Source organism: Pholis gunnellus (assembly GCF_910591455.1).
Source record: "Pholis gunnellus genome assembly, chromosome: 8".
Lineage (NCBI taxonomy): Eukaryota > Metazoa > Chordata > Actinopteri > Perciformes > Pholidae > Pholis > Pholis gunnellus.
Genome location: NC_136534.1, coordinates 20332207 through 20393154, shown reverse-complemented (window position 1 = coordinate 20393154; position 60948 = coordinate 20332207). Strand labels below are relative to the sequence as shown.

Here is a 60948-nt window from a genome sequence, read left to right as displayed (position 1 = left end):
ACTTGAGTGATGTAGGCTGCCGTATACGGAACCGGTTCCGTCTGAGTTATCCCATTCTGTTATCAGAACATCTTCCTTTCACAACCCTCATGTCTAACTCCACCAGGAAGAGGCCACCTTGTCAAAACATTTACCGTAATTGTACCTCTCTCTCTCTCTCTCTCTCTCTCTCTCTCTCTCTCTCTCTCTCTCTCTCTCTCTCTCTCACTCTCTCCATCTTGATTCTCCATCACAGCCCAAAGAATTATGAAGAGAAACATCAGAAAACGTTTTAAGCGTAATACTTTAATTCTGTCATTTCCTTTGGTAGAATTATCCCTGAAAACACAGACATGGATTTAATGTACTCATAAATTAAAGAGTCCAATTGTAATTGTCTTTATACCATATTGCGTAATCTGACCCACCACACTGATTGATATGTGTTTGTTCAACCAATGTAATTTCCTGTTTTCTTTTCCCCACAAACTAACCAGTCTAGAGGAGATTTGTCCTCACTGCAAACAAAAATAATCTTCATTGCAACATACAGTACATACATTGTCCTAATATATGCTTTCATTTTCCACTTCTTACATACATAAACCTAACTGTGTGCATTATTGTCATTAAGCGCCATACATTTTAACAGACTGATTACTTCAAGTGTCTGTCAGCTCCCACATTCATACTGCATCTTTTCCATATCAATCAGTCTTTAAGACACCTCTTGGTTTATATGTCATGTAGTCAGTTGAAAATAACATTGCTACATGGGAAGTGCAATATCACATAGTTCAGCTCTGTCAGGGCTGAGTGTTGGCATATCAAAGTGTCACATCACTGTTGTCCTGTTTCCATGATGTTGCATTGTATCAAACACAAGTCTCCCAGGCTTCAGGGACATCGGGCCCACCCAAAGGTCTATGTCTGTCCTTCACAGGGCTCACGGTGTTTCCCTTGAAGCCTTGTGTGTCTTAGTAGTAATGCACTCTTCCGATAGTACCCGTTCCCGACCCCAGGATGTCAGGCTGGCCATTCCTCCAGATCTCACGTATGATTCGTTCCCTCTCCTCCAGTCGCTGTGCCCGTTCCAGCTCCTCAGCTGAAGTAAACACGTTCACGCTCAGTGTCCCATTTGATTGGATGGTATGACTACCGACAGGGATTTCTGTGCTGGGCAAAGGGATAGGTGCCTCTACATCGTCCCCGTCTTCATCGTCATCGTCCTCACTCTCCTCGTCCTCCTCGCTGATGTCCTTTAAGTGTTTTTTCTCAGGCGTGGCGGCGTGGGCGACGTTGGTCCGCGGCTTGCAGGAGATGCGGATGACCAGGAGGCAGAGCGTCAGCACCAGGCCGAAACACACTCCAAGCACGAAGTAAAGGCCGAAGCTCTCTGGGTTTGCTACGGATGCAACAACATGAACAACGTTGGATGCTGCTTGATCTTTTGGATAGAAATCACTATGACTGCTCTCTTGCGCTGTGACTTACCTTTGATGTGTGCATATGCAGCTATGCTGTTGCTCAGGAGGTCCATTTCCTTTTTCTTCACATCCATGGTGACCTAGACTTTGATTTCTTCCCACCTGAAAAACAACAAACATATGACACCCTATTATGACTCCATAATACATTAGATTGGTGTGTAATGCATAGACAGCATTTTAATGCTTTTTCAGGTGCTGAAAGTCTTTGAAATATTCCCCAAGCACCCTTCCTACAGTGTCACATTCTGTGCAGCGCCTGGATGTCAAACCCACTGCCCACGGTACTTCTTCATAGGCCACGGAGTGTGGGTGGGATGAGGCTTCCAAGTGTCAAACAAAAGCTCCTCTGTGTCCTCCTAAAGTACTGGCTTAATCTGGGATCATCATAACGCATTTGGCACATGGCACTCTGCCTCTGCCATGTCTCTGAACCATGACAGTGCCCTCTATAAAAGAGGTCAAGAGTCAATTTTCCAAGAGCCTACAAAGGATTCCTTCCTGCCTGATGGGACTCCCAGATCAATTTGTGAAGCTCAGAGGAAAAGAGCAGTGTGTTGTTGACTTATGTGTATTGTTTGGACTTTTGTGTCCCTGACATTTAGTCTGTCCTCCTGGCATCCTGTCAGTCTGAGGAGCTCTATTGTGTTTTAAACCGTTCCCGTGTGCTCCCAAGGAAGTCCTTCTCAAAGTAAAACCTGTGGAGCTGTGCACCAGATATGATACAAGAACAGTTCAAATCCATTCTCCTTCATAATCAGTTTCTTATTTACAGTAACTATTATACATCCTCCGTGTTACCTTCATGCTACTTCCTCACTCAGTAGCTTTTGTCTTCAGGAGAAACAAGCCTGGTTCTCATCGGAAATGTTTTTTTATTTTTTTTTTTACCCGGATTGAATACCGAACCAGGGCTGGTTGTGCTGTCGGGTCAACCCTCCTCGGCTCCCCTACTCCTGCAGCCTTTTCCTGCTGACTCTGGCTTATTTTCCTCCACTTTGCCATTTTGTGAACATTTTCCATCTCTCTGGCTTGATGACATCATGGTGTTACACCATGAAACACACATAAGAGTTTAGATGGCAACAGAGGAGAAACCAGTTTGAAATGAAAAGGAAGTGCCTTTAATCGTTCCAGCGAAATGTTAACGCCATTCCTCTTTAACATGTGCTTTGTGTTGTGGCTGACTGTGGGAAAAAGAAAAAAAAAACTGCTCATGTGAAATGGTGATGAACTCTAAAGCCGTCCCACTCTTACGTGTGCACACTTTTCTCTAAGTCGAACCACATGTCACAACACCGAGAGAACATATGGATGTCCTCAAATTGCACAATTCACATGTTTGTGTTTGCATTTACTTCCAAATTGCACCCACTGATAACCTCAGTGCCTGATTTGTGTCATGATGTGAATACCTCAATGATTCATGCAGCATATTGCCTCTTTGTACCTCTTAGTTACATTCAAGCATAAAACCACACACGTAAACCACATGTAATGTGGCTCACTAATGAACTTTAAAACACAGCAAACATTCTCCGGTAAAAGCAGAGGTAAACAGAAAGTGGAGCACAGATAAAGTATAAAACTTACCACAAAATGAAAGTATGAAGCACGTTGTCAGATCCAGCTCATGGTGTAAAAGGAGTTGGATAATGGCTGCAAAACAATCACGCTTCTCTGTCTTTCTCTCCCTTGCTGTTGGATCAGGGCCTGTGATCTTTGGTCCTCAGGCTAAACCGTTCATTTGGCCACCCTGAGACGAGAGCAAACACACACACACACACACACACACACACACACAGATAGACGTCAAGCCACATTAGATCCAAACTCAGTGAGGCGTCTGCAATGCAAACAACGACGGGCCTATTGCAGGATACACGGTCCAGCAAGAGACTAGAGGCAAGCTTTTCAGTTTTCACTGGTTCAACTGTGCTGTCTTGAGCCTGTACAGGGCAAACAAAACACAGGAATGTACACTGGCCCACTTTATAGGTACAAAAATACAGTTTAATGCAATCCAATACAACAAATCTACCACAATTCTACATTTTGGAAGATTATGATCAGACACTACAACTATATGTTTATCATTGAGGGTGTAGTTAATGGTTGGTGTACTGGACTGCATTATGCCACAGACACTAGTGCACCACAGGAGTCAACAGCGCAAAAACAGTTTAGTCATTTTTGGAATAGTCGAAGAATACAGTTAAAGCTGCAGAGTCATTGTAGTTTATGTTCTCTCAAAAAGTGAGGAGAATTACAATTTCAGTGAGACTTCTAAACAATGTTATCTTTGGCTTAATAAGGAGACGGGGAAACATCCCAACTAGTTTAATGTGACAAAAATCTGAAGTTTCCCTTCTACCCCAAACTTCTTTCCCTCACAGCCGTAGCAGCTCAAAGCACCACAATCTGCCAGAAATCCGACAACACGAGCCCCAGAATCACTTTCCTTTACTCAATAAAGGCCTATAACGTGTGGGGGGTTGGTGCTTTACATGCCAGGTGGGGGATCGAGGGCTACGAAAAACTGCTGCGCTGTGAAGTTTTCTAACTTGTAGCCCTGTTTCGAAAAAAAAAGCTCCTCTGCCAGCTGTAGTTGGTTTAACAGAGCCTCGGTGCTTTCCAGGGCAGATTTTGATCCTGCTGACTCTTGGCAGATTTTATGTACACTGCAGAGCGCCTGACCGAGACAGAGCTCGGGGCTAAGTGACAGAGCGGTCACTATAGTAACATGCTCCCCCCAGGCCACGCCCCCTGTCCCCACGGGAGCGAGACGGTGGGCCTTTTGTTTCTGCAGTGCATCGTAGGGATGGACCCACGCGCTGTCTTCCTGTCGAGCTTCCTTCCTTTCTTTGCGATTATGAACAAGTTCATCTCCTCACTCCCACAGAGCCTAATCCTTCCCGACTAATGAAATCTATTCATGATTACCCAAGCGGAGCCGGAGAGCATAGGCTTTCAGTGAGATATTTTGTTTTTGTCTCGAGGGTAATAAAGTGAACAGCTCGAATGACTGCAGCAGTTCCTCAAGCCAAGGTCAAAGCTAATGACTGGACACCTACAGTAACTGGCCTCTTCTTACACTGGAATGCAGCAAACCTGAGCCTCATCAACAGTCAGGCATCTGTTTCTGGTGGTTAATGACAACTGGAGAACTGTTTAAAGCCAATCTAAACACCAATTATCCCACCCTGTTGTTTTGTTGTGTTTTTGTTTTACCTCAAGAAGGAAATTATTAACAGACTTCCTCCCCAGCTATGTGCTATCCCATGACTCAACTTTCAGACATTTTTCTCCAAGTGACCCAATTTGCTATCCTGTTGCAGATGTTGCCCTACGCTACAGCCTTGAAAACGGGACCTCAATTACAACATGCATTTGCAATTTAATGTATTGTTTTGTCCCATCATGTTTTACTCAAACTTAAGTCGCATTATAAAATGCCTGGTAACTATTATGAATGAAAGCAACACTCCTCCAATGATCCCGATGTGAGCAAATACTGACACTAACCATGACGACATGAAGAAAAAGAACTAACCCAAAATGATATTTGGCAAAAATTAAACAACAAACAAAAAAGCTTCTCACTTTATTTTTGGGCAGTGCTGACAAGTGGGAACATTCACAACAACGGCTTTGCCATAAATGTGAGAATATTGCAAGAATCGAGACACCATAATACGGGCATATTCTGTTGGAACTCAAGCTTTCCTCTGCCTTCCATTATTAAGTTACAAATAATAAATCAGATCTAGAGACGAATGCATGTAAAACATAAACAAATATTTTCCAGTCATCTGGCTGAGCAAGAGGAGGCACGTGTCTTTGTGCCACGTCTGAGCTTCTGTGACGTTAATGTTTAGTCCTATTTCGTGTCCCTGCTGGCTTATCGTTTGTCTTTCCTGGCCTCATATCCTGAGGTCAAACACTCAGGCATCCCCTTCCTGAGTCCTTTGCACGCTGCTGACTATTAAATTATCTCTTAACCCATCTTAACATGCCTTAAATTGAGTGGGAAACATATGTCTACATCTCTTCATATCATATTAAACCAAACCAAAATATGATTGGTTTTGCTCAGCTAATGTCAACAATGGGTTATTTTTGTAAGGTCAGATGAAAAAATGTGTTCAGACTGCCGGCAGCATAAATTACATTGTGGTGTGTTGTGGTGGTCTGAGAAGAGGTCAAACGCTATTTCTGACTGAGCATTGTTTGTTTTGTTTTGGTTTTGAGGAGCTGAAGAAAAGCTCCAAACTGTCATGTATTGTGATATTTTCGTTGTCATCCACTTTGAGATAACCACAATGGCGCTTCCTTCCCACAGGGGTTGTCCCTTTCCGCAGGGACAACATCCAGGTCAAAGCCCTCCATCAGGATCATTGCCATTGTCTCAGATAAGTATGCAAAGACAGAATGACTAAGCCGTCTTCTGCACACGGATGTCAACTGTGTTCATTCATAACCGGGGCGGACCTCCAAAGCAAAAGTCTGTCACAGAGTAGAAGCACTTTTCCCCAGACACTTCACCAGTACTACTTGTTTTATAAACCATCCAACAACACTCCCGTTTCACAATGAAGAAATCAAAGTCATAACCCTTCACTGGAATTTATGCAGGGAGTCAAGCCACATTTGATTCATACACTGAAGATGAAAAGGTCAGATTACACAAGGGAGCGAGTCGGTGTTATTTCCTCATTGTAATGACACACGCCAAACCGCATGGGGAAAGAAATATTTTTAATACCTTGAATTTCAGTGCAGCCGCCACAATTCCTGCCACAACGGATGGTCTTTCTGTGGTTCCCCTGCGACAAAGCTTAACAGAATGAAAATTTGAATGCAATCAAATTTCATTTTAAACTTAAGTCCACACACAGACTCTGAGGGAGATCACAGAAGCAGCCATTCATATTGATGGCATCTTACATAGTGTCTTTGCTCTTGATTTTGTTCATTAAAACGTTCCTGCTTTGATTCTGTGGCTGCTACTTAATGATGCACAGCATGAAACAAGCCAATCCGCGTAATTTGTTCATATGTTCAGCTTGCAGAGCACATTCTGAAACTGCATTTTCCCCTTAAGTAAATATACTGAATCAAAGCTCGGTCTTGGCAGTTATTCTCTCAATGATGAAGAACTCAGCTGATGAACGTTTAACAGCAACCTTCAAACTGCCAAAGAGTCTGAAACTGTATAACAAATGTATCTGCTGGATGTCTCTACGAGCCATTTATCACACACCTGTGATCTAGCCAGGAAACTGACTCCAAGTACTAAAACAAAATGGAACTTCAAGCTCTCCCCTGAACAGCAGAGGTGCAGGCGAATACTTTCCACTCGGTAAACAGAAACATTGTCCAGACCGAGATCTCTGTTCACGATGTCTGTGGAAGCATTCATGAATGTCATCAGGATGAAGGTAATTCATTGTGAAAGCCACAGCGAGTTCTCTACACGTCCAAGAAGGTTGCAATGGACATATCTGTAGAAAGTAAGAGCGCATTTCCTCCAAGTTCCTCTTGACATAAAGATCTTGGGTTTCAAGCTGCGCAAACCGTCAGTGCTGCTTCCTCCTCGTTAAGACCTGCCAGAGAATCTGACTGAGAGGAAAACTGTTGCATTTGGAAACAGGACAGCGATGTGGAGCACCAGGTGAGGTTGACCTCGATCGGACCTTGGTCAGAGATTATTTGCAAATACCTTTACAGCTTGTTTTATTCTGTAAAACGAACTAAGTTGGAGTGGCTACACTCAAATGCGAGATGAAAAGCAGAAGAAGAAAACAGATTTCTGCCAAATATTGTCCATATCTCAATGCAGATTTCAGTCGCACTTCTCCCCCTCTCTTCAACCAAAGGTTATAAAAATTGGGTGATGCAAACTCTGCCTGTTGAAAAGCCTGGGAACAGATTATTCTTGATTTATAAACAGCAGTAATATCTCAAACCAAGGTCCACTTACTCGCTCTTTGTGGAGCTTTCGACCATATCACACAACTTGGACAGCAGTTTGCTTATTTGTTTGTAACTTATTTTAATCCGCACATACATCCAGGTACATGTATGATATTTGACCCCTGCACCCAATCCTAAGCATTAGGAGCAGTGGTCAGTGTCTCACTCATGCAGACAGGAGATTAACAATGAACTCAGCCTCAACCGTTATGCATAACAAAAGGACACAATGTCCGAGATCTGAATCTACATCTGTTGATGAAGCCTGTGTTACTGTTAAAAGCACTTATTAGACTTTAGTTCAGGAGACTATGACACTCAATTATCCTGATGAAAAACACCCACTCATCAAACACTCTCTGTAGGTAAAAACAATCAGTCAAACACATTTTAAATCATATTTGGCCCTAGTCTGAACTCCAGGGTGCTGCCAGCTGCAAAGACGAACAGCTCCACTGAATGCAAAGTTAGAACTTGCCCAACTTTTATTAAGTTTCCTCTTGAGCGGGTCGTAACTGGAAATACATTTAGATCTAAACCTGTGTTGTTTGTGCAGCATTCAAACTTTGACGTTTCTGTTCCATTAGACGATTCGATCTCATCTAAACTTCTTGAATATGCTTTAGTGTTTCATATAGTGCTGACAGGAAGCTTTGTTTAGTCATGTGTTGATGTATTTGGCTTTGGGCATGCACTTTATTTGACATGGACTCAATGAACAACAGCTTCAGCTTCAAGGACAAAAACCTTTCCAGGAGTAAACACAGACTCAAACCAGTCAGGCATTGTCGGCAAGTTATTATTTGACTTTACACACTGCACTTTTCAGCAAAGGTAGGGTTGTAAATTCAACATGATTCAGTATGCCAATGTGACGCCAGCCTGCCTCAGAGTAACTGCAACCCTTGCCCCCAATGAATCCCTGTGTATCTTTAGGTCATAAAAAGGGAACCACAGTGCACTGCTTGTCCTGTGAAGAGCATATTTCGTAGACTATGGCAGGTAATGGGAGATATGGGACTGAGCTGTGGGTTAGGGCAAGTGGTTAATAGCACCCAGATGTGTTCCTGATGAGAGGCAGAGTCCGAATGCTTTACTATGTAAATCCAAGATATCCTATGTTCCATCTTCATACAGTCGTTATCACGCTACCAATCAAGCAAATCAAGCAGCGCTCATGGCAGTCAGAAGCCACATTGAAACCACAGCTGTGTGTGTGTGTTTGCGGACATAGTTTATTTGTGTGTGTCCGTGTGTTGGTAGCTACTGATTGTCTGTGTACGTTCCCGTACGTTGAAATTGATTCATATGAACATTGCTCCATGATTCTCCAAAGCAGTGGGCTTTAGATTGTCCCAAACTCAGAGCTCTGAAAATAGAGCCATGATCTCACCCTTTTCATCGATCTGGGCCACCATCCAGCAGCAGGCCAACACCACATACTGTATCAATTACATGGACCCTACGGATTACTCTCTGACAGAAAACACGTGTATGCCTTTTGTACGATGGGGTCCGTAGCATTTACTCTATAGAGCCCATGAACATGATGCGGCTCCACAAGATTTAGGAGGTTCAGAAATGTTGTTGTCACAGGAACTATGTTTGTGTAGTAAAAGTGAAGGATGCTGCACGTTTTCTGCTATTTAAAAGGCCTGTGTGACTTCTACTGGACCTATAATAGCGACCAGTGTAGTAGACATCAACAGTATTGCCATCTGTCATGGTTTCTTTAGAATTACAGTGGCATCATATTTTTTTATAAATAGAGATGAGTAAATACGACTTTCAGATCACAACCAACAGAATGCATTTTTTTGTGCGTTTCAGTTTTGGTGTTGCTCCCTTCATATGTGTGTGTCTAGCTACATGCTTGTATGTGTGTGGGGTTTGTATCTGAAATAGGAGTGTAAGCTCAGGCAAACCCACTGGAATTAGCATGTCAAACATCTGCCCGAGCTTAAACAGGCGAGTGTCTGGACCAGTGAAGCTCTGAGCCCCTGTAAGACATCAGTGGTTGATGGGAGCTTTGCTCAACACAGTTTGTGAGACAAGTCATTCATCAAACTCCCTTTTCTCTATTACTCTAAAATGTGCTCCTGGTCACTCAATGCCAGGGAGATTAGAGCTGCTGTGGTAAGCAGAACATAAGTTCTTACCAAGTATATCTTCATATTGAACTATTCATAACGTCACCATTCACATTTGAACGACGATGTTATGAACAGGATTATCTCCCGGTTAAAGTGCTCTGAGCAAACCTTTTTGTTTATAAACTCTCCCATCTGATGACCATGAGGCTGTATATTTATGATGGTTTGAAAAAGATATTAATCGTACCCAATTGCTGCATGATAGAACATGATAGAAGGTGCAATGAGCTAGGACCAGGCATGAAAAGTGAAGCCAATGCTGAAGTGCCTCAAACTTGCTATCTTTCTTAATAGCCAGCAGGGTGCAACTCTTTGGTTGCAGAAGTCTGATTATATAGAAGTCTATGTGAAAATGATTCTACTTCTCACTTGATTTATTACCTCCGAGTTTATGGTTTTAATTGCTGGTTTCAAGTCTTCTTCAATGCAGCATGATGTTCATTTAGCAAATGATCATCCCATTTAGGGTAAAGTAGATGATAAAGCAGGGTATGCTTTCCGGTTTGGGAGTTTTAGACGTATTAGAACTTCCCATTGTGTTTCAGTTCATGAAAGTGTAACATTTTGGTTGCCTAAAAATCTCTTGATCAGCGTTCAGTTGTACTTAGCTTTACCTTCTCATGTCACTGCTGGTCGTAAAAAACCCAAGGTGGTAACGGCCAAACCCCAAAAAGGCGATGGCTAAAATGCCAAAATGCCAAATTCCAGGCTTCAAAACAGCAGTTCCCAAACCAATGGGTGACGTCACGGTGTACTTCAACTTCTTATATACAGTGGATAGCTAGGACGTTCTGTTTTAAGACCCTTTGTACTAAAGCGAAAACAGGATTATAGAAATGATTGTAAGGTAAAACTAGTGGTTAATGAATCCCCTTAAATTCTAACCAGGATATCTCAGTTTTCAGTGAATTACAGGCATTGACTGAAAAATAAGAGATAGCAGCAGTAACAATTGAGAGCCAAGTGTTTGAATGGACCCCTCTGTTATAGGAAAGACTGCTTCAAAGAGATCAGCTGATGATAAGCTGATCTCGATGAATGGCTGCATGTCATTGCCTAAATATGCGCCATGAAATCTATCATCACAGTATTTTCACATATCTTTCATTCATCTCTACAGTGAAGATATGACTATCCTTGATCTCCAGTAGAGGCCAATCAGAGTCATAGCTTGCTGGGATGTTTAAGGGAGCCAGTGGTGGGCTACAGTCTTACAATTGTTCAGGCTGAACTGTAAGTAATACGGTGTTTATAGCCTTGAAGAGCTTTGAGAAAAAGGAGTAACCATGAAATTATAACTCATTCCAATTCATGTATGTCGAAGCTTTTCTATTGCTGCTGTTTGCACTAGCTTTATGCGCAATAGTACAATACAGAACCTGACCAACCGACAGTGAACTCTTGATGCAGAATTCTCTGCATGTCCAGGTAATACTGGGACATAAGAGACGCATTATACGGTAAACATTAAGACCTAAATCGCTGATCTTATATTTTAATTCGAAATTACCTCATTGCGTAAGACTAAGATAATTTATTTTTTAATATTGGCTAATAGTTCTGAAGCATTTCACTAAATGGGAAATGGAAAATTAAAAGAAGCTGCTCTGTACTCTGAGAACACCCCTGGGACTATTTCGTTTTTTTGCTAAATCAGCCAAATTCATTGTCTATGGAGTTGCTCCAGGCTTTCTACAATATGGCTTCATCACATGCACTGGTTTCTGGCCATTCAGGAGATATTTATTTTTCATTATTGTAATAAACATTAAAAACAAAAACAAATAACCGCACATTTTACCCACTTTTCTTGGAAGAGGTTGTTTGTTTCTTGTCACTGTGAAACTGCTATGTGGGGTTCTTTTGTCTTGAATTATCTCAGCTTTGTTTAGATTGAAACTTTCGGTATCTCCCCCTGCAAACAGATCGGTACCCTTGGAGTTTAGACATGCAGTTCAAATCAGAGTCTGACCTCTGACCTCCCGGTAAATAGAGTAAGTTAACAACCATCCTCGGGACTGATAAGACAAGCCGACTGATAACTGAGTCAGTGGGGTTTTGGGAAAAGGAAAAAGTCTACTGGCATGAATAGCTCGGAGAGGTCACACAGAAGTCAACTCTTCCCAGTCGGCCTTGAAGGGGTTACTTAACCAGGCATTCACACTCATCCTATGGAAGGTTATCTGATCGACTGGAGGAGGCACAGCTAAAGTGCTGCCGGCCCACTCAGATTGTGTGAATTAAAAGAGACCCCTGAGAGCAGCCCAGCCCTAACCAGTCTCCACCCATCACCTCCCTCTTCCCTCAGCTTGCCTTCTCCCTGATAAGAGGTGCTAACCACAAACGTCCAGTTGAGAGAGAGAGAGAGAGAGAGAGAGAGAGAGAGAGAGAGAGAGAGAGAGAGAGACTTTGGGAGCTGAAGCATATGGTCAACTGCTGTCCTTCATGAATGTTTCTATGAGTTCACGTCAAATATGGGGAACAGCTGAAAAAGAAACAGAGCCATATGCACCATGTGCACACTTTTCATGCCTCATTTTGAGTTAGATGGCGTCTGCTCCTTCTGGCCTCACGAAAAAAACACAAAAAAGCGACAGGATGTTTGATTTGATTGTAGCAGAGTGACAACTAATTAATCACCACAAGGTTAGCCAATAGCAGCTGCACAGGAAAGCCATTCCCGGGCTTTGCTGTCCTGTCTCAACTATAAATGCAGCATCAGCTCCTCTTTGGAAGCGGTACATCGAATACATGCAGAGAACACACACATTTAGCAGGACTGCACTGATGCACTGACACTGCTTGGGTGGATGTGGATATTTAGCTTAGTCTTGAATTGCTATTGGCAAAACAGAGTGCTACACCGTAATAAGATATGGTTATTACTGTAAACAAAAGCCGACAGCATGCGTAAGAGGGCTTTATCAAGGAGTTAACTCTGCTTTTACCAAAACTCATTTAATCTCACTTTATTATGAAAATACAAACAATCACACAAGAAATTCATGCAAAGTAAAAACGTACTAGAGCTGCTGCGATTCAAACTGCAGACACTTAACTACAGAGAAAGTTCCTCCATTGTAAAAGTAGAGTGACAGAAAAGCTGTGGTTCACTGGGGTTTCTATGGTACTATACATACACTGAAAACTGTCAAACTCACCGGTCTGTGATGCCAAGAAACGTCCCTCTGAAACGGTTCAGTCCACACAGAAAGCGTCGGGCAAAGCCTTCTTTCCCTCCAAATGTAGAAAGAATCACAGCATTACAAGCAGTCCTGACTATTTCAGTTGATTCCCTGTTGTTGCTGTGTTCAAGTCCTGAAGAGCGTGTGTGTGTGTGTGTGTATGTGTCTGCCTGAGCGTGTGTATACAGAGTCTGGGGAAGAGGTGGTAACTTCCTCTCAAAGTTGGAGACGGGGTGAGTAACAGAGTTTTCTCTCTCTCCCGGCTCCAATCCACAAGAAGCAGGAAAAGCTGTCATACTATCCCCCTTTTCAAATGGAAAAAAAGGGAACAGCCTAAAAAGGGCAAGCTCGGGGAAGAGGGGAGGGAGGAGAGCAGTGTGTGTGGGTGTGTGTGTGTGTGTGTGTGTGTATGTGTGTTGGGGGAAACCGGCAGAGAGCAACTCCAGGCAAAATAGCTCAGGTTTTCCATGCACAGTTCAGTGTGACAGAAACAACAACAACATGTATAGCTGATGCGTAGCTGCTGTAAAAGCATACTTTTACAACAAGTGAGTTGCTTTGTAGGTCTATAGTTTGTCATTTTTGGAAATGCTCTTCTCTTTCTTGGTAAAAGTTAGGAAGTTAGAAGATCGGTACCGCTCGCTACTGTAAGCTAAAAATGAAGTGCCAGCAGCAGGTTATAGCTTTGACTGTTTCCAGTCTTTATACTAAGCTAGGCTAACTGGCTGCAGCCCTATGTTCACTGGTGGGATATGAGAGGTATTCTTCTCATATAACTCTTGACAAGAAAGCGTGCAAGCGTATTTCCTTTATAATCGACAATTTATCACGGAGGAAGAAATATGGAGAAACGCATTCATTCTGGTTCTGTTGGATGTGGATGGAAAATGTAAAGAAACACACTTATCCTCCTGGCGATATTATTTATGGGACTATACTCTCTAGATAGTCATCATCTAGTCTCATGTGTTCATGCAACATAAACTACAATCTGCTGACAGAAAGGGTCATAAGAGCTTCCCCAGAATGCCTGAAGAGTGGTCCCATGCTGTCATGATGCTCACAATACGGTGAAGAAAAAGTTTTATATTTTCAATTTCAATTCAGAAATGTTACTGCAGTGTGCAGCTATAAAGTGAAGGCTATACGGTGTTGTTGAAGCGGCCTCACACAAAACATGGCAAACATGCAATCTCAATAATATGTCAACTCCCATGCTGAAGGAGTCGACATACTAATTGCTAACAGCTGCGAGCTGAAAAAAAACCTCTTTTGGCAGATTGCATCAATGATCGACCACACAACTGAGGCAACACTGACAATGGGGATCTTTTGCTAGTTTCAGGATGTTGTCAACATTTGAATCCGCAGCACACACGGTGAACTCATGCGTGTCACATTTTGCAAACAGCTTTACAACCAACATTTCTTCAACGTTAAGAGCCTTGCACTATATCCATGTGGGCTCAGCTGTAAATCTTGGTGGCCACCAAGCGCTGTCTTGACCAAATTCTATTAAAGCCATGTGCTCGGGAGGGCAAAGTGACACTTTTGATTAGCGTTGCCCCAACTCTTCATGGGAAAATAAGGAAGAAAAGCTGAGAGCAGTGAAATCAAGCGTTCACTTTATTCTTCCAACTGGTCAACGTTGGAGCAGAGCTGTTTTTGTGCTACACCCTGCTGGGGCTTGAAAGAACATCCTGGTCTCTATCCCACATATTTCACTCATAAACCCGCTCGCTAACCTGCGAGTGGCCATAGAATCTTGTGATAGCCTCACTTCAGTTGAAATTGCAATGAATACTGGACCCACTGGGCTTTTCATCACTCCAAATCAAACATCCTCCCACTGCCTCTTTATCAAATTTCTGCTTTCCCCTTTCCCTTCATTTAAAAAAGTGTCAGGATTTAAATATTTTTTCTGAGCTGCATCGATGATCACATTCCTGCCTGGATATCCTCATGGCTGGCAGATGTCCACCTGTCCCTGGGGCTGATTTATACCCCGGCACTGGTTTGGTCCGATGACGGCGGATAAGTTAGGGGTAGTGGAACGGAGAGAGACTGAGGAAGAAAGAAAAGAAGAAGAAGGAGAGAAAAGGCAAAGTGAGAGAAAGGTGAGAGGAGGTGAAAATTAGGTCTTAAAGAGAAATGAGAGCAGTCTAATTACAGGGCACATGTGGCTCCCAAGGCAGACTTTTCCTGGATCATGTCAGACAAACCTGAACATGCCAGAGTGGAGTTCAATACAAATACACGGTATATCATGATAAGCTGTTGCGGAGGTGGAAACAGGGAGTGATATAGGGCTGATGACCGGGGAGAGTCTGTCTGCAGGTGGGAAAGGATGAAACAAACAGTGAAGGTGCATGTGTGTGTATGTGTATGTGACAGTGGGGGGGGGGATGGTGGGGAAATTTAAACAAGATAGCACTCGTTCACAAAGCTCGCAGCCGGTGTGAAGCGAGGGCCAGATACGCTAAAAACAGATTTCCGAGGAACAAAGCTAACTAGCGTATTTAACCTAGATTAATATTTGCAGTGCGTCTCATGAGAGAGTCGCCTCACCCACTCATTTTCCAAAGGTTGCCACACAGTGCCTTTGTTGGCGATCTGCGCTGTAGGGATGCCGTGTGAATGAATGGTGTATGGGGACCTTTGATGTGGGGCTGTGTTTAGCTGTTTAACAGATTACAAAGCACAGAAAACCAAGAAAAGAAACTCTTAAGCTCAGGAAAAGAGAGCTGAACTGCAAACACAACACAATCCATTTGGAGGAAAGCGGTGGGGGGGGGGGTTTTCTGAAGAAAACTAATAATCTGATATGGAAGAATAATATTAAAGCATCATCTTCCTTGCTCAAACTAAGAGAGAGAGAGAGAGAGAGAGAGAGAGCGAGAGAGAGAGGGAGGAAAAAACACCACCCATAGATGACTCATCTGTACACTGAAATGAATATCCTCTGAGAGCGCCCTGAGATAATTACCATTGTTCTTTCATCAAAACATGCTGAGATATCAAACTGTAAACACATGTTGCTAAGAAGTTTAGCTTACGTCAAGTGACAATGTTGATTATGACAGAACAGAAAAAATAGGCAGACAAAGAAGAGAGGGGGAAAGAAGTCTTTGGCACTTTTTAATGTAGGTTATCAACCAGCTTGTCAAAGTATACAAACACTTTGGCAATCACAAACTGCTCATTAAAACTTCCCTTGGCGAACCTGTAGATGGGTCCTGTCGAGGTCTTCACTTTCAGGTACTCTCCACACCCTCTTTCCAGTGCACGAAAACACATGTCTCTTTGGCCCCTGGTGCCCCCATATAAAAAAAAAAAAACTCATTGGAAGCATATCTGCCTGCAGTAGCTTCTTTATGGGACAGATGGGAGAGCAGGGAGCTCCTGTGCACAGGGCTTGTTTTGTGATCATAAGTCTGATCTCCATCCTGCTGCGACTTTCCATTCCCTCGGCATGCATACATAATAAATCACATGTGCATATGTAGGCACGTACAGACACGCTAACATGCATGTATGGAGACGTATGAGCACATGCTGTAGAATGTGCATGCTGGCGACAGGAAATGGTCGAGAGTTTCACAGAGGCGTCCCATCCACGGAGCAGGAAGTGGTCACAACACCATGAGGGCCAGGATAAGGCCCTAGTGTTCACACTCGCCCCCACCCAACTCTCTGTCACTTTACGGGGTTGACAGAGATTAAACGAGTGGAGGAGGAACTGAGGGGTTTCAAAAGCTGAGGAGAAGTTAAGGGGTGAGATTAAACAAACATCTCACCTTGGCAACTCATCGTGGCTCTCCCCGCCTCCTCAGTTACATAGTTTCCCTTCCTCCCTAACTCCTCTTTCGCCAAGTGTTAATAAATGAAATCAAAATAGTCCGTTTCGCAAAATAGGACACCGTGTTAGGGTTTCATTGTCATGAGAGAATGTTCTGAATGTGAAACATAAATGGGCATAATGTTAATCAAAAGAGAACTGGTTGTGCACATCACAAAGACTGTGCAGGAGGCCACGACTGAAACGGCTCTTTTATGAACCCGTCTTGTTTTGCATATTTAAGAATAGCTCTTTTGTGTGAATGCGAGTATGTACTACTTGGAAAGTATGTGACTGACCAGCTTCCTCCAGCAGCCTTGAAGTGCTGGATATGGAGGATATCGTGGTAAAGCCCTGCAGTGGATTCCTCTATAAGCTCGGATTAGGTCCTGAACAACAGGTCTATTAACAGCCAGTCACATTAATTCACTGCCAGCCTGCCGAGAGCACAGAGGGAGAGTCGCATCCATCAGAGAGAAAAACGGTCAGCTGCAGCCTCAGATAATGAATAATTATTTCCACCTCTGGCCCATTCTGCCAGCAGCACCACTCCTAGCAACACCAAAAATCCCCATCTGTTTACACATGAGGCTTAATGATGGGCTTTCTTCTACAGGGAACTGTAAATTAGGCTAAGTATATGCCCCAAAATAAGCACGAACAATGTTGCACTGTGCTTACGTCTTCCTTCATAAAATTGCTGAAACTAGATCGGTGAGGCTCGGTCACAGAAACACAAGTTTCCCTTTTCAGATGGAGCAAAAACAGTGAAGCTGTTCAAATTACATGACTTATACTTTTTTAGTCGCATATACAAACCACCAAGAATATAAAACATTTGACACACATTAAAACAATGGACCATTGTCTCAAAAAGAGTTGTGTTGCATGTCTTGTGGTGATGCTGGCTGAAATATGTCGTCTTCATTAAGTGAAGGCAACCCAGATGAATCGGATAAAAAACATGAACTCATAGATATCACCATGAAACTTCCCCAGTTCAACTATTTTTTTATTGCAGGTTTTCAAAAAATATTTAAATATGCAAATGAGGCATTCTCTTATTAAATATGTGCTGATATGCATACATTTGCAGAGCAGAAATCTGAATTAAATAATGCCAGGTTTAAAATTCCTGTTTCATTTTGTTCACATATTAGAGTCAATGGTTTTTACAGCGACTATTTTGAATATCTCTTTGTCTCTTTGTCTGATTGTTGAATTTAACGGTGTTAAAAAAAATGTTTTCTCTTAAAATAATTATAAGATATTACATAAATCAGACTATAGATAATATATAAAGACCCCCATTTCAAAACCTTCAGAATACAGATAGGACTGATGTATGTCTGGTGTATGTCAGTGCAACTGACGTGGAAGTTACTGTCTCAGCGATTTAAAAAAAAAACGGTAGATAAGTAGAGTAAAATTCCATTCATTTTGCACAACACTAGAGGTAAATGGGTAAAAAGATTAACTAAAGGACACCACAATAAAAGTTGAGCGCAAATAGACAAAGTGTAGTAAAATAAATACCTCAATGTATATTTTAGTTTTCTTTCTTTCTCTCTAGACGTCACTGAAATCAAAGGTTGTGCTGCCATCGTAGGAAAATTGCAGCCAGCGTGTTTCGAAGATTACAAATTTTTTTTACAGAACGGCAGAGAATATTACGGGGCATGACCACTAACACTTACACAGTGTCAGATGTGAGGCTGAAAAACAGCAAGAGTAGTGATTATGGTTTGATAAAGGCATCAGTCCCAGAGCAAGCTGGAGCCAGTTTGCTAGTCTCTCCTGCACACACACACACGCACGCACACACGCACACACGCACACACGCACACACACACACACATGCACACACACACCTACACGCACGCACACACACAGAGATAGAGGAAAAGAGAGCAGCTGTTGACTGTCAGAATGACAGTATTGTTGTTTGGCCGCCATTTTCAGAGTATTCTGCTTCTTTGGCCCCAGCCTTCGTAACCCTGCCTCCACCAGTGACCTGGCCTCAGGGCATGCATCACCTCCCCGTTGCATCCAGCATTACAAAACAGACACTTTCCCAAACACATTGACGGATGGATTCTTTAGAAAAATAGACACACAATGACAGATCTTTCAGTGTAACAACTGGCCAAGCAAGATAAAACAACAGGGAACAAAACGAAAAAAGGACAAGAGCTCCGATTTCTCTTGTGGCCTATTCTGTCTTAATTGAATTAACTTTATGCAACATCACATCACACAGACGAAAACATGCTTACACTAAGTATAACATTAACAATGGTGACATTGTTGATTGAATTCTCAGCTCAGGAGGTGAAAAATGACCCCAACTCTCCCGCGTAGAAAATCAAGACATAAAAAGACATCACAATCTACTGTAGAATTTAGATACAACTTTACATTTAGCTAGAACATTACATCGTCACTTTCTACAGGCCCTCGCCCTCCTGTCCCCACTGATGTCCAGGCACTGTTGAGAACCACACATGTTGCAAGTGGAAGCTCCAAACTCTGTGTAATTGCCGCAGGGCTTTTCAGAAGTACACACAAACAAATCGGGCCGACTTACAACATTGCACTGAATCCTCTTTCAACTACTTAACTGTTTGTGGTCCACAACGGAGAAGAAGACTAACAACACTTTTAAAAGAAGAAAAAAAAGAATCGGAACAGTTCGGAAGCCTCTAGTGTCTTCATGAATGTGGAAATGATCTTTTGACATTAGCAAACACTTAAATGCTTCAAAAATAGTTTCTGAATGTTAAATTATTGCATTGGAGTGCACTAAATGTGTTACAACATAATTAAACAGCTAATCCAGATGTTCCAACTGCATGTTGCACCAGTATTAATACGTTTTTCGTATCTATCTTCAATTCCCATTAATTAGATGAGCATGTTGTCCCATAGTATGACATGATAGCATATAGTATGAAGCTTGTTTTCAGTTTGATTTAACAGGTTTCTTTCACTCTCTCTAAAAGGATGGTAGGATGGTTAGTAACATTATTTCCCTTTAACTCACAATGATGTCAAAGCATTACTGGTTCAGAAACGCAGTTGTCACATTGTCCACTGTGTGCCATGTGTCAGATCGTGTGCTGTCATTCAGGCTTTCACACTGGGACCATTGTCCTACATTAAGCAACATCATCATCAAAGGATTCTGTACTTCATGGGCCCCATGGGAAGAGCAGTGCCTGCAGTTAATAAGTTCTCTGAAAAAGAAAACTGTTTGGCTTCACAATTGAATAGTCACTTGTTTTAGTGCAATGACCCTCCTCAAGGCCCCAGCCTAAAAGCACGGGAGGACCTCATGATGATGAAGAGCTAATGGCACAAACAGACTTCTAATGATCGCTTCTGTTATTCTTGCAGAAAGAGAGGGACCCTCGGTTTTCTTCCTTTTGCTAAAGCTACAAGTGCACAAGGAGGTCAATCCGTTCATTTTGAAGCAAGCCATCACAGAAGGAAAAACGAAGGCACTGGGATTTTAAAAAGTCTGATTATGAAAACAGATATTTCTACCCTTAGTCACCCTGTCAGTTAGTCCCTCTAGCCAATAGTCACCCTCCTGGGAGTCTACATGCCAATCAGGTGCCAAATAAATCCACACAGCTCCTTCCCCTGTGAGCCTGTGCCACCATAATATAAGTCCTGGTACCACACATTTCCCAAAGGATGCCCGGCCTCACAGTCATCCCCTTTATAAAAACAACCACTCCTATCTTTACATGCACTGTAAACACATACACAGTGATAGATAGACTATTTGGAATTGAGCTTGAACTATCCCACAGGCATGAACTAAAAATACAAGCCCCCACATGGTATTTATGACGGCTGAGAACAAGTCGAAGTGAAACATCAAGCAGAAATGTGTGGTAGGCCGGCTTTTTTTTCTTTTTTGGCTGTAAACCACAAACAATTGTGCAGCCTTGGGAGCACAGCACTCTCTAAAGACTGCACATAATGACATAGAAACTGGCATTAATAATATGTCAACAGACAATCTGTTTCCATTCATGCTTTTCCCACAGTCAAGGGTCTAACATTAACTGGAGCTGGGCTGCACGGTGCACACATGCCTTGCAAAATGAAGATGCCCTCAAGTCAATTGTGATCGTGTGTGAAGACTTTTGCAGCAGTGTAAAACCTAGGTGTGGCTACATGCACATGTATAAGTGTATTGCATTTACATATATGCAAGTGTGTGCCTATAAATGTGTGTATGCACAGTGTGTGTCCAACAGTGGTGGCCAGAGCCATTAGATGCTGTCTTTTTTTGCCTCCCTCTCATTAAGGTGGAGCCCGGAGGAGTGTGCTGGAGGAGTGTAATTGAGATAATAACACGGTTGCACAGACAGCTGCTGATGGGGACTGCAGAGCTGAGCCAGGTTGAAAGTCAACACTGCTGATAGTCAAGAGTGCAGGTTTACTTGACAGTGCATACTGTGGACAGGATCCAACAGGCCATGGAGAGAAAAGAGAGAAAAAGCAGATGTGAAAGATAGATGAAGTAGTGCATGTATAAAGGAATAATCCACAAAAGAATAATCAAATACTACTGTAGTTAGCCTTTACGTTCTGAATAATTCAATTTTGTAGCTTCTTTCTTCACTGAGGATGGCAACTGCAGTCAGCTTGGATTCATGACAGTTACATGCATCCCAACAATTACCCAGCAAAGCAAAAAGTTAACATCCCTGCACCAGAATCCTCCTCTTCACCATTCGTCCATATCTTCAGTGTGTTCTGCAACAAAGTTTGTCCACATTACAGCACAAATTGGACTATGCTGCAGGAGGAGAAGTTTCTTTCGGAAGATGATTAGACTGTAAAGAAAATATGGCGCTGTTTCAAAATCAAACTGTGAGTGACCAGACTGCCGTAACATTTGAAGTTAATTCAATAGTTTGTTCAGTTTCAACTTTTTAAACCCGCAGGCTGCATATTTTGTACTTTAGAGATTATCAGTGCAGTATATGTGCACATCATTCATGCACACCAACATCACAATTTTGCACACACACAAACATCCGCCAACACTATAATAAATACAGCACTGACATCAGTTGGCAACTTTTTTGCTTCTGAATCACTCAGGCATCTGCTTCCTGTTTGCCCCCACCCCAGGAGCTTAAACCCCATGTAATCGTTCAACACCAATGCACTTCCTTTCCTCTGTCCCTCCATCCTGCCAGCCCCCTCTGCTGGGAACTGTTGACTCATGGTTGACTAAATCAACAGTTTTGGGTCAGAGGCATCCATCTGGACTGTGGTCGCCGCTGTGCCCTGCTGGTCATTTACCTCTTCACCGGAACAAGCCCCTGGAGTTACAGTCAACACGCATGGACACTTGAGATAACAAGCCGAGTTGCTTTTTATTGGAAATCGAGCACTTTGACACCGTCGCACAGTCGGTGGAGCAAAATTGTGTCAAAAAGTGAATGAACAGCTTGTAAATGTGCCAGAACAAGCTTGTCACAAGTTCTGTTTTCAAGGCCCGAGGGTTTCTTTTTAGGGAAGCAGGTGTCCTTCCATGCTCTGTTCTCACAGAACTTCTTCAGCCTGCAGATGAGCGTGACCCTCCTTTCTTCTTCTTCTTCTTCAAAAAAAAAAGAAACGATTTTAGCGAGCCAAAGGCTTCATTCAGAGTGAAGGAACTCTCAAAGATTTTAATCTGACAGCATCTAGTCTTGATCTTCAGAGGATGCATGCACACCTTGGCGTTAGCAGTGATAAAGTACTTAATGACTTACTCCACCCTATGAGGAGCTGGAGCAAGAGCTGACATGTACGGGACAAATCTCATCGTTTTTGTGCGCAGTCGACCCATTTCAAAGCGCCCTCTTATCGCAGTCTATTTCTTCCTTCAGGTGCAGCCGTGATTATATATTATTATTATTGTTATTACTGTCGTTCAAAATGCAGAGCGACAGAGTTCATGAACCATTTGTTCTTAACGTGATAGCACGTCTGCCGCACAGGCATGTCAGAGTAAGATGATATATATATACACAGTAGATGAAGAATGTGGAGACCCATCTTCAACTCAAATTTAAATTGTGGTGGTTTATTGAAAAAACGATTTAATCAGAGTGAAGCTCTGGGGATTCAAATATCTGCACACGCAGCACTGCATGAACAGCCAATCCACCCTGACAATCCCTGCTTTTCACAGCCATTTGTTTTTTTGATAGAAGGTCCCTTCAAGCACGCCGACTCGATCAACACCCAAGAGTTCAGGGAGTGCGGTCAGTGAACGTGTGCGCACGCAAATATATGTGTGCTCACACCCTTATTAATGCACTGCATGTGCGTGCGCGTGCACTGCATTGCATTTTTCAGCTGACAAGGGGAATGCAAAAACATGACTCCCTTGGAGTGGAAACCATCTGCCTCACTTGTAATCAGCTTGTGTAGTGTCAGGGTGTTTACATTGAGGCTGCATGCTTGAAAGAAAACAAACGGGCAAGACTTCATCAATCAGTTTCCTGTTCAAACCCCCAGAGTTTGTGCGGCCACAGCATAGTGCGATGCTTATCGGGGATGTAATGAGTGACCTGCAATCGGGAAAACAGCCGAAATCCTTTCCTTTCACATGCAAAAGCTGCTCAAATTTACTGGTTCTTTTAAAAGTGCTGTTGTGTCTTCCGGATGTTTTTTAGATAGAAACTAAAAGGGCGCTCGAGTAGCGCAGACCTCAGCCAAGGCCAAATGTGTAAACGAAAGTGAAAAACAATTTGCACATCCGTCCTTTGAATCGGATCCGCTCTAAATATTAAGGGATTCTTCCTTGGCCCATGCTCCAACCTTCCACCAAGTTTCATGAAAATCAGGCAAGTAATTATGCCGTTATTCTGCTGACAAACAAACCAACCAAAGCGAAAAAAGAATAACCTCCGTGGCGAAGGAAACAAGATGGCGAGGCTTGACATGTAATATGTGTTTAATCGTTGGCTTCTTTAGTTGGACTGATTTTATATCTGTGAAAAATCCATGAAGTTTTTCATCGTTATACACCGAACGTAACCCCATCCTTCTTATATACAGTCTATGATCCACACTCACTCCAAGGAGATCCTGTCTTTTGCTTCAATGGTTGAAATGTAAATTGACATCTCCTCTGAGAGAATGAAATTCCAGCACTGCAGCAGTGGCGCCCGACTATAAAGCAAGCAGGCCAAGACTGCATGATTCCCCCCCCCCAGACGGCTCACCTCTCTCACAGCACGAATTCTACTCCACGTGTTTTTCGACCGCACTTCTTCTGGATCCAATCTGAGGAGCTGCAGCATGAACGCTGTAACACGAGGATGAAGCGAGTGTATCGATGGGAAATTAAAGGGATTCAGTGAAATCTGCCTTCCACGTCCAAGAACAATGTCTATAGCTTGAACATCCGTCTATATGGATTCCAAACCATAACAGTTTCCTCTGATTAGGTTTCATTGAATGTTAATTACATCAAAAGACCTTTCATTTAATACAGTACGTGTAGTTGTAGTTGCCTTTTCAGCTTCAAAATGCTCTCCTTATGGGCTCAGAAACGTCTTCTTGCACAAACTTTATCGAAGGAGTGCTCTTGGTCAACAGCAATCTGTATTTACAGCATTCTTTGCTCAGGTTGACTCATGGTCGCGTCATTTTCAGCATCCTGAAATAGAATCAACGACTGTTTGGTTGGACAGTACGGTACAGGGGGTAATGTTTATAGCCTGGAGGCTCCGCGAGGCCAGACATGCAATCTGGAGAGCTCGACTGCTGAGTTCACCCCAGGACACATGAGAAAATAAAACATTACAGGCCCACAAAGTATTCACTTGAAGCAATGGGGCAGTGTGTGAGTGCGTGTGCATGTGTGTGTGTGTGTGTGTGTGTGTGTGTGAGGGTGAAAGAGATGATGCATACAGGTGTGTCGTGGGAACAATAAACACAGCTTGAAGCCTTGAACTCTAAACCACGGGCTGCTATACCAGTTTTAATACATATTGGAGGATAAATACAGCTGACACCTTGTCAATGTTGAAAAATTCAAATCTAATAATTTCCCAGGACACCATTCTCCCTTTGATTATAAACATGTTGGTTGAGGGAGGCACTATTCGTCTGATCTTCATAGACGTTTGAGACGTTGCCTTTGAAAGTTATTTCTTTTCTCCTCTCTGTAACTGAACCCTCGCCACTCTCCCTGGACATTAATCTCTCCGGGTACCGTTCACCGTCTGAATCCCCGACGCTCCAGGTGTTTGGAATAAAAGCCTCTTAACCCGCCGCTCAGGTGGCGACCGGTGCGAGTGTAGATGATGGAGGAACGGAGTCGGTGGGAGCCTAATAAATAACAGTCAGGCCCTCTAAAAGCTTATTTTACAGTACTGGGGATCATTTACAACAAGAACACTGCAGCAAAAAAAATGTACTCTGGGCTTTGGTGCAAAGCATTTCCACAGATGGAGGAGAAGTTACTGTTCTGGTCCAAATGGGAGTTTCATTATGTGTGGAGAGACTTCAGACATTTCAGTTTCCGTTTCATGCTTCTTTTTCTTTGCCAATCAAGGCAAGAAAAGAAGCGTATTTGTTTAACACCTTTCAACAACAAGCAATGCAAATTGCTTTACATATATAAAAAGACAGATACATATTATTTTAAATGATAGTAATAAATGGAAGAAACATATAAATAACAGTGCAAATAGAAACATGTTAAACTCTCAGTTCTTTTAAATCAAGGCTTAAGCAAACATCAAGTGTTCTGGGGGATTTGAGCCACACATGCCTCTCCACGCTCAATTTTGACTCTGAGTACAGAAAGCAAACTTGTCCTAGTTCATAATGTGGTGAAATGTCTTTTGGCTCTAAACTAGTCAGTGCTTTATGACAACAGAAGTGTTTTTAAAACAAACTCAAAATATGAGAACTGGCCTGTGACCCACTTTCTTGTTCACAGTGAGTAACTATCAGCTCAACTAAACAGCAGTGAGGAGCAACGAGTACAGCAGAGCGTTGTTTGCACAGAGAGTTCTGCTTTCTGATGAAATACAAGTTGCAGTAGAGAGAAACCTATCTCTTCTTTTGTATCGATCGTGTTGACGCTAGAATCGATCTTCAAAACAAGACAGAGGTATCTGTAGTATCGATCATTTCAGATCCATCCGCTCAGCTGGGCAGAGGATGAAGTCGCTCTCCCTCTGTGTGTGTGTGTTGTTATCCAATCTTCTCCTTGCTTTGTTGATATAGCCGGGTCGGCCGCACGTGCTTTTAGTGCATGTTCGTGCACGTGAGCGTGCCCTGCTGGTTAGCTCTGCTCTCATACGGCGGTTACAGCTGATAACTCTGTCTCCATGGCTGCACCACGATTTATAGCTTGAAAGCAAAGTGAAGTTGAGCTCGTTACTTTTAATTCTTGGCACCACAAACAATTATTTTTTATCTTAGTTTAAGTGGAGGAAGTTTTGGACGTCCAATGCACATTCTGACATCAAATTAATAATTAAAACATAAAAGTGTTTGGTTCCAAATTAAACACACATAAAAAAAAAAAGGCACTGCAGAGTTTAAAGTGTTCCCAGAGATGAATTGGCTCTTTTGGTTTCTGAATTCAATTAACACAGGAAGAGATGTTGTCTGCGTAATATTCAGGCTTCGGAAACTGCTCCTTTATCCGTGTTATTTCAGTGTACTTCTGTGCGTCACTTCCAGAAATGATATAGCTTTGCTGCCACACTTTTCAAATACAATCATTTTCTCAGGGGAAATGATAGCCTCTCAAGAACTTCAGCCACTGCTGCCTTTAAAAAGGCATGAAAAGAGCAGGTCCTCCTTTTCTACAGTCTAAACAGAGCCAAAGTACACACCCTGCGTGTGCTGTAATTCAGGCTGTCATCTATTTCTGTCAAAAATGCTAAATGATTTTCAAACAATGTGTGGCTTCTTATGAATTATTCATGCTACACAGCTTGATGCGTGTAAGGGAAGTGTTACCATAACTGTGATGTTAGCAAAGTTTAACAGGAAATCGTTTATTTGATTACATCTCCAGATACAGAAGCTGCAGAACACAAACATAACATAAACACACAGCTAGCTTCTTGGACAGTCAAGGGCCTGTCATGACAGAGTCCAGACTGATCCGCGACTAACCAAACCTCCGGAAACGACTGACAGTGACCACATGTAGAAAAACATGTCCGCTGAAAAGAAATCCACCAGGTAGCAGCCACAGGTCACCTCCAAACATGGACATGGTCTGTGCTGACGACAGACATCTGGAGACTTCACTCCTGTTTCCTACATCCATCCTACTGTTGCAACCCCACACACAAAAACCATGGAAGTGCAAAGCAAACCAGCAGCCAGGATGGGACCGATCCCAAACCCAAAACCCCTGAGGAATTCACATTTGGGCCAGCGTGTAGTAACGGTCCAAACTTGTTTCTTCTCCATGGGTGCCTGGCACCACTTGGGAAATCTTGGTTGGGTTTTAGTAAGTGGCACTCCACCCATGCCTCATTGGGGTTGAAAACACAACCACAAGAATTACACCCTATGTGAATGTTTGTCACCCAGTGTCTACTCTAAGAACCGCTGTGCACCCACTTCACCCTCGCTGAGCAAGAATAGACCTGAGGAGTCATTCAAGCAATGCCCTGGGAAGCCTGTAATGACTACCTCCGGCTCTATTTGGCTTCCTGTGGGAAGAGTGAAGGCTCAGAGAGAAACCGAAACACTGTGTAAAAAAAACAGTACTGGTGTAGGTTGGTTTTTGTTCTTGAATGATTCCACTTGTTGTGTTTTTCTCATTCAACAAAGCCAAATAATGTGTGGTGAGGTTGTTAAAAAGGTTAACATACAGTAGTTTGTAATCCTGAAACATCTGCAAATCAAGCTACACATACCAAACAAAGGAAATGAGTATGGCCTAAATCAAAGATTGACACGCTTGAAGCTTGAGTTAAAAGACTGTACAACATATTATCTTGATATCCTTTCAGTTACTGTATGCCGTTATGCTGTAGAGATTTGTGGTTCTTAACTCCAAGACCATACCTTCCTATTCAAATCTGAACAGGTTACAAATACTGTATACAGTTTAATTCATGTATGAATTAATACACATTTGATGCACCAGTGAGCATCTACAGCACCAGGATGGTGTACGTTGATTTACTCAAAATAAACTGCCTTCATTGTTGTTTTTATCCTGAATCATGCTGACAATAACACAATATAGAATATTGTCATCTTTATACTTTAAATACAGCAACCTGATCAGATTCAGAAGCACTGTAGGCCACATATGTTGACACAGACAAGGAATTTGAACTGGGTTTGCAATTTAGTTAAAGCCACTGAATGTAGTTTTTTAAGGGGAATGGGCTAAAACAAAAAAAATCACCTGTTAACTTTTCTGAACAGAGGCCACTGTGGTCCCAAGTGGTGTTTACAGGGTAATGGCACATTTTAATATGCAACCTGTCTGGATGACCTGCTGAAAGTAATGCTATAGTGGTGTTTATGAATTCAGCTTTTCATTTATGGCAGCAACAAACTTTCAAAAGTCACAGTGTCACTTTAAGGTGGATGTAGAGAAAGGTCATGCAATATGATGTAATCCAAATGAGTTTATCGCATAAATGAAATCATAAACTCCTTCTTACTACAAACACTACCCTAAGTTGAAGAGACGTGCGCTCGCTCTCTCTGTCACTTAACTTCTTCCTGTTCTTTGATGTGTGTCTCAGAGATTAGACCGAGCTCTGAAGTTTGACTCTTTGATAGGAGAAGATATTTACAGCACACAGAGAGAAAAAGACTCCACCGCCCACACCAAAGCTTGCTTTTTGTAGAGGCAGTGAGAGGAAATCCAAGGGCTGTTTGCCACCAACAGATACAGGATGAAGGAGTGAGAGGCACTCAAGAGGAAGAGGAGGAGGATGCGAGAGTCAGAATTTAATCAACATTTTGGTAATCTAGTGTCTTTACTGGCATAATGACGAGCATAAAGCCCTGTGGTTTCTCAGCACGGTGCTGGTGGGCTTTATTTTCCTCCACATTCTTATATGCCAAGTAAAATCACTTGATTTCGGTAAATGATTCAGCTTTTAAACGCCCACGCGTCTGATGCTGAGACTCATTGTCTCCTCAACATGTTCAGCTGACTAAAAGTTGTGGTGTCAAAGTAGAAAGAGCTTTTTTTAAAAGGTGCTGAAAACAGAGAAAACAATTGACATTTTACAAACTATTTTTTGGACATATTCTATTTCAGGAAAGTTCTATAGAGATGTGTAGAGAAGGTCCTGACATTCATAATTACATTTCAAAACTCATTCTATGCAGATAGTGCATGAGCAAAAACAAAAGGATAATTATTTGTTACAAAGCAGGCAGAGCTTAAAAAAGATAATAATTATGGATATATCTGGACTAAATGTTTAGAGCCAAACTAGCGGCTGTGAGGCGGTAGGTACAGCGGTGCTTTAAGCTGAATAATGTTTACCATGCTCGCCATCTTAGTTTAGCATGTTAGCACATTTGCTAATTAGCATTTAACACACAGTACAGCTTTGGAAAGCGGAGTTTATCTTCGCAGGCAGTTGGCCTTAAACCCAAATTGTAGTCATTTCTAAATGGACTTGCATTTGTAAAGTGCATTTCTAGTCTTCAGAACACTCACAGTGTTTTACCCTCATGCCAGCATTCACCCACACACATTCACCCACCGATGGCCACCATGCAAGGCGCTGCCTGCACGTCACAATCCTAAACTAAATCACATTTATACTCCGATGGCACTGCCGTCAGGAGCAAATTTGGGGTTCAGTGTTTTGCCCAATGACATTTTGACAACTGGGGGAGCCGGGGATCAAACCGTCGATATTTCATCCGGCACCGGCCCGTTGACTAGTGGGCAGAAATCTTGACCTGCTGTTGGCGGCAGATAAAAAAAGTCCAGTTCACTAAAGTTTCATCCCGGGGGAAACATTAATATCTGTACCAAATGTCATGGCAATCCATCTAAAACATTGTGGAGATATTTCTGACTAAACCAAAGTGGTGGGCCAGCTGACAGGCCGGCAGAGATTGCCGTTGCTAGAGCCTTGCTAAAAGTTTACATTAGATGCAAGAGGATCTGGATGAATCCAAACGAGGCGGTGAATTTTATGTGTAACTGTAAATTCATCCAGTCAAATGGAACCTTTATATTCCCAATATAGTCATCACTCTCACACTTCTCTGCACTGCAGCTGCCATCAGGAAAGTACAGTATCTGAGTTAATAACGTGTCTCTACTGTTTATGTCTCTATGTCAGAGGGAGAGTGTGGAATGAGTCCAAGCATCATTAGAGACAGAGAGGTTCAGACAGACAGCTACGTTTTCCTGAGTTTTTCCACAGCATACATTAACAGTTTTCTCTCCACTGACTGTGCTGAGAGGGGACAGCTGCAATGTCGTAATCACCCTCGATGGACAGCGGCTCCTTTCCCAAACTAACACTCCCCAAACCCACAACGTTGGGGATTGGATTGGATGTAAGTGTATTTGGGATTGTACACATTAACTTTCAGTATTTTTCATTGGGAGGGCAGTAAAAGGAACAAAGACATCAGACTGTAGGACAGTTAAATGTTCCTTCACAAAAGTGTCTCAGGGGCCACGACCTGATTCTGTCATTTGGAATTTGGAGAAAACCAAACAGCCTCTTCATTCAGTTCCCACTTTATTTTACATTGATTGAGTCTTGCTTTTTTAATAACAAAGAATATATCAAATCATCAGTCTAGTTCAGAGGAGTGTCCCATTTCACATAATGGTGTCCCAAAGCAAGTTTTGCAATCAAATCCTTATAGATCAGAAACCGAACCACATGTAATTCTACAAACACCGGTTTCTGTTAGTAAAACCAGGAGGGCATTAAAGACAAATGTGCTTTTCTTAGTGATACATTAAATTGCCATTTTTTTGCATTTTAAGTAAGTAAGACTTGACTTATGTAATCTCAAAAAGACAACTTTCCCTTTCCCGCCAAGGTTCTTATAAGTGCACTTTCCAATATTCGATGCCAGTTGCGTCTCTGTGTCAGGGATCATTAATGCATGGTGCCACACATAGAGGCTCCATTCAGATATTAAGGTTTAAACTGATAGACACGATTAAACAAGCTCCACCAATTCAACATTTATTACATTTCACTTGTTGTGGAGAGACTGTAGTTTATTTTTACATCAAGAGGAGGGTTCAAAGAAAACAAAGTAAAACATAAAGGTTCAGCCTGTGGCGGTTCTCCAGATTTCAGCTAACCGGCTCCCAACCACATAATACAGAAATACTTGGAAACAAATATCACAAGTACCTTCTCAATGAAAAACACATTCTTGTTAATAATAATGAAATGTGTGCAAGGATTTGTTGATGGAAATAAACTGTTAAAAAAAGACCACAAAGACCACAGGCTTCAATTAAATTGTTTAGGCAAGTATAAACTCTGGCACTGACGGCACTAAGGTCTGCCTTGATGCAGGTAACTCAGTGGAAGACATAATCACTCCAACTAGGTTTCGCAACGCTCCAAATCACCCTTAATCAGAAAAGTTAAGACAGCAAAGAAGTCTCAAAACGGCTCAAGATGGAGGACTTCTGGGTGAAAATAAATCTGCTGAAATTATGTCTGCATTGAGTCAAGGAAGGATCAGAAAAGCCCCGACCGTGCACTCCCTGACCTCTCTTAAGCCCTAAAAAAAGATTGGCCGATAGGGGAAATGCACCAAGCTGCTCTCAATTCTTAATTAGGAGCAGGGAACAGGTGACCTGAATAACCCTCCAATCAACTAAGGAGAATTGTGACATTCCGCTAAACAAATTAGGAGAAAGGTTCGGTCCCTATCACACCTCATGACCTGAACAGATATCCATGTCATGTTATTGATTCATGTTTTTTGAGTAATATTCCCAGTAAGTTTTAGGATACATTAAACACATGAACTTTCTTACTTATCAGATGCTGATCAATTGTCACATCTGTGTGTCCTGATCATGTTTTGGGTTATTGCACCGGATGTTGTTGATTAATTAATTCAACGGCTTTTTATTGCTGCTGCATGCCGAAGAAAGTTTGGCCTTTTTTATTGCAGATGGAAGAAAAATTCAAATTACACTAACTCCATCCACAAACTTCTGCCTGTTAAACATCATTCCAGTACGAACACTGTCGGCCGCGCATTTAAAAAACACACACATGCCTCCTTGTTCACCTTGTGGCGGGCTGTTCTCATGGTGTCGACAGGGGAGACAAGGCCTCCCATTGACAGGGTCACCCTCCTCCCTGTAGGACCAGATGTTCAGAGTTAGCGGGCAGTTTGAAAATGACACACTCATTCTTGCGCCATTGTGGATTTCCTGACACACGAGTTGAGGAGGTGCAGAAAGATAGAGGGAGAAGAAGGAGTTCAGTCAGATGTAAGTTTGCTGCATGTGTCGGGGAAGAGGAAAAATACTCCAGAGATAGTAAAAGGACTTTTGAAAAGACAAAAAGTCTGTGAGCAAACTTCCTCAGCTGGTCGGGGATCTTCATAGCGTCTTCCTCTTGAGATTTATGCAAGCTATTTCTCAACAGCGAATAAAGCCATGGTGTAGGCAAAGTATGCAAATGCTGGACGGAGCATCCCAACCCTTCTGCATCACATCAAATGCAAACACACTGGAGAAATTGCAGAATGCATGAATGTCCCAGGATGTCATCCCAAAAGAGACACGAAACAGAGGTGTTTCAGTCCCTCACAGAAACAGCACAAGGTCACAAGGAGACACAGAGCAGCTGTAAACAATCTTCTGCTGCTCGCTGACGGGTCTCAGATGAATACGAGTAAGAGGGGTTGTGCCCTGGGTCCACATGAGGCTTTATTAATAACACCTTCTGGTGGGAGTCATACCCACAATATATATTAGACTGTTGATGGGGAAAAAAAGGAAAACCATGTTTAGTCTGTACTCAGGGAAAAGAACAATACAGTAATAAAAGTGTGATTCTTGGGAAATGCGTTTATTTGCTTTCCTTTCCCAGAGTTAGATGGGAAGATTGATATCACTCTGAGGGTTTTTAAATAGTGTATTCAAGTTACGATGTTCTCCACACATAAAGGAACACTTCATCCTTCAGTTTATCGCCAAAAATTGAGCAGCATGACACTTTCATTTGATATTGCTTAGATCATAATTATGAGCAGCCACGTCGGGAAAACGGCTCACGTCTGCTCACGTGGTACTTCTAAGTCTTACAAGCTGGAGGCGAAATGGCGGCAAATTTGGAAAAAAATCAAATCAGGTAGTTTGACATTTTGGGAAATGCGCTTCTTTGCTTTCATGTCTGAAAGTATGAGTTAGATGAGAAGATTGATAATACTCTCTACTCTCAAGCTACCGCGAGCGGGTGGTTATCTTCTACAAAGACACAGGAACGGGGGAAACTGCTGGCCTGGCTCTGTCCAAAGGCGACACCTAGCAGCACCTCCAGCTGCCGGCTAATTTAAGCTACTGATGACGTGATTACACTATTGTGGGGGAATCCATTGTGGAATAATGCATGAACGCAGCAGACTGGAAGCAGCTAAGCTAACTCAGCTAATTGTCTCCTGATTCCAGTTCTGTACTCTGTACACACACAAATAACAATGATCTTCTTAGCTAACTCTCGGAAAGAAAACTAAGTAAGTAATTAAATTAATTGAAACTTTGCAATTGAAGTTTAAGTTATTATTGAAGTCTATAAAAAAAGATATTCACTCAAACATTTGGCACAATCTTTCAGTTCTTTTATGTAAAAAGAGCTATGTGCTGAGAGAAATAACCACTTCATCACAATAAAACAATTATTATCTGTATTAGATTTGGACAGTTCTCTGGTCGCGTTGCTGTAGGGCACACCATGTGTAAAGTGCCACAACAAAGTCTTTGCTGCCGCTGGCACCAGATGTAGAGCCACATCTGAAGTCACACTGTCGGTCACTGAATTAGACTGTGCTCTTTAATGTGGGAGGACGAGTGGTTTTGTTACCTCGTTTAAGTTGATTTAAATGCAGATATCATGTTAGGAGAACTTCACGTGATATAAGGAACAAGAGCGTTGATTTCAAAGTCACAGTATTAAGTTTAAGAGAACACGGCAGCATGTGACTGTAATCAACTGAACTGCAAAGTTAATGAAAACAAGGATAAAACAAGGATATCTGGACACTTCAGTAGATTTATACGTTTGTGGTCACTAATTGCGTTTGTCATTTTCAGATCTTCTGTTTAATCATCTGTTTTAACAACACTCAAATATGGGTAACTAGACTGAAAACAGTGTCTTTAAATGAGGAAAGAAAGACCTTGAGCAGATGTTTTCCTTCCTTGTTGCACATGACCGTGCTCCGTTTCGAGACCTTGTGGCCACGACAGCTCGCCAACAAAAATGAACTTAGTTTAGCATGTCTGTGAGTGCAAATCATAATGCTGCTAATCTCATCTCCTCTTTTCCTTTTTGAGTCTTTGAAGTGGCAGAATACTGAAGCAATTCCATCTGTTTACACCTCAAATAGGATCTACTATACTGGAAATTAGTTTTATAGATTCTTTTTTTTTTCTCCAAGTTGTATTGTAGTAAAGTACAGTCCGAAGAAGAATAAGAAGATACAAAACTAGCTGGTCTACGCCTCAAAGGGTTTAATATCAGCTTTCTTGCTGTTGAGGAGTCAGTGGTGGAAATTAACTAAGTACATTTACTCAATTACGCAGCTGAGATAACCTTGTATCCGTTACTCAATGCAGTGAATAGTCGCGTGTTTTTTTGTTTTGCTCAAATACAAAAGAAGTTGGGTTTTGTGCGTTTGCTGGAATGTCTTGACAGGGGGCCATAAAGCCTCGGCCTGCTGGACACAGTTGGAGACTCATTCACACACTCTGACAGACATAAACACGGAGTGATAATTACTAACCGAGCAGATGCAGCTGTGCACTGCAATCAATTACTTCAAGTACATTTTCAACATGTTATATACACTGCTACCAGTAAAGTACACAAACACACAAAGCTGACAATACGGTTACATACACACACATCTGGATTCCTGTTTATCCTTTGTCATCCATGTCCAGCTGGATAAAGCCAGCTATTTTCTAGTGAAGCCGAACACGTAATGCTCTCCAAGGTAATTATTAAGCAAAAGCATCGCAGATGTCTGACGTAGCCTTTAATGAACAATCGTTTGTTTGAGACACATGACTCCAGGATGGACCTCCTGAGGGCCAGCTGGTTGTAGTTTAAGGCGACAAAGCATCTGTGCAACTTTGACCCTTGAGAGTTTTTCGCCCTTGACATGTTGGGAGAGGGGTGTAATGCTCTAGAGGAGAGACCCACTTGAGACAATCTCTGTTGTGAGGATCTCAGAAGGGTGGGAAACCTTACTCAGAACTCAGTTATTCTCTTGTCTTGAATCAGCACATCATTTTTGCCTTTAGTACCTACTAAATGAATAAAACATGTATATCCAAGGTCTCATCTCCTAATGTGTCTTTCGATGCCGCAGTGTTTGTAGGTTTAAGATTAAATTCCCTTCGGTGGGAGACACTTTTCTTGCTCTAAAAACTTTTTGGAGTCAGAGTAGCCATGCATCAGTGGGCTATAAAAGAAGTGCTGCATAGTCGCTTAACATGAAACATTTGCACTAGCCATTATGACAGATTTAATCCAATACGTCTGTCAGGCCTGCGTATGATGAGATATCCATGTGTATTCTTTGGCATGTATGACAGGATTTATAATTGAATTAATAACCTGCTCAAGAGTGTGTGCGTGTGTGCGCATTCAAAGGCCTGAGTTGAGGCGGGGGAATTGGCAGAGCAGCCCGCAGGGTCCCGCAGCGCTGTCAAGAGTCAGGTTTCCTGTTCGAGCACCTCTACCTCAGTTTCGGTCCAAAACCCGACTCACCGCAAAACCGAGGTGGTATAGACGCACAGAGACTCAATTATTCTCTATTCTGTTCATGCTTCACACAAGTCTCCCCCTCAGAGGCCTGAGACAACAATCATGTAAAAGCACATATAGATTGCTGGCACTGCGCAACATTTTCTGTGGATTTTATTTCCCACATATGGTAAGTGAAATATGTGGAAGCCAGCGAAGAATAACGTCGAGTATAACTTCCTCATGCCAACGTTAATTATCCTGGTCCCACTGCCGGCTTTGGTTTCATTTTTTAAGAAAGTGCTCCATCTTCTGGAAGTAAAAGGAAGTGTCACAACACACAGATGAATGTTTCCATATCAAAGTTTATTGCTGACATGCATGTAGAATTCTGATGAAGTAGAAAAATATGTTTTTTATACAAACGTGTTTTTCATCTGTACAATTACGCAGTTTTCCGTATCTAGATGCCCATGTCCGACCAAGCAGCTTACAACACATATCCCATTGGGTTTAAACCACACCACGTTTCTTATCTTACAACTACTATCCTAAGTTTCCAGTTGAAAACAGTCAGCAATACATCAGTTACGTACTGCAGACATAGGACTTTAGAAGCAGAGTGAAAATCATCATAAAAACTGAAATTTGGAAAATTAATAACATTTTACTTCTTCAATTCAGGAGTTTATCTACTTTGCTTTGTAGTTTCCCCCGAAGGACACCAAAAGAGTAAACTATCTGCACATTTTCAATCAGTTGCTCCGGCACACCTTGCAAGTTTAAAATCATGCAACAGTCACGTGTTTTACACAGAGTTGAACCTCACACTATGTCCATGCTTTTCAGTCCACGTTGCAGTCTACCAATACAACTCCCGTCAAAACAAAAACATTGAACGTGGTACGATCCACTAGCTAGAAAGTGAAACACTTTTTTTGATTAGGGGCGGGGGACAAAATAACATCTACATCAAGGGTCCGTTGAACCTTTAGTTACTAATCTGTAGTTGGGCATCGTGGAAGATTGCGTACAAACACTTTCCACAGACAGATCAGCATTCAGCGACGGCTACGGTGTTCATGAAACACCCGTTTTCTGATGAACAACCTAAACTACTACAATACTGCTGTACACCCATGGAATTCACATTGAGGTGGGAGAGAGCCGACAGCTCTCTTTACATGTAATTTTAGCTTCTGGGTGTGGTGGTTGATGGCCAACGTGGCCCATAATGCACGTCAATCGGCATGTGTTGAAACAGAGTTGGTGTCTCACTGGGTGGAACTACATACAATATGACTGGCGCATTCATGATGGTACATATTTACATACTGACCAGAGAGTGCAGCCTCATGTGGGGATGTTTGAGGGAAATGATGGGGGGAAAAAAACCCACAAACACCCTCCTATAAATCAAGATAACGTGAGAGTATCATTTCTTTTTTCTGTAAAAATATAACTATGCAAAGTCAGTCTTGTTATTAGTGTAGCTTAAGTTGACCACAGACTTAAAAAATGGCAAGAAAAAAAAGATTGAGGAATAAAAAAAAAAAAAGGGAAACACAAAAATTAGATGCTACTCTTTCATGAATGTGGCTGAAAATGATCAAAATGAGAACCACTGTTGGAGTTAACAACACTTCTTAAAGCTGAGAGAGCAAAGAGGCTTTAGGGCCCCGTCACACTGGCATAAGTTGCACCGAGTATTCGGGGATGGGGTGGTCTACACAAGAGAATAAATAAATCAACATGAAATTACAAGGAAAAAGAATAAGTAAAGACATTTGAAAATATTTCAGAGCCTATGTTCATGCAATCAGTTATAAATAGGAAGAAGTCTAGATAGCCTAAAGCAGGTACCAATACGCAGAGGCAAGTTGCAATGTACAGATGCCTAACAGTCACTGGTTAGTAGCTTTGCCACGGTTTGAAGAAACCCCTTGGATAAAAGACAAGAATGCATCAATAGCCAAGAAGCCCCAAGAACTAAACTTAAAATCTGAGTCTGTATTTTCACTTCTCTATGAAATATTACAGTATCAATCACCGGCCACCACCTAGTCCCTCTGTATAGAGAGCCCACATGGTGGGATAATACAAGCATGTACAAGTTGAGCTGGAGAGAAGGCTTGAGAAATGGCAATAGAATGCGACAGGTTTCTATCTTAAAAGAGAGCATTCGTGGCAAAATCGGTAAAACATTCAGTCAAGCCCCGTCTCAGCAAAGCCTGCTCTGGTTTTCACAGTGTCTGCCACCGAGGCAGGCCAGGTAACAGAACACGATGATTGGAGGTTAGCTTAAAGGGTCTGTGGCTGTCAGAGGTGAACAGCTGCACAGCTCCACAGACTCAAAGCATAGAGTGACAGTTCACATTCATACTGAAAAAGAAAAGAAAAAAACAAAAAACGCTCGTCTCATTATCTTTCTTGATAAAGAGAAACTGGGAAGTTGGAATACCTGGAAGCCATTTGATTCTGAATGAGGCTGTGGGTACCAGTTTCCTTGGCTAAGAGTTAGTTTAAGACATGATTTTTGGCAATAGAAACATGACAGTGCTTAGATCTCCACTATAATGGCACTGAGGAAGCGTTACCATCAATATGCCTTGGCAGGGAGGATCCAACAGCGTTTCCCATTCAGTTATTGGCATCGTGACTTCCAGGTACCTCACACTAGCTGCCTAGATGCTAAAATAGATGTCCACAGGGATGAGCAAAAGCAGGAGACCATGCATTCTGCAAATATCAAAAGGATGCATGTACACATTCTTTGATATTCATTATCTTCAATCCAAAAAGGTAGGGAGGAAATGCTACTTATTAAGGTAAATATGATAAAAAGCTTATTCAGATTTTTTTTTTGAAACCACTGAAAAAAGGTTTCAAAGCATCATCACTCTGACAGAAAACATTAATGCTTTATGTCACGGGTGGCATCAAGACTCCATTGTTACAATCCCTTGTCTCAGAACAGTGAGCATGGTTTACCAACAGACAAGAGAGACAGAGAGGTAGATTGATTTGAAGTCAGAGTTACAGACGGGACCAGTCTCGATCATTTCCGGTACAGTAAACAATAGAGAGGAAGAGGAACGAGTGGAGGAGGAGGGTGGAATGGAGGTATAGAGAAGTGACATCTGTGATCAGGCGATCTGACTTGAGGCAATACCATTAATCACTAGGAAGAGGGGGGGTTGCTACATGATTCTGGCCCTGTGTTGCTCAGGGGATCCAGAGTTGACGGAGGGATGGGGGAGTGTTACAGTAGGGAGATCTCAAAGGAGGAGGAGGAATATGGGTTTAACGTCTCTCCAACACTGCAGGCGGAGCCTTGCGTTAGCTCCACGTGGGACGGTGCCGTCGGGTTGGTTGCACAGTGAGATCTGCCTGTGGGTGACCTGAGGGCAAAAGGAACCTTTGGTTCAGATCTTCCTCCTGGCCATTCCATGTTTCGCTGGAGGCTTCAGATTCGAGGAGTGAAGTTTGAAATGGGCGGTTTGTTCTGGCGCCCCAACTCACACCTGCTCCACCTAGCTTGCGCAAAGCCCCACCTACGAACGGGGGCTGCCTGTTCCCTGGTCCGGGCTGGGCCTCCTGTATGCAAGTTCAGTTTTGGGGGCTTAGCCTCCTCAGTCCTCTCTGGACTCCACAGGTCTCTGTACTCCCTGGGGAGGTCAGGGGGGGCGGGGGGAGGGGGGCTGCCATGGGTGGTTTGGGGGGGGGGACTACTTCCGGAGGAAACGTTGTGCCAGGATGGCAGCATCCAGCGGGCTGACAGGCTGTGCGTCGTGGCCCAGGCGCCTTACAGGTGGGATGCTGCCAAACTGGCGCTTGGTGAGAAAGCTCTTGGCCTCGTGGATAGTGTTCTTCTCTTCAGCCAGCAGCAGCTGCTGGCGCATGTAGTTCTCAAACTCGTACTGTGAAGACTCTTCTATCACCTTGGCCTGAGGGAAGAAAATGTAGTCTGTTCACTGTGCTGCAACAGCGGAGCTGACTGAAATAAAACATGTTCTCCAAGTTTATCAAGAAGGAAATGTAGATATGAAAACTATAGAAATACATAATTGCATGCAAGTAGTGCTCTTTCTTGAGTAGCTGTATTTTAGCTGCTCTGGATGTATCCAACAGGCTCCATATTCACATCTGTCATGTCATGTTTTTCCAATAATTTACCTCCTGCAGAAGTTCTGGGTGATTGACCTGATCGTCAATATCCGGCACCACCTGCAGAGGGCCACTCAACGATGAAACAGACTGCCTGTTAGGAAAACACACCAAAGATGAAGATTAACACCAGTCATCTTGTCATTCTGAAACGTGCTGACAAAATAAAATCATAAATGTGAAGCCAGTGGATATCTTCACAAACGTTTTACACAAAGTCATTACAATCATTTCTTCAACAATTAATCATGACTTGACGATCAACACGTTTGTTGAAATCTTTCAAACATCCAGCAGGGGGAGCAATTACCATGAGGCAATGATGCCACTGAGAGACTCCAGCACCTCTCCTGCAGTCAGCCTCTGCTGAGGGTCCAACACCAGCAGCTTTCGGATCAGGCACACCGTGTTCTCCGACACACGGCCGTCCCTGTGAGGAGGTGGAGGAGGACAGAAAGGGAAGTTTATTAAAATGTGACTGTTGGTCACAAAGCCACTATTGGAAGAGCATACTGTCATGTCTTCAGGTCCAAACTGAACATGAAAACGTGGCACATTCTCAGCAAATGTTCTGCACATAACATCTTAAATCACGGATGAAGTATGCAAAACTATTTGGTAAAAACATACATGTATATAAACCTCTAACAAACATCACGTGGACCGGACAAATACTCACTCTGGGATGGAGTACTCGGCAGCCTTGATCTTGCGGAAGAGCTCTTGAGGTATGCTGTCGTAAAAGGGGAACTGGCCGTACAGCATGGTGAACAGGACCACGCCAAGAGCCCACATGTCACTGGGTTTACCGCGGTACGGCCGACCTGGAGACAGGAAGGACAGGGGATCTGGATCAGTGTCTGACATCAACAGATGGCATTTGATATGGTGACAGCAAAGTGCTTTGCTAAACTAAAAAAAACAAACCGATTCAAATCAACATTTTTTTGGACTGTGTGACTCAGGGGTGATCAACCCTTTCAGTTCAATTCCTGTCATGTCACCTGGTCTAATGATTAACGACATGAGTAAAACAAACAGCAGCTACGACTCCATATATATACATTTCATAGAAATGTCCAGCCCACCGCTGACTTTTGAAATGGGAGGTAGGAACTGTTTTTATCATCAACGCGGAACGTTGAAACCAGCCATGGACCGGCGGTGAATGAACTGGAGCCGTTGAAGGTGGAGCATCATGGCTGTGCATGACCATAGGCAGTGTTGTTAGCGCCTGGCAGGCGGTAGCAACAGCAGCAGGCAATTATGTTAAAGCTTGTGACACACACACACACATACACACAGGCAGGGGGAGGGGGATGGGAGGGGAAGGGAAGGGGGTAGATGGGAGTAGTTTCCCTCCAGTGAGTCATCAGTGCGTGAGTCACTGAAGCTCTGTTTAATTGTGTGCCTGTCACGTTATGCTGATATACAGGCCCAGGTTTCATCTAGTTTCTGAGGTTGTTTGAAATACATTCTTCTCAATCTTGTGCAGGGCTATGTTCTGGATATGGCATTGGGGTCTACTGTGGAAGTGCCTGAGGCCTAAGCATCAACCCGATTGGTGCGTGGCGCTCAGGTCTGCACGTTCACTGTGACAAATGAGCATTGTGAAGCGAAACAATAAAATGGATTTCTGCTTTTCAAAAGACAAAGAAGATGTTTCACACAAAGGGGAAAGTAGCTTCCTCTGCAGATGCACACCATGAGAAAATGCAACATCACCATGATTACACAAACAAAAGGCAAAAAAAAAAAAAAGCTGTTTCTAGCTACATCCGAGATTGCAACATAAACCCTTTCTTGTTGCCCAATAACCAGAAAATCAAACACAAGACAGTCTGCTTAACGTTACACAACGCTTGTTAAAAAGAATCCCTTCTGGACCCGGATCCACAAGGGTCACTCTTCTAACCAGAACCAGGTCTGGCATTTTGTATACATATATAATGTACATTAGACACTTGTTTTTCACTTGCAGTTAATACGCTTCACAACTCTATTTCACATCTTAAAGTGGACGCGGCAAATCAGGGGCAAGTGAGGAAGGTTCACACACACACACACACACACACACACACACACCTGCTGCTGCAAAAACAGGTGCGACTGTCAGGTTTTTGAAATTGACAAAAAACTGGGTGATGCTGACTGGGTTTTCAACACTGTTGTTACGGTGTGAAAGGCCCCATGTACGATGCATAAACCGTCCTATAAAAAGAACACGCGTGCAACACACTTGTTTTTTTTCCACTCACCACTTAATACATCAGGGCTGATGTAGGCCGGACTTCCTCTCTGGTCTTTCAGCAGGTCGTCCTCGCTCACCAGGTGCTTTCCCAGGCAGAAGTTGGTGATGGTGATTCGGTGAGTCCTGTGAGCACACACGCACACAAAACGCCTGATTAATAACCTTTATTAGTTCTGATTTGTAATCAAATAATGACTGGAATATTCCCAATGCTGACACACACACACACACACACACACACACACACACACACACACACACACACACACACACACACACACACACACACACACACACACACACACACACACACACACACACACACACACACACACACACACACACACACACACACCTCTTTAACTTGATCAAACCATGGAAAAACACCGTTACTCATCACAACGAATGTAAGTTTAGAATGCGGGACACTGCACTCATGGCTCAAAGCGTGAAGTGAACACGGGCTGACAGAGATGAGAAGAACTTGCAAGCATGCCTTGTTGTTTTAATAATCTCATGGTTCACCGGGCCTTAAAAATACATCAGTACCTCATGACTGCCAAATGCAAATCAGTGTGCACACGCGGTCTACAAGAAGAACGTCTCCCATCTTCCTGGGTTATCATTGCAGTTAAGATACAAGTTGTCTTTAGGAATTAAAACACAAGATTCTTTATATCAGATTCTGACCAGCATCATAAACTGACAGACGGTCTCTCCATGTCCACACAATTGAAAGTGTTTTCAATTCAGTAGTTCCTTAAATCTGTTTTACTATCCCTCTTAGCAGCTGTTATATTCTCCATTTTTCTGCATGTTTATCTCCAGGTCTTGATCTTTAGTGGTTTCAATACAAATTGCCTCCACGCGGCTCTCGGCCATGGATGTTTAAAGTGAACTGAATACAGTGTTGAAGGTGGTGCCAATCATTCCTTTGAAAAAGAGCTTTTTTTTGGCTTCATGCACCACTGAGCAACGTTCAAAGTATACAATTCCGATTAAATTACCCGGATCTTCCGGCAAAATTCCGCATCTATGGGCCCATAGAGCAAGTTCACTACTATTTTTTCATTAAAGTTTAATACATGTTGGTCTACATCAGGCCTGAGACATAAAGATAAAAGCCATGCCAGACACACAGTCTGAGAAGACCCGGGGATGTAACAAGCGATGTTTGATTAATTTGGTTTCTGTGGAAACAACGTGGCACTAGACGATCTTTCTCTGAGTCATTAAGGTCAACTGAGTTTGCTTGTGGTGGAGTGAACCCAACAGTATTAAAGACGAGCGACTATGGACGGTTCCATATCACCGTGTTCTTTCAGCAGAGAAAGAGAAAATAAAAAGCTACACTTTGATAAACATATGAGTCAACTTGTGGCTTGGGATAATTGTTCTGATGACTAAGGCCTGCATGGTGATGGGTTGCCAAACGAGTATATGAAGCTCACGAAGATTTCAAATATGTACAGATACGCGCAACTTCAAGTGCACCCACACGATCACTCCCATGGTGAACACGTACACACACGAAAACACACTCGAAAGCAAATTAGTGCAGACAAAAAGCAGCCGGGGTCTAGAGCCCGGGTCCTCTCTCGATCACGCTCCTCACCCACATCCGCTTTCTAAAAAGCCTGAGGTCAACAGCTTCCCCTATTCTCTCCTACTTTCACACCCTGCTCCATCTCTCTCACACACACACACACACACACACACACACACACACACACACACACACACACACACACACACACACACACACACACACACACACACACCTCCTATTACGGCATCTGGAGCCAATTCCTGTCAAACACTCTATTTGCAACCAAATGCTCCAATCTCAATTTCCCCTTAGAACATTTGGTTCAAATAATTTCCAGCTACTTATATGATCCGACCCTTGAGCAGCCTTTGTGATCCAAATCTCTAGAACCATACAGTGGCCTTGTGATCTGCACAGGGATGGGCCAGAACAGAGTGCAGCGCTTCAAGTACCCTCGGCATAAAAGCTTCCTTCATAAAAGGAGTCTGTTCTTTTGTCCGTCTGCATCACGACCCGAGCTTCTATTCTTGCACCGGAGATTGGGTAAATGAAATTGCATGTTTGCCTCGTGAGGCAAGGGTCCCCGAGGACCGAAGAGAGACCACACCATCTCTGCATCCTGTTCATGTGATCCCGGGTAAGTCGGGAAACCAGAAACCTAAACAGCCCCCGTGATTTATCCTCCCTAGCCGCAACATTTTGCTGAAAATACAACAGCTGACGAGAAAGGAGGTCAAAGGCAGGGCAACTTCTACACATCATTTGGTCAGAACAGTGATTTGGAGGGTTATAGAACCTAAACTTTACACAAGCAATTCATTTAATCACATTTTTTTTTTTTAAAGATGGTGTTATTGAATTATGGCTACACCGTGCTGCGGTGCGTCTCCATCTATGGAAGTCAACACAGCTCTGACATACAACAACCCTGCAGATTCATTTATGACATCCTGCTTTCATAACAGCTGGCTCTGCAAGAGGAAATCACATCATTCATGCAGAAACTGCTGAGCTTGTCGGTGGCATCGGTGCATTTCCCGGAGTGACGACAGGCAGCAGGGGAGGACGGGGGATTTTTAGGAGCGGTCTGCGTCTATAATTGGCCCACGTCCTTCCCATACGGAGAGCACACACACACACACATCCAGGGTGGAGTGACAAGAGGAAACATGCAAGCAAAGCAAAGTATGATGCATAAAGCAGGCGGGAAAGGGGATATGACGAAGATACAATAAAAGCAGGAAAGGGATTGGGGTGTAAAAGAAAAATAGAAGAGTAGAGGGTAAATAAATGATGACTGTGTCCACGTGTGTGTACGTATATGTGTGTACGTGTGAGTCAGCTCGGAGCTATGGGGCCTTTGGCAGGACTCTCCTTTGTCTTCAGCTGGGACGGAGTGTTCCGTTCGTCGGCTCCTCTCCCCACCACCCCTCTCCCCTGGACAAAACACTCCTGTTTCATCACCACCACCACTATTACTACTACTACTGGTGGAGGAGGAGGAAGACACAACAGGCTCTGACCGGAGATGTGTCATGTGGTAAAAAGATAAGCCAGGAACGTGACGTCTCAATGCACGCACTCATACTGACAGATAATGTATGAGAAGTGACTAAGTACAGTGTGAGGCAACTCCATGACTGCGCTCACTGGTGCGTGATGCGAGCATGCTCTATGTTTGGATGCAAAAGGTATGTGCAGCAAGCGGAGGAGCGGAGAGAGAAATGTTAAAAAGTCGGCTTTGTGGGACGGTCAGAGTCTTCATGAAAGTGCGTGCAGACCTCTGCTGTTTGGATGCAACATCCACAGGTTCAATGCAAAAATCTAGCTCAATCATCTAAACTTGCACAAATGCACAAAGTACCAGATAGCAGTAGTCACACTGTGAAAGTGGCGGTTACCCCTGAATACAAACGTCTCTCTTAACAGTTTTCCCATTCTGCAGGGCCTATCTGAACTGAGGTGCACTCGCTGTCCCGTGAGCTGTACAACACAGCTCGCTCTTCCACTGGGAACAAAGCAGTGGCTTATTCTTTGCTCTGTTTTGCACCAGAGTCCGGTTCACCCTCCGCTTCCAACAATCCAACCACGGAGAGTAAATCAACAGCCTTTGCTCGACACAGACACGAGAGCAAGGCTTTGGGTTCCTACCACTGATCTCCGTCTTAGTCTGAGAATGTGACCCCTGCTTGGATTTGAAGCCAAACGTACACTGGAGACAGGCTGCTGGGGGCCACTCACACACACGTGAGCTGAGAAAGAAGGACTTACTGGCAGGCTAATGTAACTGACCTGGTATAATGGGAGAGGTTAGTGGCCAGCTAACTGATTGGACAAGTTCGAATGACGGGATGAGTTTCATCTTACCGTTTGTTCAGCACCATGTTTCCCAGCTTGAGGTCTCTGTGTACAATGTTTTTCTGCACGGAGGAAAGAAAGACAAGAGAGGGAAAATCAGTTTGCTTAGATTGTGCTTCGTGAATCATTGGTATCAAAACAATCCGTTCGTTTTTGAGAGTGACACATGAATATGGGAGATGAGTAATCAGAAGGTAAAATGTGAACTTAGCCAACAATAACAAAGAGATGATGTCATTTTCTGGCACGCGCGCCAGTTTCACTACGGCGAGTATAAATTAACTTTAAGCCTCACCCACTTGCCCGGGGCAAGTAAAACTCCATGTTGGGCTAGTCAATTTGGCAACTCACTTGCTGTATCTCACAACTTGTTGGGTGAAATAGAGGACGAAGTCTTTGTTAAATAACCAAAAACATTAACGAGCCCTGCAAGTGCATCTTTTCTTGGAGTAGTTGAACAAATTCTATGGTAGACTCACCTTATGAAGGGCGTCCACCACACGCACCACATCGTAGAAAATAATAATGGCTTCGCGCTCGCTTAGTCTCTTCTCCTTTATAACGTAATGCTGGAGGTTTATTAGATCTGCCGTCTTGTCGCTGAAGTCATGAGCACACAGGCAGTCCAGCACCAGACAGATCCGCTTCTTCATCTTGCGCACCTTGTTGGACTCCATGTCCTCCACTATTTCGTAGGCTCGATCCTGGAGGGGGAGAACAACAAAGAAGCGTGAGCAGCACATCTTCAGGAAGGGGCTCACTTCGTAAGTGAACAGAGTTGTTGATGCATTTTAGAGGCACTTTCCAACAGTGTCCAATCAATAAAAGGTTGAGGCATTCATGAATGCATCAAACGGAATGGATTCCTGTACGATGCCAGCTGTTCGAGTTGATTCATTCAGCTTAGAAGGACATAGATTCACGCAGGGTAGAGGACATCAATCACCAGCCTGCATGTAGCCAATGAATAACACACGTCCACCCCGACGCATCGGTTGGTGGAGGATGAATAACAGAGCGCATTCCTCGAATTCCAACTCCAGCCCCAAATAGCAGAGTCACCACTTCTTATTGATCGCTGTATCAGGTTGTCAATTGTAGTCAGCACCTCTGAAAATGTGTACAGTATTAACTGGTTCTCTCACAGCGGAGATGCACTATAATAACCAATATCGATATCGCAGGCCTAAATGAATCAGAGCGCATGGCTCAATGCTGCTATTCTGAGAACACAGGCAGAGTGGAACCGGCAGATGAGAAAGAGAGACAAAGACGAAAAACAGAGAGAGAGGGAGAGAGAGAGAGAGAGAGAGAGAGGGGAAGAGAGATGACATTGAAGAGGCAGATGGAACAATAACAAAGTTAAAGGAGGAGGCAGACGGGAATACAGGTGAGGGGGGGGGGTCATCATGAATGGATGGGACTGTGGATAGAGAATGGCTACAGATAAATATGGCTTTCAAATGGTGCTCCTACTTCTCCCTTGAAACAACGCTGATAAGGAAAACACAAGCAGCTGGCCGGACTAATGACAAGCTCACCGCTGCCATTACGGGGCTGATAAGAGCACGGCGTTACTTACACGGTGACGCCACATTCTGAACTCAATACAAAGTTGCAGACACGTCTCCATGGTGATGTTGGTGTATTTAGCATTTGCAATTATACAGGAAATGCGCCCACACAGTGCTGAGTAATACACCATAAACTAAAAGACATCTGTCCGTGATATTAATTATTTGACTTATGATGTACTATGCACCCGTCAACAGAAATGCAACCTAATTGCCGAATGTGTGCAGGTGTCGGTGTACCTGAAAGAGGCCGTGGTGGTGGACCACGCCGTCCTGGTTGTGCAGCAGAGAGAGGAGGGAGTACTCTGTGTGCAGCAGCATCTTCCCCTGCCTCTCCTCCTGAGTCTCCCCTGCAGAGTCCACTCGCTCCTCCAGCGTAAGGATCTGCCGTAAACACACGGGAGGACAGAGTAAACATTAGGTCACAAGACAAGAGCTCATGCCGGATCAGATGGCAGAACCAGAGCGTTAACCATTTAGTACGAAGCTGATCTTCAGACACTACAGCGGTTAAATAACTGAAGGCATGACAGGAAGATACATCTGCTTAGCATTTAACAGGAAGATACAATCCGTGCAGTGGAGATGGTATGAGAGGTTTGCAGCTTTAAAACAGTGGCTCATAGGTAAAGCCAACAAGCTGTGCAGCAGACAGGGAGGCTCTGTAGTCCCGGGTATGAGGGGAGGGTCACGCACTGACTCACTACATGGTCGTGGGGGTTAAAAGTCGACATTCCAGGTGGGGCGCTACCTTCCTCCCTTCCATACCCCCTCCCCTCCCCTCTATAGCCTCCTCCTGTGTGTAACAGACATTGGATAGCCCCAATAAACAGATCGGCCCAGCTGAGATTTTGTTCTTTGCACCAGACGGAAACAGGGGGCCATAAAATGAACACCAACGAAGGAGGGTCAAAGGTTCAGAGGTCTACAGGGACATCGTAGCTTTGTTTCGAATTACATTTTTATTGAAGCATGTGCTTAACTCGCCGAGTTTGTGAGAAAGAGAAACCCCTAAGAACGACTTACTTTGAGCTGATAGAAGTCATCGGTGCCGTCCTTTCTGGCCAGACATTGCACTATGCTGGGCACGGGTGAGTTGCCCAGGCGAGGCCCTGCAGGGATAAGAAAAGAAACAGCTGCATGACCAAAAGGGCAGGCTACAGGCCGGAGTGTGTGCTCCCACTGCAACTCATTAAAGGCCGCATGTGCACGTCCCCATTAACACCCCTAGTGTAATGTTTTCTTTGGCACTCTGCTTTTCAAATAGTGTAGTAGAAAACAGAGAAGTTTGAGAGAAAGGCAGAGACGCACTTTCCCAGAGGGAGGAAATAACCTTGCTCCAACACAGACTGGGACCTTTCTGGCCGATGTTGTGGGGGGGGGGGGGGGGGGGGGGGGATCAGCGAAATTCTTCACATTCTTGTCTTAGGCGTGCGTATACACAGGGACACCCCACGACTCGGGGGCTCGTGCAAAGAAGAAAAATAAATAGTTGCTTCCTTACCAAGGATGAAGGGCCCGGCTCTCTTGGCGTTACTGCCGGATATACCGGGACATTGAAGCTTGCTGGCCCTGCCTGATGTCTCTCCAGCCCCCCTCTCCGACGAGCGCCGCTTGGACATACTGGAGCTGCACAGGGGAATAAATCTGATTAGTGCACGGTATAAAGATAGTCAAGTTAAACGGTAAGAGCATCCACGTGACCGCATGGACAAAACTCTGAACCGATGACGAAATAAACAGCGGCAGCAATCTGTAACCAAGCAATGGCTTTATAAAACGGTCTGTTTAGAAAGAAAGACTATACCCAGAGCTGCAGCAGTAGTACTACTACAGAATGCACTTATTAGTGAATAGAGGAGAAAGGAGGTAAACCTCAGGGCAGCTCCTCCCAGCCTATTTTAAATATCCCTTCCACACATTTACCGACACCTCGGTGTGAATGTGAGGCCATTACGGCTCCATTCAGAATGATGGCTGCTGGCGTCAAGGGCGACACCTCATATTCAATCTCCCCAACAGGCAAAGCGAATGTGCCACAATCTGCAATTTAAATGCTAAACGCTGACATGTAACGGCATTACACTGGCACACATTTTTTATTTGAGTCTCAGCACTGAAACACATATCCTTCTCCAGCATTTCCTGCTAAGGTGGACATGGGTTCAGAAAAAAAAATCCCTTCCGCTCTTAATCTGCGCGTTTTATCTCAAAATCTGTACAGCCGGCTTATCTGGCATACCGTCATCTGAAAGGACATGCGTGTTCGAACAAGGCCGAAACAAAAAAAAGAAAAAGCCAAGCCCTTACACCATGATAAGGAAATAGATTCACATGCCAGAGGGACCGGTGACACAGTGTGACACATCATCATTACACAAACTACTTCAACTGCCACAGCAGATCTACCTCCCAGAACTCAGAGAGCAAAGAGGTATGCTTTGTTTACTGACTGGAGTTCCTATGTGAAATGAAACCCCATCTGTTTCCCGTAACAGGGAAGTAGTGCCTTGGACCGAGAGGAATGATTCACCCCGCTGTCGTCCTCACTTTCCACTGGACAGAAACGCTTTACTGGCCAGGTGATGACACCAATGATTGCAAGACGAATGTACCACCAAGCCTCTGACATGCGCCACATCAACTGAAAAAAAGAATCACCTCATAGAAGTTACGTCCGCAAGACAGGCAACACAAAGTGATATCTGAAGGAAAAATGTCACTTAGTGATAGCAGTGGTGTGCATATTTTAGCCAACTTAACAAGAGAGGTGATTCACACTAATAACATCCAAAATATCTTCTAAGTGCAAACCAGACATTGAGTGGAGAGCTGACAAAGCCCAAAACTACTTCAGGATATGAAACCAGTCTTGCAAATGGAACAAACTCAGAGAAATGTAATATTCTTAATGAATTAAGGCCCTCTTCCTGTTTCAAAACTAAAATCGTGCACCACTCGCCAGTTGGCGTTTTTGGGCAGCGAGGAGGCCGGACAGTTGGCAGTCAGTATGGGCTGGTATGAATTCTCACTTCCATGAGGCTTTTTGTGATCCCAGACAGCAGACAGTGTCATCGTCATGTCTCTCGCCCATCTGTCTCCATCTCCACTAGTCATCACCCACTGAGTCTGATGAGCTGAGGTTTTCTGACGGCATTTATGGCACAACACAAGCCAGGGTGACACCGTTCACCCTGCCAATAGTAAGAGAGCATCTCACTCCAGAGCATGCGAGGCGAAGCAATGGATAATCAACTACCGCATTTCACGAGGTTGGCAGAATTGGAAATGTACCGCTCCCATTGCTGCCAGATTAATATTAAATTGTTGGTCGAGTGCTAGAATGGCTGATAGATTGAGTAAAATAAGCAGACAGAGCCTAAACTAGAAAAACATACGAATCCATGCACCTGAAAACACACTAATCAGACTCTACGTATGCACAACACACTGCAAATGGTCCCACGGCCATTTATCTACCTACCAAACACCAGCTGTATTGCTGTGGAGCCAACCCCTGACACATCTAAAAAGCAAAAGGTCAATGCAACCAACTCATGCACACTGACCTAAATGACATCAGCGCAATGACAGCACACAGCTATCCTTTTCCGACACTGCTGTGCCTCTCTGCACAGCCAGTGATCTGGCAAGCAAGGCTGCCTCTGCCTCTGACTGTACCAGAGGGAGGACAAGAACAGATACAGCCTCTGAATCATATCACACAAAAAAAAAAAAAAAAAGGAGGAGAAGAGACACGCTGCCGGTGCCCACGAGAAATGTGGGCTCCTTAAATAGTATCTGAACAAAACAACCACGTAGGTGTCTCAGGATCCACCCACCCAGACTCCGGGACACTTGTCTGGCTCTATAAGAACAGCTTGATTGCAAAAAAAAAAAACCCAAGATAGTATCAGGATGGACAAAAGACAGCATAAGGACACTACAGCAGGTGGTAAATATGCAAGTCCATAACCAAATCTGGAGCGATCATGAAGCCAGAGCGCTAGTATGATCCGAAATCAATGAATCCACAAATAGATCAAACAGGACAAAGAAGTAAGGCAACCCGGAGGTGACACAGGCTTCAATCCTGCTGCTTTGAATGAAACGTCAATCATTCATGTCAGCTCTTACACGCATCCACCGCTATCAAGCCTTTAACCCTGACTACAGTTGTTGACTACAGTATTGCAATAACAGCGTCCTTGAACGCACAACACGTCTGCGTGTACACGAGGTCACATTACAAATGGCAAGACGGAATATAATTACAAATGCACACACACACACACACACGCAGACTGTCACGCGTTGATTGGTGCCATTTTGCGACCACAAGGTCTGGACACCGTTCAGTTCTGGAGAACACGAAACGAGTAAAAACGCTGACGTTATGCCTCACAACTTGTGCAAAAACCACTCCACACGCAGCCAATAACTCCTGTAACCAGGTGCTAACGTGCTTTTGCCCGCAACATTTAACGTTACTATTTGACCACCTGGAGACTGTTTAAAGCCACGCAAACTAAACCCGCATTTACACGGTGTGCGATGGTGTCACCGGGTAAGGCAACGTCTGGCACGAAGTGGTCATTTACGCGAACACAAAACGTACATATTAACAATGTATATGCAGCTTTGTTGTCGTACTAAGTCTGCACATACCGACTTAGTACGACAACAAAGCTGGCTGAATTATTCGGCTAAAGACGCTGCCCGAGCTCCAGGCACACCGGCCGGCCACACAAAGGGGCACACAACACACCAAGGAGTTGTGCTTTCGTAGCAAACTACACAGTGTTAGCTAGGCTTGCGGCTACTTGCGCACGTAACGTTATTCGTATGTTGCCACCGGTGTTACTATCACGATTGCAGGCGAGCGAGGTTAGCTAAAGCCAAGCCTGGAGGCAACACAGCAGCCGGGAGGCCATTTAAACACAGTAAGGTAACATTACAGCTGGCTAGCTCTGCCAGAAAGCTAGATAGCAATGCATTTTACCACCTCGCTTACCTCGAGCCGAAACCGCCGGGTAAAGTCTGCGTTGTCCGCTTACAACATGGATGTTTCGTGGGGTAAACGCTGCGGTGGATACGCGGAGCTTCTCGCTGAAACAGGCGAGACCACAAGCGGGTTGGTTTCGGGGTTGTTTAGCCTCTGTTACTGAAATGAGCAATTAAGGAAAAGCCTCTTGCTCTCCGCTGATCGCATCTTTCCACAGCGACAGCACCACCTGACAACGGAAATGACGCACACACTTATTTGATTGACAGCTGCGATCGACCAATACAAACACCTGTCTGTTTTTTTTTTTCTTTCTCTCTCTCTCCTGGACTATGGTTGCGCACCGATGATGACATTTTTTGCATAATACAAGTTGCAAAACCGAAGACATTACATCATAGTTGTTTTTACGGGAAAAGTTTAGACCATTAAAATAAAGTTTGTTGCACTATGAAGCAACACCACTTTCATAAATTACCGTAGTTATTTATCCTGTCATGCAAATAAATTCCAAGCACACATATTATTGTAGCGGTGAATTATTTGTCAGACAGAACATAACTTCTAACAGCTAAGCATTTAGATGATTTATAAATACAATCTGCAACAAAAAAACAACAACACAGGTTTTAATAATCATCCGACCGGAGAAGGACGTCAGAAAAAAAATGGAGCATTTAAAAAAAGTGTAGCCCTTATATTCTAATATAATGAGCAATATAACATGAAATGTAATTAATCTTCAGTCCTACCTAAATCACATAACACAGTCTTTTTTTTCTCACGTGAAACAGCATTGTCTCTTCTCTTGTAATGTACATGGATGTAACTGTGCATAAAGAGGTCTTTGACTGTTGGTTAACATGTTTGCTTCAGGCTCTCCACTGACACATATTGCACTTAATTCACTTTAACCATATGACTCAGTGAACGTTTAATTAGTAAGTTACTCATAGAATGTCTGTGTTATGCTATCTTTGTGTAGAACTTGCAATGAAACAGGATGTCATTGGTAATACCCACCAATTCAGCTCACGAAAAGGAAAATGTCGTGCTCATTTACTCAGCAAACATTTGAATGACAGTGACATTTAGTAAAGCCCACCCATGTTCCCTATTTAGACTCCACTGTTAACCTTGAATTCCACCCACAGCTACCAGTTTCATACCGGTGGGCAGGTGTAACAGAGAGGGCAACTTAAATGGCAAAAGGCTTATTTGAGTTGCACTCGTCTTCCTGCATTGACTCAGCAGAGCACAGGCCCCCGGCCACATGAAACACTTGTCAGCCTGTGGCTTTACAGTGTCCTGCCCACAGTCTCTAAAGAGGAAACTGAATCATAACTCGAATGCAAGGTTTGTGAGAGAAACACATTTTAGCGTCTCTTTTGGTGTGTTTATAGAAATTAAATCTGCTGTACTTTAAAGACTTTGTTGTTTTTAAATTAATTTTTTCACAAACAGTGCAAGTCTTCCCTTTCTAGTTCTATTTAAACTTTGTACATCTCTTTAAAATGAGTGACATTCATTATCTTAGAAATCACATTTATGTTTTTTATGAACATGCCAATAAAATAGAATGATCTTGATTATGAAATACATATAAGCAATCTTGCAAATCTTGTCTTGGTGACATGTTTTCTAGTGAGCTTGGTTGACTCCGGTGAACAGTGTTGCCGGGATGACTGGCATGGGCTCTGGTTTCTGTTTGTTTTTCGCAGGTAGGTTGTATCCTCAGGGCACGCAGTGTTTCTTGTCTCTCCTTTGCCAAGATTATTCAGAAGACCTCACCAGAATCCTCCTCCCTCGGATCACATCAGAGAAATGTCTCAGCATGTCTTGCCTGCATGGTATGCACCACACTCGAGTGTGTGTGTGTGTGTGTGTACGAGTGTGGTTTACTGGGGGAGTGCAGACTGTCTCACTTTGACCCATCTGCAGGCAGACTGCACACAAATATATTGCGTATAGTTGTTGCTTCAGCAATTCTCATTGTGCTTGAGTCTAATTGGGGATTACAAGCATATTGCTTTTAATGTTCTGGTTTGGTGGTAGATATAGCTGAATATAATCAATCACACATTTCTTGTTTTACATTTCAGTGAACCCTACACTCATACGCAAGTGAATTATTGGAAGAAAAAAAAAACTAGTGCTTTTTTTTTTTTTTTACTACATGTCTGCATACTAAAATGCAACGTAGTGTGTGGTAGTCACTTTGGACAGACCACACACACACAGTACACGATTTATTATTATTATTACAAAGGTCAGACAGCTCCCCCTATTGTTAGAGCTGTTAAACTGCAACAAGCTGTTACAAGGCTCACGCCATTGTTAACACTCCATTGCATCAGTACCAAAGCCGAAGATACAATATGTGTAAAAACAAACATTCATCTATTTATTAAAAATCCTACACAGCACATTTTACAATTTACCAACTGTAGCATTATTTGTACAAATAAAATAATACATTTAAATAAATAAAGTATGCAATAAATATATTTACATATTAGACAAACACTTAAATTGCAATACTCTATCATAATAAAGTACTCAGCAATGAGCACATTTCTGGGCCATACTTCCAGACTATAGACATCACAGGATAGTGAAAAATGCCTCACAAGTGGCTCCTTATACTGTTTTATGGACATAAAGTGTGACGCAAGATAAACATATTTCTTACCAAAATAAAGATTTGAGGGAATTCAAATCACATCAGAAAGAGCACTTGGGTTTCCTCCGATTCCCCCACAATATCATCACTACTTCATTAGAATACAGCAGAAGTTAACATGGTGTGACATGGAATTACGGACCATAAATAATCAAATCAACTAAAACGGAGATGTATAATTCACATTTAAGATAAATGACAGTGTGTGAAATTAAAGAAATATGTATTTTGTGTACAGGAGCGCAGTCCAACTCCAAAAAGACAGTTTTTCAATTAACAGATACACATGTTCAACACACCGATATCGGCCCACTGTATATTTCGATGCACTGAAACTCTTTTTCAGTTTACAGCAAACATCGTATCACAGTGTCTTACGGCTTAAAGCTGGGCTCACCACATTCTTTGCAAGTTAACTATGCAAATTTGCAGCTGGTCATTTGACAATCAATGGAAACACCGGCTCACATCTGCATTTTGAAAAAGCACCCAAAGGAGAAGGATTTCTAACTGCATGTGAGGTTTCTGCAGTGTACAGACACGCACGCTGGCCTTCAGTCGAACATGCCATTGACGATGCATTGCGCCCCACTCCCTGGGCATTTGTGTCAGCGTGACCACGTCACAGCCCGTCCATCATGGCCAGAAGGTCGTCTCCTTTGCTGCTGGAACCAGGAGATTGATCTCCAGACTCTGTGAACTCCCCCATGATCTTGGCCAGCTCTGCATTGGCCTGTTGGTCCTGAAAAGACAACAGGCCCCGTTTCAGACCTGGCATTGACATGCATCTTGGATGACCCAATCACAAGTAGTGCCAGAGTGGTGATCACAAGTACTTGCACCTCATTACAGTAAATCCTGTTAGACTGGCAAAGCCTCAAATCTCTGATCACTGACTGTATAACGATAAGCCTATCATTGAGTTGATTAACAATTGGCCCTGAGTCCCATCATGGGTGTTGATTATCAAGGGTAAAAGACTAAAATATTTGTATCCATGATTTGTCTGTCCCAGACGCTACGTCACGTTTCAAACACATTTGATTTCACCCTCGCCAAAAACAAGATGCACTAGTTGGGACACATTAGAGACCAGACTGAGATGGGAGGAGAGCAAGTATCCAATCAGAGGAAAGCAGACAGTCCAAAATAAAAACAAACATCGTAGCTACAAAGAGGGTTGATATGAGGATTAGCGTTTGGCCTGTTGAGTGGACACGAGAGATGGAGGGGAGGCTCCATGAACTATGGCCCACTCAAGCTCCATCACTAGCCCAGTAAACAAATCGGACGTCATTTCCGGTGAGTGACTTCTTGTGTATTCTCCACCAGCTCCTCCCCAACAGGAGTACTCGATCACAATCAATCGAGGTTGTCTGAGATCACTTGGTGCACCCTAAGGCCTTCCCGACAACAGTCAGTGGACTTAGCCCTTAGATGACAGAAAACTGACGGTATGGTCAGACTTTTTGTCACTAAACGTACAATAAAGATTACATTTTCATTCCACAAATACTGGACAACCAATTATATGAAACTAAAAGGAACAGGTTGTGAAGGACAGATAACCAAGCTTTACCTTCGTTGCTTGGATGTTTATGACTCCATATGAAAGGTCATCTGGTCTCGATATTAATGCCTCTCTGAAGAAAGAAAAGAGTCACAATGTTAGAGTTGATTGGTTAAAACAAGCTAAACAGTTCAATGTTGGTATCAGTTTCATATGATCGAGTGCCACACAACACAGGAGACCCACTCTTCTTCCTCATCGGTGGCGAAGAGGTTGACTCGGAAGCCGTTGTCTGCATTTCCTGGCTTCTGAACTTCTAACCCTCCCATTAACATGGCCAACAGGTTCAGCTCCTCTTTGGCTAGAGGATTGGGAGCAACGTTGACCTGTTGATACACAATGGCTTGTTTACTTCAGTGTTATTGGTGCTAAACCGATTTTTTTTTACAAGATCCTGCATCAGTAAGCAGAGTATAGTTCTGGACCAGGGTCACAAGGTGTTGATGATATAACTTGTGTGCATGGAGTTCATGCACAGTTTGTGTATTCATAAAATCACTAATTTTTACATTGCCGACAGTGTCGCTGTTTCACCTTAGTGTGCTGAGCTGAATTTTTAGATGCCCCTGACATGTGGGTTTCCACTGGGCGGCTTACACTGTACCTGAAGGAAAAGATGAAATAGAGAGAATGAACCCGTCATTGCAACATAATGTCAAAGATGATCTGTGTACTCAGGCTTTATACTATTACTGACTCGTGGGAAGTCCCCGGCATTTGACTTTCACAACGTAATGCAATGAAATGATGTCACATCAAACCACATAAGTTTAAATATCTAGGACGAAGCGTCGTCGTCACTACACCATTAAGTTCAGTTGCCTTTGACTTAGGACTTCAAAATATCTCACAACCCAGATGACAGGAAATCATCATCAACTCCCTGCCATTGCATTAATACAGTATTACCAAGTCAAGTTCAGGTACATCTTTGGTACTTTGCAGCGTCTTACATGTTTGTCCCGAGTTTGGTGACTCTGTCTCCGAATATCTCGAAAGATCCCTCCCGGAGAGCAGCGGTGTAGTTTCCTCCATTACTGAACTGCCGCCTGGTCACCTCTTCACCACTGCAGCTGAACATCCTGTAATTACCAGATACAAAAACATTTAATGTTCCAATACTTTTTTACATTCAAGCATGGAAACAAGTTCTAGTAGAAATCCAAAATACAAGTATGAACCTGGAAATGAGCATGACATGTCTGTCTCCTTTAAACAATTGGATCCAAGCTGAACACACAACGAACGCATCTAAAATTAGAATGTAAATTATTGTGCAACAAAACCTCTGTAATGCCATTAGCTGCAGATAGGCCTGCTTAACTTAAGATTACGGTGTCTGGGTGAGGTCAGCAAGCACATGGAAGACCAAAAAGTAAACATTGAGAACGTTGGAAGGACCAACGGTACATTTTACTACCCAAGCCACTTGTTTGATCTCTCCATCATTCTCTAGAGTAAAGAGATTGTTTGGGTCTGGGTGAAAACAGCCATAGAAAGTGGTACCTTATCAAGCATGGGACTTGTGATCCATAAGGCACCGGACCACTGGTGGGAAGTACAAAGCGGCCATTAGAGTTCTGCACTTTATCCTTGAGGAAAATAGACACCTGGCATCGAAGAAAACATAGAAACAGGCTTTTAAAGAAAAGAAAAAAAACAAAGACAACATCATATTATCCAGTATATTTACTCCTCATGATTGAAATTTGAGAACAAAATGGACTTACTCTTATATGCATGTCTTGGAAGAAGATAAGGAGAGTTTGTCTGATCAGCTGGAATTCTCCACTAGACAAGGTTGTATACATCTAAAAAATAAAAAAGTAATTTAATAACACAAACAATTAAAAAAATATGACATGTGAAATCACCCTGTAGCTCGGTGTACGTGATTATAATCCAAATAGTTTGACATTTAGTCAGCAATGTATATCACCCGAAAATATTGAATTAGGAAAGCAGATAAAATAAGTCAGTGCCACTTAAATTGCTGGCTTGATATGTTGACATTAATACCTCTATGAGCTGTCGGTATGTCTCATCCACCTGGCCGAGAACGCTGGGAGTGTCTTTCACAAAGTCTTTGATTGCATCCATGTGGTTGAAGGAGACGAGCAGGATGTCCTTCGGTCGAGGACAGAGGAGCACCTGGTACTTGAAAGCCATGGTCATCAAGTCATAGAGCTGTGAGGAGGGACACACATGCATGACTTCACTCACTAAAACAATGCTAGTGGTGTATAATTAACAGCAGAGGGAGCCACATACAGCAACATGTTGTACTCAAATGTACACTTGTATGAATACGAAGCATTGATTGATGTGTAGATGTATCTAATGTAGATCTGTAGCATGCTTGAACTCTAAAATACTAATGTAGTGAGTATACTGAGGCGGCAGCGACTGGCATCACTGTGCTGTTGGTGAGAAGGTGATTAATGTGTGGATAAGCCTGGAGTACTGAAGTGAAAATTCCAATTAGACGAAAAAAGGAACAGAGACAATTCAACGCGTGCACGATGCAGCGGAGTGCTACACGTGTACATGGCGACTTACCTTGTCCATGCTGGCTTGATTGAGTCTCATTATGGAGGCATGGGCGAGCCTGTCGAACACAGTCCGCAGGGCTTTTTTGGAGTAAAGCTCCTGCGGCTTGAAAAGCTCTTCGAGGAACTTTTTGTTGAACATGGTGGTGATGATGTCATTCATAACTATTCAGGAAAACAATAAAATAAAAAAAAAAGTCCACAAAGAGTTAACTGAGGTTAGACTTTCCGCACAGTAGGCTCCAGAAGCAGGCAGCATTTTATACTATATGTTGACCAAAACCATTTCATCCTAAGCCTATCCCAACGGCCCTAATGAAGCAGTAGCTTGGAAGGCCATCAGCGTGTGCCCTAGTTTGTACAGTAGCGAGGCAATAGCCAGGTAGGAAAAGGTTCGCGCTCGCGCTCTCCTCAGAAATGTTTCATATGCTGTGATTACATCCATTTATCGGTTATTCAAAATATTCCACAAGCTTTTCATTGGCTCAAGGGTGAGGCAAAGGTGATAAACTTGAAAAATGTAACGCTTGTTCTCAGTGCAGAAAGACGAGATGAGTGTCTTGATATACGCAGTACAAACAAGTCCAATACACTAGTTTTCTTAAGACAAGAGACAATTTTATGTAGCGATGGTCTTAGGGCAGATAGTTTATGTTGCACATGGGCCTGCGAGGTAGGTTGAAATGCTCTTTAATTTGATTAATAGAACTTGCAGGTATCAATCACTGTTTTACAACAACTCCCATCATTGTTAATGTGGAATAACCAATACAGTTTGTGGACAGGAAATGAGCATTTGAATAACGCAACCGCCTAGCTGGGTGCAGAGACAGCAGAGAGATTATTTGTGAGCTGATCTGTGCTGTTGTATATTTCTCATGCACTACTGTTTATCAAGCGTGGTGCTTCAGTCTAAGCCAAAGCAGAGCAAAGAGCTACTAATGCATCCAGTGCATGATTATGCTGAAGCTCTGCAATAATACCTCTCCTTCTGTCATCCTCTATCCAGCCAGCTATTGTGAAAACTTTGTGATTTGGAGATAGAGATAGATAAAGATAGATAAATGAAATGTTATGAAAACCAGATTGCTCAATGACAAAAGACTTAAAACTTAAACAATGTTGTTGCACACCACAGTTGAATATATGCTAAAATTCTACACATTTATTGACAATGAGGTATTGGGAGTTAGCTACGAATTTAAATTGACTCAGGGCTCATAGTTACAGTGCCTCATGCAACAACAACTATCTATGTGAGTTAAGATTGTATCAAAGTATGTGAATATATAAGACAACCAGCTGACTCAATATTGTTAACTCTTGACCTGGCTTTATATCTTTGCTTTACATTGACTTTCTATGAATTCTGATTCGTAATTCACCAACCAGTAAACGGACAAACCGACTGAATGTGCGGTTAACGCAATGCAACACTGACGTTTTACAGCAGGGTGACATTTGTGTTGTGGTCTGGAAAGCTGCTAAACTAGCTAACCTTTCTTAGCTTTGTCAGCGGGGATATTCTGAGCTCGAAGCCGTTGGTCCAGGATGTACAGCATTTCTCCGCCGAGGTTAATGAATAGCAGAGGCAGAGTTCTTGACGACATGATGGTATCTGGACGGTTGAATCTCTCCAGAAGACGTAGGCAGCTAGCGGTCGTA

The 60948-nt window shown here is 43.1% G+C and overlaps 3 protein-coding genes across 4 annotated transcripts; all 3 read right to left on the bottom strand.

The window, feature by feature from the left end:
* Window positions 1-283: 283 nt before the first annotated feature.
* eva1ba (eva-1 homolog Ba (C. elegans)) lies at window positions 284-12984 on the bottom strand. Its single transcript, XM_079163870.1, has 4 exons — window positions 12757-12984; window positions 3060-3222; window positions 1474-1568; window positions 284-1384 (listed from the first exon to the last, which is right to left on the bottom strand). The coding sequence occupies exons 3-4, from the start codon at window positions 1538-1540 to the stop codon at window positions 957-959; spliced, it is 495 nt and encodes a 164-aa protein (XP_079019996.1). The 5' UTR covers window positions 1541-1568; window positions 3060-3222; window positions 12757-12984; the 3' UTR covers window positions 284-956.
* A 22960-nt stretch (window positions 12985-35944) lies between these two features.
* Window positions 35945-52615, bottom strand: stk40 (serine/threonine kinase 40). The gene is made up of 11 exons (XM_079164357.1): window positions 52491-52615; window positions 48981-49105; window positions 48503-48588; window positions 47717-47860; window positions 46382-46606; window positions 45912-45964; window positions 42003-42118; window positions 40424-40568; window positions 40055-40174; window positions 39754-39838; window positions 35945-39524 (listed from the first exon to the last, which is right to left on the bottom strand). The coding sequence occupies exons 2-11, from the start codon at window positions 49096-49098 to the stop codon at window positions 39306-39308; spliced, it is 1311 nt and encodes a 436-aa protein (XP_079020483.1). The 5' UTR covers window positions 49099-49105; window positions 52491-52615; the 3' UTR covers window positions 35945-39305.
* Window positions 52616-55786: 3171 nt separating this feature from the next.
* On the bottom strand, window positions 55787-60893 carry oscp1b (organic solute carrier partner 1b; the record flags this gene model as incomplete). 2 transcript variants are annotated; one of them, XM_079165144.1, is made up of 11 exons in its annotated part: window positions 55787-55906; window positions 56744-56807; window positions 56921-57060; window positions 57269-57338; window positions 57688-57816; window positions 58241-58344; window positions 58465-58545; window positions 58754-58921; window positions 59294-59448; window positions 60267-60308; window positions 60782-60893. In XM_079165144.1, 11 exons carry the CDS (start codon window positions 60891-60893, stop codon window positions 55787-55789), a joined length of 1185 nt encoding a protein of 394 aa, XP_079021270.1. The 2 variants fall into 2 exon arrangements, with proteins under 2 accessions (XP_079021270.1, XP_079021271.1); XM_079165145.1 differs by lacking the exon at window positions 60267-60308.
* Window positions 60894-60948: the final 55 nt, after the last annotated feature.

Excerpts from the sequence above, each read along its gene's own strand:
- eva1ba (XM_079163870.1), bottom strand. The coding sequence starts at position 1,540 with ATGGATGTGAAGAAAAAGGAAATGGACCTCCTGAGCAACAGCATAGCT. Across the intron at positions 1,385-1,473 it reads TGCATATGCACACATCAAAG|CAAACCCAGAGAGCTTCGGC; the intron begins GTAAGTCACAGC and ends TTGCATCCGTAG.
- stk40 (XM_079164357.1), bottom strand. The coding sequence starts at position 49,098 with ATGTCCAAGCGGCGCTCGTCGGAGAGGGGGGCTGGAGAGACATCAGGC. Across the intron at positions 45,965-46,381 it reads TGGTGGACGCCCTTCATAAG|AAAAACATTGTACACAGAGA; the intron begins GTGAGTCTACCA and ends TCCTCCGTGCAG. Across the intron at positions 39,525-39,753 it reads ACCCAGAACTTCTGCAGGAG|GCCAAGGTGATAGAAGAGTC; the intron begins GTAAATTATTGG and ends TTCTTCCCTCAG.